The following is a 54,694-nucleotide window of genomic DNA, read 5'->3' on the forward strand; positions in this document are numbered from 1 at the left end:
GGAGCAGCAAGTTTTAGTCAGTTTGTTCGCAGCCTTCAAACGTTCGACCAGAGCTATATTTGAAAGTATTTGTAAACCTCTGTAACATCACGCTCCAAAGCCCTGTGACGTTTCTGTGTTCTGTGACGTTGTCCCAAAGAAAGACCTTTAAATGCGATAAATAGCCTAAACGTTTTCGTTTATGACTAGTTTACCGTGTTATGACTGTGAACAGGGGGGAAGTCGCGCAAGAGAAATGTCGACCAAAACAATTGCAAGTAAGCCAAAGTCAGTTCCTAAAAGTCAACCCGCAGGTGTTTCCACCACCATCAGACCCTCCACTTCTGTAAGACCTCCATTAAGAATAACTGATGCAAAGAAAACCACTCGGGTGGGAAAAACTCAGAATGGAAGACCGGCAGCTGTGAAACAGCCCCCGAAGAGGGATATGAAAAAGAATGTGGACAGTAAACTGGTCAGCTTAATTACAAATGAAATTGTATACAGTGGAGCGACTGTGTCATTTGATGACATCGCAGGGCAGGATCTGGCAAAGCAAGCACTTCAAGAAATTGTCATCCTTCCTGCCTTAAGACCTGATCTCTTTACTGGTCTGAGAGCTCCTGCACGTGGCTTGCTTTTATTTGGCCCACCAGGAAATGGGAAGACCATGCTCGCCAAAGCAGTTGCTGCAGAGTCTAATGCAACATTCTTCAACATCAGTGCTGCTAGTTTGACCTCCAAATATGTGGGAGAAGGCGAGAAGCTCGTACGAGCACTCTTTGCAGTTGCAAGAGAGAGACAGCCCTCAGTAATCTTCATCGATGAAGTGGACGGCTTGCTCTGTCAAAGGAGGGAGGGGGAGCACGACGCCTCTCGCCGTTTAAAAACTGAGTTCCTCATTGAGTTTGACGGGTTGCAGTCAGGAAAGGATGACAGAGTACTTGTAATGGGAGCAACGAACAGGCCCCAGGAGCTCGATGAAGCAATATTAAGGCGCTTTGCAAAAAGAGTATATGTGACCTTACCCGATGAGAAGACAAGATTTACGCTGCTGAAAAATCTTTTGGGAACGCACGGGAGTCCACTGAGCCAAGACGAACTGTCCTGTCTTGCAAAAGTGACTGAAGGATATTCAGGGAGCGATTTGACAGCATTAGCCAAAGATGCTGCACTTGGCCCAATAAGAGAGTTGGCACCAGAACAAGTCCGTGTTATAGCTGCTGCTGAGGTGCGCAACATTAAGATAAAAGACTTTGAGGATTCTCTGAAGCAAATCAAACCAACTGTTAGTCCAGCAACTCTTAACATGTACACCAAATAGAACAAAGATTTTGGTGGTCCTTCTTCAATAAATCCAAATCCAGTCAGGCTGGATGAAACAGAGTGCAAAAATAAAGAGCTTCTTCAAGAGAAAGAGCAACAGGAAAAAGAAAAAAAACGTATTCTCCAGGACTTGGAGAGAAGAAATCTACAACTGAACAAATTAATACAATGAAGGACAGAACACCTGAACTGGAAGGAGAAGTATTGGAAAAACGACGTTCAAAGATGCAGCGTAGGATCAATGAAATGGCGAAAAAACACTCAGAGGTCATTAATGAGATGTTGTTGAACTCAGACAACTTGAAGTGTGAAAACGCTGAAATGCTTGCACAAAAGCAGCAACAAGAGAAAATAAATGAAGACCTGCAGCGTAAGCTTCAAGAAATCACAAGAAGAAATGAGCAGTTAGAAAAGATGCACAAGGAAAAACAACAGCAAAATACAGACAAGTGCAATCTATTAAAAGAAATGGAGCAAAGATGCCAGAAACTTGAGAAGGAAGTTGAAGAAACAACCGATCAGTTGAGAACCCTCATCCTAGAGAAAAAAGTGGTCGTGGAAAAGCTCATGGAAAAGAAGAAAAAACGTTTCCGCTTCTTCTGGAGGAGGGACACTCCTGCTTTTTCTACTCTTTCTATTTTTTCTACTGCTGACGTCACCTCGTCTCCCTCCACCTCTGTTCCATCTTAATTTTCACCTCTCCTCTCCCCTTCTCTCCTAACACTTCTTCCCTCTCTCCTTCATCTTTTTTCACCCCAACCAGTCCCGGCAGTTGACTGCCCCTCGTGAGCCTGGTTCTGCCGGAAGTTTCTGCCCGTTTAAAGGCAGTTTTTCTTCCCCACTGTCGCCTAGTGCTTGCTCAGAGGGGATTGTTGGGGTTTTCTCTTTTCTTTTTTTTCCCCTTCTTATTACCATTTTCCTTTATTTACCGATTTGTTTTGTTTACTTTTCTTTTACGTTGTTTCTTTATTTACTTGTTTAACTTTTTTTCAACTTATGTAATAAACTAATAAACCAATTGAATTTATCCTCTGCGTATTTTACATCTAATCTTTAAAGAATATTTCCAAAACATTTTCAAACATCACGATCTGTCTTTTGTTTGCTTGTTAAAACCCCGTAAATGGTGAAGTAAAAACCCTGTGATATGGTTTAAAACATCAAAATAGACTAAACAACTAGTCTAAAACTAAGAGACACAGGATAAAGTTGGTGTGAAGGTTTCAGTCTGTGAATGAATCTAAGCACCATCACCTTAACTTTAAATTCATCTCTGTTACCCTCTTTGTGACTGAACTCTGACCGTGAGCACCACAGCCACTGCGCACCAGTCACACGCACTTTAAATCCATCACAGTAAACCAGTTAGTTTACCTCAGTTTGTTTTGCAGCACATTTCACAACATGCAAAAGCATAATGTGCCATGTACAGACTCAAAATCTGATTTAAAAACATGAGGACTGACCTGTAAGCTTTACATTTACAGTTTATCACATACCACTGAGCAGTTCTTACCTGTAATTCTAAGCCCTCTTCTTCCTTTTCTGGTTTAAAACATCAAATTAGACTAAACAACTAGTCTAAAACCAAGAGACACTTAAATATTAAGTTAAACCTCTGGGGTTGCCGGACGCGCCGGCGCGTCAAAATCACATGACCAATTTAAGACGACACAGCTACAAGATGCAGCGATTCAGAGGCTGTATCCCAATTCAGGGTCTGCAGCCTTAAAGGCCGCATTTTAAGGCCGATTACGTCACCATGCCAGTCTCCTATTGCCAGAGGCTGAAGTGTGTGTGCAGTCACCAGGTGATAATCTGATATCGTCTACTTCCCCACTGATGTTAAGTAATATGAAAAAAATAATGAATCCCACCTTAGGCCGAATGTGTGACTCTCTTCGTAGTGGAAGAGAGAATGAATCTTCCCATCCGAATTCACGGCAATCAGTCTGTCAATCAAATCCTGTGGAGTAAAATGAGAGGCTTTGAACAAGAATGCACCGGATAGGGTGCAAAACGAAAACTGTGTGGAAATTTACAATGGGTAAGGTGGAGAACGTATATCAGTCTCAGTGTGAGAGGGTTTATTTGAATGCGTTTGAAGTAAAACAAATGGGTGGGTGGTGTTTGGAGGCCAAATAAAAAGTGCAAACATGCCCTCAGATGGATGACAAAAAAAAACTGCAGTGTGTGGAAAAGAAGAAGAAGAAAAACACTTACAGGTATGGAGGTTGGCATCTCCCTCAGGGTGTATTCGCTTTTGTTGGCCAAAGACTGTCGGCCCAGCAGTTGCCACACCGACTGGGAAGAGGAGAGGAGGTTGACCAAGTACAGGAAGGACTGAAGAGGAAAGTAAATACAGCAGCTGTTAGAGAGAAAAAATGTATTTGCTTTTAAAGACCATTGTGAATGCATTTGTGCACGTCATGGATTGATCAAATCCTAACACATAATAATAATATAACACTATTCAACTACAAACACTACCGATAATATGACAAATAATATCTGTAGTATTCAAAGCAAAACAAAATGTAAAAAGAATTTATGATTGCAAAGATAAAACATGGTTTACCACACTCTCAAAACTGAATAAGACATATATTCTGAGCAGAGTGGTTGAGCAGAAACCTATTGCAGCCTGAAGAATATTAAACTACAGGAAAGCTCCCTGCATTTTTCACTGGGTCTGGTAGAACAGGGAAAACATATCATCAAAAGCATCAAAGGAAAAAAAGAGAGACACTTGCACAAACGAGCTACAACTTAGATTATATTAAACAGCTTCAAAGAAACGTAAAGAAAAAAACAAGATACGATGGATTTTTTTTTCTAAAATAGAAATATCTATACTTTCATGTGTCTTCTGATGTTTCTGTGCATGTGTGAACTTATCTTCATATGTACTACCAAACCTCCTACTGTACTTAGCACAGATTAAAGCAAAGACTCGAGTTAATTCACCAAAGTGCTGGTGTGTGTATATTTAGTTTTCCTTTGACCTCAGCATATATGTATAACCCACTGATAAGGCAGACTTTAAAGTCGCCTGTGGCAGGACACAGTTTACACATCACTGGCTGTCCGTATTCACTTGGCTAGTCTCTCTGAGAGAGATGACTTGGCTGCTGTCAGAGGCCAAGCATCAGACACACACAGACAGGCTCACGCTGGAGCTTGTTGAAGCTTTCCTGAGAGAAATTCTGCCAAAAACATAACTAAAAATGCAGTCTTATGAAAGTAAGGCTTATTTGCCCAGACACCCATAAACCAATCAGCAAAAAGCCTTTCTTGTTAACAAAATCACTATTGCCAGTTTCTTAAATATGAATATTCACAAGTGAATTTTCTACATGGCTGCTGGTATCACAGCAACACATGGACCACTATTCTGAGTCCTGGGTTAATAATAATTGGAATCAATTTAATTTTAATCAATTTAAACACCTTTGTAACCAGTGAGCTAAAAACATGATGGAAAAGCAAAACTTCTAAGAGATCTGTGTCTGTACTATTATGTAGATATCTAAAAATTGGGGCATTGTGGGCTCCAGGAAGTTTCTCCTTCTCCCTCTCTCTCTCACACACACACGCACGCACATACATACAATACCTTAATGCAACTCCTATCTGTGGGGTCAATGGGAGTTGGTTTGGGACGGACCACTCTGATGTCGTCACTGCTGCACTCAAGAACAGACCATAGCTCTAGTACCAGGGCCCGAATAAAGCCTGAGACAGAACACGGAGAAATTTGTTGTACCAAACATTTATTTGAAATAGCAGCAACTAAAATTATTAACAGTGCTTTAATAAATAAACGACTGACTTTGTTATTGTGTCCAATCTTTTAAAGAAATCTGTCTTTGCATTGCTGGCACCGTTTTGATTGGAGGATTTGAATCTCAGGAAGGAAGGAATTTATAATGCCACTCCCTTTGATCCCATTTAATCTCTTCCCTGTTGCACTTTGGCCTGTCAGTAACTACATTTGAATTTTGCAGCTCAAGCTTGCACATAAAGGCTGGATAAAAACGTTAATGCAATCAAAATGTACGCAGCCCTCGCTGGAAAACTGGGGATACAGTACAGTACATAAATGATGAAGCAAAGACAAAACATTAGTGTCATGGAAGAAGAAATAGTCAGTGCATCACGGGAAGCTCCCAGCAATAAAACCTGCATTTGTATTGACACATAAACCTTAATTTGTGAGCAATTTTCAGTGTATTTCAGTTAAATTAATGAGACAAATATAACAAAAGGGATTTTATACTTAGAAGAAGAATATGAAATTGAAATATTAAACTAAGAAAACTATAAATACTGCAGTTCTAGAGTTACAGATATACAATTAAGCTTTGCATATCAGTGCTGTATAACCCAGGGAATGTACTTTTTTTTTTTTTATAATTGAATAGTAATGGAAATCATGAACTGTTTTTCAGAGGTCATAGATCAAATGAGCAGTAGAGTTTTTCTCACAGAATGGTTCTTTCACATAGAAAGCAGTGTGTGCTGCAGGTTTAGCAAATGGCCCATCATTTGTATCTCCAGTGTCTGTTGAAGTGTACAGTATCTGTGTGTGTGCATGACCGTCGGTGCTCTCTGCTCACTCGGGTTCAGAGGTACAGGGAGGAGGCTCAGCAGGAGTAGAGGCAGCTGCTTCATCACAAACATGCCAGGTGCAGGCGGTAAAGGCCCTTTCTGTTTCCTCTCAACCCTCCTGCCAAAGCCATAGAACTCTGCCGAGGTGAACCAGACAACACAATATAGACATTTTTCCCTGTTCCTACATGGAAACACAAGATCAAACGGGCATTTTTTTTTGGCATAAATATGTATATCATATCGGACTCAGTTTGTTCCTGTTATTGTTTTTGCACTGTACTTGTCATCCATTCCAGTGAAACGATGCAGAAGGTTGTAGGTTGTGCAATAGTGCCATCTAGAGGTGAAGTAACATCACACTGCCCGTGCTCTTGTCTCGTCACGGTGTTTGCGTGTTTCTCCCTCTCTGCACACTCAGCGTTATATTCACAATATGTGGAAAATATATTGATATTGAATGTTCAAATATGAGGATATGTATAATGTATAGGTTGACTTTGCTCTACCTACACTTCTGGCAGAGCAGCAGTTGCAATGCGAACACATAATTAAACGGTGTATTTATAGGAACAGATTTCTTGCCTATGGCAGACAAAGTGATTTTAAACGTGTAAAAGGTTTCATTCACAGATGATTTATTACTATCACACCCTGGAGACTTTATAAAGAGCACTGCTGCAAAAGCAGCCTAAACAAACTTGTACAGTAGGTCACGCTGGTTTAGTTTTTCATCAAAATGCTTTTTTTCTTTTACTATTATTTTTGAAAACGTTACAGCACTGGTGGACATTTCCTACCAAATAAGAACTAGACACTACTGTTATGTAGTGGTTAATTGGAAAACTGTTTTATCACGAATTTCTTATTTAGAAATAATTAAAATTTTATTTGATGTTTTTTTTTTTTTGGATGGATACTGTTATTGCAGTGATGCTGTAATTAAACTGTCTTCACCCCAGTAGAATAATTGCATGACTCCATCACTGAAGTGGAGGGTTTGCTTTGGAGGGGAAACGCACAGTGTCTCTTTAGTAGCATGGTGGTTGGATCCCACATTTGTTTCTTATGTAACATTGTAAATAGCTGCTAAGACAGCATATCTATTGGACAAGCACATATTATACATACTTTGCACGTGCAATATTTAAACATGTAGGCTAGAGAATGACTTTCAGTTGTATTATTTATTAGACGAATACTAATTATCACTGTAAATATGAAAATCTGTACAAAACATCAAAGCATTAAGAATACTTGCAATAAAAAGAAATTTTCTAAATGGTGCTGTTTGTCTTATTATGCAGTAGACTTGAGATCTCAGTAGTTATTAGTTCAAGATCAGGACACAGTGTTTAAGGGATTGTACATTTCAAAATATAATTTACTTTGAAGCGATCTGATCCTATGCCATGACATTTAAAACATTAACATAATGCTCACTTAAATTGAAAAAAAATCTCTCACTTTGTGATTTTTAAAAAAGCAAATAGAATGCATTTATCAAACACTTTTAGTTGATGTTTGTTATGGAGTAGTGGCAGAAATCTTTAGCCATTCCTCGTTGCCTCAGGAGCAATGATTTTATTGAACATGTGCAAACATAAATGGAAATATACGTAAAATAGAGTTTATAACAATATAACAAGCTTGAAAGTCAATATTTGGCATTGTAACTGTTATTCTTCAGTTCTAGTTTTCTTGTCATTTCCACAGGAACAGTTTTCCAGGCTTCTTGAAGGATATTCAGAGCACGTCTTTGGGTGTTGTCCGCCTTTTGTTCCGTTCTCGTGTCACAATGATCCCACACTGCTTCAGTAATATTGAGGTCTGGGCTCTGGGGAGGCCAAGCCATGACTGATGCTGTTCTATTGTATGTTTTTCTATCCAGGTATGCTTTTACTGTACTGACAGTATTTTGGGGATCATTGCTATCCTGAAAAATGATGCATTTGCCAATCACATGCTTTCCCAATGGCATTACATTGTGGATTAAAATCCATTGTTACTTTTCTATATTCAAGATTCCATCAATCAAGAGTTTCCCATCCTTAAGAATAGCTTCTTCTTCTTCTAACAATTTCTGACAAGGGTTCAGCAAACGGTAGATGAATCAGCTGAAGGGCTAGATGCACCTTTCAGGTCCTGTGTTGGGTCTTAACTCGATTTTCCCCTCTTATTTCTTAAGGACATGACTTTCAGATATTGTTAATTTGCTGTAGAGGGTGTGTGTGGTTGAAAGGCAAGGCCTGAAGAGGAAATGAGGGTTAGGTGAGAGGAATGGTGGAAACATTGGGGTAAAACTTGGATTCACTTATTATTAATTATTAAACACTTATTATTAATGGAGCAGTAACACTGAGAAAAAAATCATCAAACTTTTACTCCTACTGACAAAATTAATCAAAAGCATTTTTAATTATGAACATTAAAAGTACTATTGAATGGGAAAAATCACATCTATCTGGATTTCTTTGCTTGTTGATTTCCAAACTAATATAAGTATTTTTCTGTACCTTTGCACTGATTTTCCCCTTTAACTGAATTTATCCTGCCAATGCTTTTTTGCATGTGCCCTTTGCTGCTAGAAATCAGATCATCTTTTTCATATAAATCTATGTACAAAAAAATACATAGATAGCTTTTAAAGCTGGAATCGGTCTTTGACTTTGCCTTTATTCTTCATTGCTGTATTACCTTTCCTCCTTCTGACCTTACTCTTTATGGCCACTTTTAGCATAAATATAGCATCTGGTTTAGCAAACCTTATAAAGGGAAAATCGATCTGAGGAATGGGAACAAAGCAAAAGTCATCATGAACGTGTCAGTTGAGGCTGTTAATCAGTGGGATACTGCAGGTCACCCTGCTTAAAAGCTGTCCCAATCCCTCTTTACGTGAAGCCTTTGCTTTTATTATATACTTCATATAACATATCATATTTATTTCTAACCACCATGACACCACAAGAGGGAAGCATTAGGCACTGAGATGGTGAAACTGCAACTGATAAAAATGCAGTTCATACATATAATGCAGCAAGCTAATCGATCTGTTGAAATTCACAAACACTTCTGCAGAGTAGATACATTCATTTCATTTTGTAGAATAAAAATATAATTTCCTGCCTTGTTTAGTATCACTATAATAGAAGGACACCGGCGCTAACAGTAAAAGTAAAAGTAAAAGCTATTGATACCAATTATTTTTATACTATATCCTCACTTCACAGTGAGAACCAAAATCTGTTTCTTCTTTCTTTTGTACTAAACATGTTCTCACACTCTGGAGCCATTTTGGTGCAAAGTCAGCAAATTTTATAATTTATAAATTTTTCAATTTTATATTTTATATTCCCCTTGCCATAAGAGCTGGGTAACACCCAAATTTCTCATCTGTGCAGTATTAAAGGTTTATCCTATTCTATTCTAAAACTTTAAAACTGTTTTTATTCTAGTATATAACTTTTATGATCACTGAAATTAAAGTTAATATAGATATAGCTTAAAAATAATTGGACAAATAAGTGCCTGGAGATGTTACCAAAATGGCTCCAGAGTGTGAGAACATGTTTAGTACAAAAGAAAGAAGAAACAGATTTTGATTCTCACTGTGAAGTGAGGATATAGTATAAAAATAATTGGTATCAATAGCTTTTACTCAACAATGAACACATAAGGTGAAGTAAACGTAAATCACAGTCTGATAAAAACCCTTTAATAAAGCACATTCAGTACATGTTCTGAAGCTATTACTCTGGCTCTGTTTGGGGTCATTGTCACGCTACAGAATGAACTTAAGCGATCTGATTATTTTGCATGATAAAAGATCTAATTGTAGTTCTAGTCTCTAGTTTTGACATGCTCTCTGCAAAAAAACCCCCAAAACAACAAAAACTAAAACAGCGGGATGCTTCACCATGCTTCGCTGCCAACATCTGTGCCTAAAGAGTTGTGCACAGTATTGTGTGTTGTATCATCTGTTACCCTTGCTGCAGTGGGTTTTATGAAATTGTCACATTTTCATACAGTGTTGCTGTTCTGTCAAGTAATTACATCTGTATCTCTGCTGCTTTTTTCCCGAGGCAGAGCAGAGAGCAGGCTGGGGTGACAGCTGCAGTGACACTACCCTCCAATCACAGAAAACATACAGCGCCACATGGTGCATATTAGAGCAAAATCATATTTGACAACTGTGAGTTCTCTGCTCTGACATTAAACCATAACCTCTTTCATTAAGTGCTCACAGGGAGCTGCAGGACACTGCTGGTCAGAACAATGCAAACTATGATACAATAATGTCAATGAATTACATTCATTTTCTAGATTTTTTGTCATCCTTTAAAAATAGCTCCATTTTTTTACATGCTAAAATCTACAAATTATACAAATTTCCATCCCCATAAATACAACCTTATCTAAGTAACGCAGTGAGTTTATTTGATCAGTTTGTCCTTGTTAGCATTTACTGCTGGCTTACATTTAGCAGGACTTTAACCAACATATGGTAATCCTATTTCACGCCAGAGAACGATGAGCAGTCTCTTCGTTAAGAGTCTGATCAGCATTCAGTGTTATGTTAGCATGCAGGCTCTGTCCCTCAGAGCCGCCTCACTCCTCTCTCCCCCTCTCTGCTAGAAACAGGCCCTTGTGCTCCCAGCAGTCTCCTCCTGTTTTATTTACATCTTAAGCATTTAAGCTGATGCTTCATCCAGAGCAGTTTAGCGAGAGTAAGCAGTAGGAGGTCAGTGTCTGATTCAAGGACACTATTTACAGGACATATGGTTGCTTCAGGATTGAACCCATAACTTGTCATTTATAGAACAGTCCCTTTAATGTTCGGCCACCTGGCTGCTTTATTTGTGGCTGGGTAATATTGTGTAGAAGCGCTTTTATAAAAAATGTGATGAAAGTACTCTTAAGTCGAGTTGGTGTAAGTTACAGCAGATGCCATGCAGCTGGAAGCTGAGGGTGAAATCTCTTTTGAAGTAGTCTATTTTGGGGGATGATTTTGAGGACTAATCTCACAGCATGCCGAAAATATTTTGACCACAACCATGAAAATGGATGGAGCAGTTAAAAGGAGAGCAGGCCAGCATGGTAGCTCATCTTTGCTGTCTCTACCTTATTTATAGTCCAGAAAAGCAAAATAAAGCATGAGTTTAGCAGCAAAAAATTACAAACAAGCTTGAAAATAAAATTAAACTGAAAAAAATAAGCATACTAATTAAAGTATGACAAATTTAAAGACTGCAGATGTATCCTAAAACACAGTAACAAAGCACAACCCAGGAAACCAGTTGTTTATTGGAAGACAATCTTGGGAGCAAAAATCCAGCTGATCACACTTATGCAATTTAATATATGACATCATATACATCTCAGTACGTTAATAATTTCAGCCTTTAAGGCCTCCTGCATTTCCACTATTGGTACTTTTGTGCATTCCTGATTCAATCCTCCTCTCTCGTTCATGTTCCAACCCTTTGTCCAAAAAAGTGCTTCCTATGTTTGACTAGGTTTTCAGTAGTTATGGCACACAGCAGTTAACCAAATAAATTAACTTAGCGCAAAGAAACTTTGTACCCAACTGCTTACAGTACTTCATGCTACGAGATATATTGCATCTGATGCTACAGAATGCTTGGTGGAAAAATAGCAATAAAAGTCAGAATCCATAAAACATAGAAGTGAGATTTAGCCCAGAGTCCTTGTTGGGGTGATTTGAAAAAAAAAGTACACCAAGTAATATTTTTAGCATATTTTTCTTCAAATTATAAATATTTACAAGGATTTGAATTTTCTGAAAAACATAAGAATCACTTTTCAGGCATTTTTGCTAAACTGTGTAAAATTTTCTCCTGTCACGAGTAGCCATTCCTTAATTTCTAAGTACCATAGACCAGCGGTCCCCAACCCCCGAGCCATGCACTGGTACCGGTCCGTGAGTCGTTTGGTACCGGGCCGCGAGTGTTGAGGTTCAGGTGTGCAATTTATGGTTTACCGGGGGTTTTTTTCTTCGTTTTATCGTTCATATTTATTGTTTTTATCGTTACCTCAGTTCCCCTGTGTCTTTTCCCGTGTGTTATGAACACATTTTAGTTATTTAGGGCCGGTCCGTGGCACAAAATGAATGAAATATTGCAGAAAGACTGATGGAAGATGGAAACTTTTTTTCCCCTTCACATAAGAAAGAACACGCTTTTGGTCGATTAAATGTCTACTAAAACTTAAACACTGTAAAGAAGTGGCACACAGGAATTATGGCAACATCACATTGAAAGTTTGTAAAATTCATATAGAGAAATGGTCCTCATGCTAAACTTTCACCACGTTGAATGTCCATGTTTTTAAAAAAAAACTAACAAAAACAAAAAAACATCAATTGTTTCCAAACCACCTCATCACTCGTCTCCTTAAAGCCATCTATTTTTGAGTCTTATTTCAAAAGCTAAGGAGCCCCCGCATCATTGATTGTCCACTGGCCAAGGTAACGTCAGGTGACAGCTCTTGGAAATAGCCTTTGTAATTGGTCCCAATGAAACTGGCCAGGCGATCACTGCTTCATAGTGTTCTTGATGGTCCACCTCTGCCCCGAGCAGGGCTGCAGGACCAGCAGGTGGCCGGAGTAAACATTAGCCGGCACCACCTCCAGACAGCGTCCAGTAGCCCGATTTATGATCGATTCGTTCTGCAAGGCAGAAGGAGATACAATACTTTGGTTTTAACAGATTTCACAGATGGTCTGTGAACAATGCGTGATGGTGACAGAACAGTATGTAACCAGACCGGGCCTTATGTGAACTGTTGCAACCTCTTTCTTAAACAAATGGCACTAACTTTTTACCTTACATCTATATAAAATAAGTAAGGTCTCCCTATTTCCCTAAGACTTCTACGTCTGCAGGACTCTTCACTGCTTGTCCTGCTGTGTGACAAAGAATCGATGTGGCAGAAGGTCTGCAGCATCACTGTTCAAGCTCTCCTCTTCCCGTGCTACAGGCTGTAACTCTTTAGTTTTTAAAGGTTACCCAAACAGAACTAAAAGACCAACAGAAAATTGACTTACAAAAGGTTTTTCACATTAAAAGAAAAAGAGAATCAATGCCAAAGTAAAAGGTATATTGAGTCGCTTGTTACCCTTTAAGCAGTCTGGGTTTAGTTGTCTTAAGAGGACCCCTTATTTTCTAGCATAAATATAATTTTACAACAGTTATTGTTCATATTAATCATAGCCAAAGTCTCAATTTATGTGCAAATAATCCCCGTTAACCAGACTGCTTTGATTTCAGTAATAGCAGAGATGATATCCTAATATAGTCATCACAAACAGACAGATCTATCTGTGAAGTCCTACTGGCCCCGGTGTTAAAACCTTCTGTTTGTGAGGGTTTTAACACAAAGAAAGGTGGCTTCAACGGAGGTATTCGGAATATAAAGGCGGTTCTGTCAGATAAAGCATGAACTACGGGGCTGCAGCAATGCTGAGTATGAGAGAAATGAAGATTCATGCAAAGCTACTCTCATATTAGAGTCCAAGAGAAAAAAGAATGGACCCAGACATGAGCTCAATAGGTCCCTTTTAAAATCTGACATATAGATACTTTTCCTCTCAACTCTATGCCAGTAAATTTTAGTTTCTCTTATAAACACTCAGTTATATCATTGAAAAAGAGATTTCTTTACACTTCTGACCTGAGAGAAATGCCATGTCTTCTGTTTCACGTTGGTCACCTTTTCACAATTGAGGAGCTGAGGAAAGTTGCTCATCTGATCGTACACCACACAACGAGTGTCCTCACCAGTGCTGCCTAGGGGTCCCAGAAACAGCTGACCTTCTTTAGTGTAGCGTCCTAACTAAGAGGAAAACAGATACGTCACACATACAGTAAACGGAAAGTTACTGAACTGGCTGAGTGAATACTCTTCTCTTTATTAGCTAACGATGAAATAAGTATGTGATGATGTACAAGTTGAAGGTAACCTGGCAGGAATTTTCCTTGATTATGCAAGCTGTTGGGTTTTTTTTTTGCTGCTTTGAACAAGAGGATGGTGTTGTTCCCAATACTGCTGAGAGGCAAAACATGTCTTTGTTCTTCACTGAGTGCTAAACACAAAGATTTTCCTGTACATCACTGCTAATCACAGTGTTGTTTCAGCAGAGTTCTAACCCACATATAGCCCTAACATTTTATATACACCAAATTCTGCAGTTTTCTCAACTTGACAGAAAGAAAAAGCAGAAGTGAGTCAGATTCTTCCCGCTCTGTTTTCTAACCTTTGTGTCTTTCACTTCAGCTTTTTCGTTCAGATTAATAGTAATTTCCACTTTAGCAGTGCAGATAAAACAGTTCCTTTGGTTGCATCTAGCTCTGAGGCTTTGAGTGTGCTGACGATAAAGACTGATTGGGAAATTGTTTATATCGCATTCTGTTCCTAACAAAGCATGAATAGTGGTTGCAATGCCTTGCAAAAGATATAAAGATAAAGCTTTCCATCAACCACCCAGTCAGCCCAGTTTGGGTCTTTTTGCAGAGTAACTGCATCCTGTTTGCAGTACATCATACAAAAGTTAGGTGATTTAACAGCGTTTGGACTCAAAATCTTAAAAAATCCCACTTGTGGTCCCTAGATGTCACTGCTTCTTCTTAAGAACAGAGTATTTATTAAAATGTTTTTCTAGTATCTTTGACCACTACAAGTTACATTCATCTTTTCACAGATATTCATATCGCACTTTATTTTATGCACTTATGTGCTTTATCTGTTTTGCATACACACCTACAGCCAGTCACCATTTAACCTAACGTGCATGTCATCGGACTGTGGGAGGAAGCCGGACTACCTGGAGAGAACCCACGCTAAGACACCATGGGGTCGCTTTTATCTCCGTGGAAGTGCAAGTGTGAAAAACTGGTGGTCTAATAAAAACTGAAGACTTTTTGTTCCATCAAAAGGATAACTTTAAAAAATGCAACTGAAGCATGTCTTGTGAAGAAAGTGTGATGCGGCTGTTAGATTTGTATTGTTGATTGTCATTTATGCTTAGAAATATTTACTTATATATGCTTAGAGTTTTGTAATTAATTGTAGATTGGTAGAGGTTTTGATCCTTGATAGTCTGCAAACTGTGTGTGTATTAGACAGCACTTTGGGAGCATGAGAGGTCATACCGTGTTTTATTGTTTTATGGTAGGATTAACGTAGTTGCGTCTGTTCTAGTCTAGTCTTTGTTTAGATGAACTGCAGGACTTCCTCACCGTGTTATCTAGGATGAACCATCTAGGGTGAGGGGGAGGCTACCCTCTTCCTGACCAAGGATGTTTGACCCTTTGATCAGCAGTCCACACACACACACACACACACACACACACACACACACACACACACACACACACACACACACACACACACGCACGCAGTAAGGATGGGCGGACATGTCTCAGCCTCCACCACTCTCAGCACTGGAGCCCCCCAGGGGTGTGTTCTGAGCCCCCTGCTGTACTCTTTGTACACATATGACTGTGTGGCCACTACCAGCTCCACCACCATCATCAAGTTTGCTGACGACACCGTCGTGGTGGGCCTGATCTCTGATAACAACGAGACGGCCTACCTGAAGGAGATTAGGAATCTGGAGAACTGGTGCCAGAGGAACAACCTCCTTCTAAACGTCAGTAAGACAAAGGAGCTGATAGTGGACTTCAGCACTAAGCAGGAGAGGAACTACCAGACCCCCGTCATCAACGAGTGCCCAGTGGAGAGAGTGGACAGCTTCAAATACCTCGGAGTTCACATCACGCAGGAACTGTCATGGTCCTGTCACATCAACACCGTGGTGAAAAAGGCCCGTCAGCGTCTCTACCACCTCAGACGCTTGAGAGACTTCCAACTGCCCTCCAAAGTGCTCAGGAACTTTTACTCGTGCACCATAGAGAGCATCCTGGCGGGAAACATCTTAACCTGGTTCGGGAACAGCACCATGCAGGACAGACGAGCTCTACAGAGGGTTGTGCGGTCAGCTGAGCGCACCATCCGCTCCGAGCTCCCTGACCTGCACTCAATCTACAGCAGGCGGTGCTGGACCAAGGCCAGGAAGATCGTGAAGGACCTCAGCCATCCCAACAACAGACTGTTCTCTCTGTTGAGGTCAGGAAAGCGATTCCGCTCCCTGAAGACCAACACAGAGAGACTGAGGAGGAGCTTCTTCCCGCAGGCGATACGGTCTCTCAATCACACCACCACACAGTACTGACCCACACATACAGTTCTTACACACACACTGGACTTTCTGGACTTTGTTTTTGCACAACACTGGTCACTATATTCTTCATTTCCGGTTAATACTTGTACAGCTGCTGTTATTGTGTATATATTTATTTATATTTAGATTTCTTCATACATTCTTATATAGTTCTATACTGTGTATTGGTGTATTTTGTTGTACAGTTATTTTATTTTCAACTTTAATTTATATATTTTATCTTATTCTTCCCAGTTAAATTTACCCTTCATTCTAATTTGTGTTGTACAGTTATTTCATTTTTAACCTTAATTTATATTTTATTCCTTCCTAGTTAAATTTACCCCTTTTTAATTTTTCATATTTATTTCCTACCTTATTCATAGCCTTTCCTTTTTTGTTTTCTTTAGGTCACGAGCAGTTGTCCAAGCATTTCACTACATATCGTACTGTGTATGACTGTGTATGTGACAAATAAAATTTGAATTTGAATTTATTACTCTTTGTGTGTATGTAGACGTCATATGTTAACGAACTTATGCATATTCATGTAACCTCAATAAAAGGACAGTGGTACGGGAGGACGGACGAGAGCAACTGGGGCCAAGCGAAGGAACGGCGATTGTCCGGTTCTCTCCCGTGCACGAGTAACATGAAGCTTGCCTACTTCGTGTCTTGCTTTGCAGTGTAATTATATTGCCTTTAACGTTCCAGCGGATGGGTTCAAGCTACAAACCTATCAGCGGCACTCATTTTTCCAGAATTGAATTGAAATTTTAGCTCCTTTAGCATTTTACCACTGAAGCCTTGACTTTCTGCCTAAAGCACCTGTTTACCACTGTGAGCTAAAAAGAGAGGCCCTTAGGGCTGAAGGGATGAAGAGCTGACACTGGCTGACTCAGGGCTTCAACACAAAAAGTGCAAGACACAATTTTATTCTGACAGCAGAACTCGCTCCTTGGAGGATTTCAGCTGAGCCTGTGATTGAGACACAGCTGCAAATCACATCACCGGAGAAGCTCACTGTATGTTTTCATGAGAAAGCAAAGCAACTGGAAAAAGATGGAGTATACTCTTTAGTATGGTGGTGAGGAAGAGTGTTGTACCTGAGGACCCCACCCATGGCATGGGTGCAGGGTGGCTGTGTGGTTCTCCTTCACACCCTGATCCATACACAGGTGGCTTGCTTTAGAATTGCGGACCTTAAATACACAAAAAAAAAGAGTCAGACTTAATTCATAAAATATGAATATTCCCCAAAATAATTACCGATTAAAAATGTATAAAGGCTAAAAACAAGGATGTGTCAGTGTGGATCAGACAAAGTTCTAAATCTCATTTATTTTCTATTAACAGCTGAGAAGATGTGGATGTACATGCTGTCTGAGTCCCTGCTTTCTTGTTATATTTTGGTCTGTGGAGGAGATACAAGTTTCTTAGGACTTTGTGTAAGTATCATTTATTTAATTTCAGTGGTTTAATTTGTACATCAGATCTTACATCTACAAACTTACTTTTTCCTGTGTCTTTGTCCTTCATGGCTCACCTCACCGTAGAACAGCGTATCGTTGTACCTCTTCATCTCTGGGTAAACGTTGTCTAGGTACCAGTGAAAGCTCTTACATTGCAGACTCTTCCTCAGTGCAACCCTCTGTGATATGTCTCCGTAATCAATACCGTGGTTCTGCAAGAGCAAAGGAAGTTATTATGCCTAAAGTCTCTACATAAATTGTGGAACCAAAAGAAAAACTGTTTGGCTCTGAACATGGACATCTGATAGTCACAAACAGACAAGCATGACTGACAGCATCCTCTCTAAGAGAGGTCTTGGTGCAGAAAAATGCCGTTCTCACCTCCATGGGGATGTTCCAGGCCAGGTAGACATTGGACTTGTACTCATCCATCCAGACCTCTGCCACACGCAGGGCATTAAGGCGTGTGTGGAAAGCTATGTTACTGTGGTAAGGTTTCTTCATTCGTGCAATATGAGCCACTCTGGAGCAAGGCAGCACCTCCATACTGCCTCCACACAGCCACACCTGTGGGTAGTAGGAGTATGAATTAAAGCTCACAATAATATACTGCTGGCTGCTGGGCAGCAGGAAATATAAATAGGCAGATGCACAGTCGCCGCGATGTCCTGATTTATAAAGTCAATTACAGCTAACAGCTGGAGCATAGAGCACCTGGAAGGACGTGTTTTCTTTGTGCTGGAACTAATGAAAGCTAAATCTGTACATTTAGAAGTCCTTCTCGGTTTTTCTTCTTGTTTTCTGTTATATAAAAAATATCTAATTGTTGCTTTTATTCATTTTTTTCTAGCCAACCTTAAGGGGCATCAAGAGGAGCTGAGGTTTTCGGCACTTCAGCACTGGGTTAACTTTTAAGCTCCAACTGTGAGTATACATACATAAATGCATGTTTTTTTACTTATATTGTTTGCTGTGACAACGTATCATCCAGAGCACTCTCCCAGTCAGCGAATACACCATGATGATTCCAGGCATGTCATTAAAGATCAACAAGAAGAGACGGTCAGAAGCACAAGTCATGCTTGAAGATGTGGCCAAAACATCTTCTACAGTTCACCATGCTATTTCCCAGCTTTGATGTAGGACAGCGGGCCAGAACAATAAGACATGAATGCTAGCATAGCCCCAAGAGCTACACAACAACAGAATAAAAAAAGAAGCATAAAAGCAAGCAGTTTACACAATCATAAAAGCATAAGACAACAAGTGAGTTTTGAGTTGGGACTTAAAGAGAGAGATGGAAGAGATATTTCTTAAATCAGGAGGTAGGGAATTCCAGAGTCGTGGAGCAGAGCAGCTGAAAGCCCTGCTCCCCATGGTGGCAAGACGGGGGGAAGGGACGGAGAGAGAAAGGGAAGAAGAAGATCTAAGACATCGAGATGGGGCAGTGATCTGAACCAGATCAGAGAGATATGGAGGAGAGAGATGATGAATAGCCTTAAATGTGTACAAGAGTATTTCTTCTTCCTGACCAAGATTCGTTCCTTTTGTTGCTTCTCATTAACAGAGGTCAAAGAAAGTATAATGATAAAGTGGAGAACTACTGGACATCATTCATTTTTGGTGCTAAAGGTTTAAGAATTAACTGCAGCAGAAGAGCTTCACCTGCTTGTGAAGTGGTTTAGAAAAGAAACCTCAGAGCATGAAGGTTGAATCAATTATCTCCTCATACAAACCACCCAGCAGCTGAGCTGAAAATGATATCAGAATGGCTAGAACAATGTTATGGTGCATCTAGAGCTACTGAAACAGCTCTTAATGCAAAACTTTAAAAAAGAGCTTTTTGACCTAGCAGACTTGCTATTGAAGAAATAGGAAGCTGAACAAGATAACTTCCTCCCAGGATCCTCTCTGGAAACAGCCAGTGGTACTCATCCCTTTTTCCAAAAGCTTCTACACAACCTCAGGAAAAATGGACATGCCCAAATAAGGGCATCATGTAGCTACAATCTCTAAGTTGATCAGTGGTGGAATCCAATGACCTAGCTGTAATCCTTACTTCATTCACAATGATAGCCATCAAAATCAGCAGGTCAAGACTGAGGTATCCTCTGCAGGTTTGGAGAACAAATGTGCAAAGCCAGCAACTGACCAATTAGGAACTATCCCAGCCACAGAAAAACACAGCCCTTAAACAAACACAGAGGCTTCAGAGGAAAACCCCTTGAAGAACAGATGAGAACAGGACATGGTGCTGTGAATTCATTCATGCAGGACTGTGAGTGAGATCAAACCACTGGACCCTGAATTGACCTCTCACTGTTAGGTAGAATTGTTGTGCACATCCACAAGCTTCAAAAGGAGATTAACTGCTCTCATAATGAATAATTTACCCAGAAAGTGGATCTCGGCAGGGTACTCACAGAAGAACTGAGCATCAAAATGGAAAAGAAAGAAGATTTAAGACACGTTAGGCATGGTTGTTGTTGACAGAAGGACTGGTCTGAGTATTTTGGAAACTCCTGATCTACTAGGATATTTCTGTATTACCATCTCTAGGGTTATCCCAAGGGATGGTCCAAAAAAGAGGAAATATCCAATGAGAGACAGTTCTCTGGGTGAAAATATCTTGTTGATACCAGACCCGACCAGAGACTGCTTTGAGCTGACAAGAAGGCAACAGTAAAACAGATAACTTCTTCTTAAAAACCACTTTTGCATTACTTTGAACCGTGAACCTTGAAGAATTTGGGCTAGAGCAGCAGAGGACCATATCAGGTGCTACTCTTGTGAGCTAACAGGAAAGTCTCCACAGTCAGGGGATCTCAATCAGATAGATCACGAGATTCCCATCGTGAATGCACAGCTGACAAATCTGCATCAACTGCATGAGGCCATCATGCCACGATCAATCTTTGAGGAATGTTTCCAGTACTTTGTTGAATCTATGCCATGAAGAATTAAAACAGCTCTGAAGGCAAAAGAGTGTCCAACCTAATACTGACAAGGTGTATCTAATAAAGTATCTGCTGAGTGTGTCCAACCCACGAGCCTTCTGCTGTGAACATAATGAAGACATGGATATCCAAGCTATCTGAACCCACGTCAAAGTGATGTGAGCGTAACAGAAACTTCAAACTGACAGGTCGCCAAACAATTGCACAGATGCAACCTATTTCACTCCTGACAAACATTCCTACTGGATAAAAAGTAGGTCCGTCAGTCTTTCTTCACACTGGGAACAATATGAAACATGTTCCATCCACAGATAAGGAGCACTACAAACAGAAAATGGGCACATAGGTTTTAAAGATAACCTATGTGTTTCTGTTACCCAAGGACACGGGTGCTAACCAACAGAGGGTATGCCAAAAAAAAACATTTTACTGCTCTCTGCCACACTCTAAGATAAATAAGCAGTACTATGATTTCATGTAAAAGATGTTGGACAACAACCATGCAAAATTGCCCCATAGAGGTGCTGATATCTACCGCTTAACATTCATTATCCCAAGAATCCTGTTAAAACCCAAACAGTCATTGATTCAAGTGCTTGTTATGAAAGAGTTTCTCTGAATGAGGGCCTTCTCCCTGGACACATCCAAACAATCCTCTTGTAAGGGTTGTAGTGAAATGTAGAAATGTTGTTGTCGCAGGGCAACTCTGGATATGTGTCCCACTGCTTTGTAGTAAAAGAGGAACAGAAAGAAATGTGGTTCTTGAGATGTGACATTGTGGGCTAGATTCATGTCTTTGCTAATACTTCATCTCCAGCAGTTGTAATATATTTATAGGTGCGTTGAAGCTGAATTTTAGCTGTTTTATTGCATCTGTACACGTTTACTTATCTAGACTTAATTTTGGGGGGAATCTTGATATTTTTGATGACAAGATATAAGAACTTTCCATTTCAGATTCAAGTTATGACCAAGTCAACTCAAAGACAAGGCAACCGTTTTTGTCTTTCTAAAAATATTTGATTGTTTAGCTTGCTGGATAAAAGCCAACACACTCGGGTTGTGAAAATGTTTGACGTTATTTTTTCAGGAAAAATCTAATAACCTTGCAGAAAAACAAAAGACTCTCCAATCTCTCAAAATGTACAGAAACAAACTCCAACCTTCCTGCTCTGCTCTACGTGACCTATTTATCTCCATTGCCCTGCTGTGAGCTGCTCACACAGGACTGGTCCTCCAGGACTCTTAATGGGGCCTCATTTATCAGTGGTGCCACGCTACGGTGGCCACTGCTCCACTTAAAACCTACAGGGGTAAAGAGGGAGCAGGAACAAGAGGAAACTGGGTGACACACAAACCCTGATGCCTAGTTCGATGTTCTCCCCTCCGTAGACGTCCATGCCTGAGTCGAGTAGACCGAGTTCTCCAAAGTAGTCCCGATTGGCCACAAAGGAGCATCCAATCATGGCAGGCGTCCTGCAGCCAGGAAAACACACTATCATGTGACACTGAGCGTTTGCAAACACCAGAATGTGTTTTTTTGTGGCTTTATCTGATGTTTATTTTGGAGTACTTTTCTACAACCCAAATCTCCACTATGCAAAGTTTCACACTTTATATTTCAGCCTATTATGTGGAGGGTAAATCTAAACATTTTTGTGCATACTCATGCAATTTATTCTTATTTTTAATTAAAGAATGGAAGGAAATCCAATTTAACACAAATATATGGGTGATAATCAGATAATTAAAATCCTATTTTCACCACTCTCTAATTTAGGCTGTAATTTTTTTATTGCTTTAATGAAGTCTGGTTTCCCATCAGGAGCTTTTTTTCTTGTTTTCCCCTAATCTTCCCCAAAACTAAAAAAAGAACTTGGTGGCAGTTTTATTGAAAATCTTAAAGAAGTGGAAAAAAATACATCTCAGAAGTGTGAGATCTGTGTTCACGTTTAAATGGGAGAAGCTGGCATACCTTATTGGTGCAGACATGTCTCCCTCCTCCCACCACTCTTTGGGTGGATTAATGTACATGCACCACAGTTCCCAGTTGTAGCCATGGCCAGAGTTCTCATAGCGCTCCACCTCAAAGGTATCGTGCTTGATGTTGTCGATTGACGGCAAGATAATCCTCTTGTGGTTTTCTTTTATTCTAGCTAGAACTGGTTCTGCCCTGAAAAAAGTGCAAACACACACACACTCACACATTTAGTTGACTTTACTTTGTGCAGAAACAAAGTTTATAACATCTTTTAAGAGCACCACTTTTTTCATCCACTTCAGTCAAATAGAAAGTTCCTTGTGTCGTCCCAGTTTTATCACTAATTCTGTTTGATTCAGCCGAGTTGAGCTCTGCAGGGGGCAGTGAGAGAACTGCACGGTATACCTTAAGTTATGCACTGAGCTCGAAAATGAGATCCACAAAAAGACATCAACAGGATGTGGCAGTTGTCTTAGCGGGGTTAATAAGGTCCCTCATTGCATGCTAATTTCTTGACAGTATTTAGCCTTTGATTCAGTTCACCACCAAGCGCTCAGCTTTTTTGAATTAGTACAAAACCTTCATTTTTTATGGTTACTAAAAATTTACTTTTACGACAAGTTCTCCAAGAGGGGTCCTGTTTTGGTGTGTGTTTTATGTGTGCTTGTGATGTTTTTTTTTAAATAAAATCCGTTCAACCTGATCCCACAGCCTCAAGTGTCTCATTTTAAAACTTCTCAGGCGTGAAATAGCTTGGCTCTTCCTTTTATGCAGCTTCAGCTATCCTTTGTCTTCTCTTTCCATGGTTTCTTTGCACTTTGTAGCACTCTTTTAACACTGATACCCAAAGCTCTATTATTGTCATTGTTGTTATCATGAATAAGTTATTCCAATGTTCATACATTTGGCAAAGATATGTTTTTTTCCAGATTTAATTTTGAGTACATGTCATTTTTGTTTTTGAATGCTGTGTTTCACTTTAATTTACACTAAAATAAGCCTTTTTCCAAATACCAAAAATTCACTCCTGACTGTTAATAACACCGTGCTTCCCGCTAGATGATAGGACCCACTCACCATGATGGGGTGAACTCCACATGGGCATCAAAAAATCCTGTCACCTCAGCAGTGGCTACCTTCCAACCCTCGATCCTGGCCCTGATCAATCCCTCTCTCTTTTGGTTCCTTACAATCTTCACCAGGCCGGGATAGCGTTTGTTCACATACTCCTCCAGTGGACCTTTCAGTTGCTCTACAGTTCAGAAAATGAAGATAACACATCAAACAAAACAAGTCAGAAATGCTTATAAAGACTGATCTTTAGTTGATCTTTGAATCTGCCGTTTAGCTTATAATCTGCACATCTATCCTTGAACAGTCTGCCAGCTGGAGTTTTCCAGTATTTGATCTGATGTCAGGACTAATAAAGCCTGAAAAGAATATATCACCATTGCAGCTAAGTTGGCGAGTTTAAGAAGAATCCCTACATGCTAAAGAAAGTGCTTGTATTTTTTTCTTAGCTTCTCTAACATCAGATCCATTGCAGCCCTCTTTACTGAAGAAAGGAGGAAAAAAAGAAAAATGCTGTTCCAGAGTCCCCTCTGGCAGCAACAATCAAAGCCTGACACATTATGCCTAGCTTGCATAATTATTTTCATGCAATCACAATAATTGGAATTCATGTCGATAAATATGAAAGGACAGCAGAGTGAGCTTAAGCAACCATTCCCAGTATGACAACTCTTTTGTCTCACTTCTCTCACTGGCAGCCTGCACTCCTTTATAAACCGCACATCAAGCCTTAGTATTGGTTGTGTGAAACAACATGATAAGAACACAAAGGGCAACCCACTAAGCACTAAATGGTAAATGGCCTGCATTTGTATAGCGCTTTTCTAGTCCCTAAGGACCCCAAAGCGCTTCACACTACATTCAGTCATTCACCCATTCACACACACATTCACACACTGTGAATGTGTGTGTGAATGCCCCAGGGCAGCTGCAAGCTACATTGTAGCCACAGCTGCCCTGGGGCGCACTGACAGAGGCGAGGCTGCCGGACACTGGCGCCACCGGGCCCTCTGACCACCACCAGTAGGCAAACACGGGGTTAGTATCTTGCCCAAGGATATTTGGCATGCAGCCAGGAGGCAGCCTGGGATCGAACCACCGACCTTCTGATTAGTGGCTGACCTGCTCTGCCACCTAAGCTACAGCCACCCCACTAAGCAGTGTTTTTGATTTTTATTTTAGGCTGTCCAGAGACAAAGAACTAAAAAATATTTAATATACAGTGGGGCAAAAAAGTATTTAGTCAGCCACTGATTGTGCAAGTTCCCCCACCTAAAATGATGACAGAGGTCAGTAATTTGCACCAGAGGTACACTTCAACTGTGAGAGACAGAATGTGAAAAAAAAATCCATGAATCCACATGGTAGGATTTGTAAAGAATTTATTCGTAAATCAGGGTGGAAAATAAGTATTTGGTCAATAACAAAAATACAACTCAATACTTTGTAACATAACCTTTGTTGGCAATAACAGAGGTCAAACGTTTACTATAGGTCTTTACCAGGTTTGCACACACAGTAGCTGGTATTTTGGCCCATTCCTCCATGCAGATCTTCTCGAGAGCAGTGATGTTTTGGGGCTGTCGCCGAGCAACACGGACTTTCAACTCCCGCCACAGATTTTCTATGGGGTTGAGGTCTGGAGACTGGCTAGGCCACTCCAGGACTTTCAAATGCTTCTTACGGAGCCACTCCTTTGTTGCCCGGGTGGTGTGTTTTGGATCATTGTCGTGTTGGAAGACCCAGCCTCGTTTCATCTTCAAAGTTCTCACTGATGGAAGGAGGTTTTGGCTCAAAATCTCACGATACATGGCCCCATTCATTCTGTCCTTAACACGGATCAGTCGTCCTGTCCCCTTGGCAGAAAAACAGCCCCATAGCATGATGTTTCCACCCCCATGCTTCACAGTAGGTATGGTGTTCTTGGGATGCAACTCAGTATTCTTCTTCCTCCAAACACGACGAGTTGAGTTTATACCAAAAAGTTCTACTTTGGTTTCATCTGACCACATGACATTCTCCCAATCCTCTGCTGTATCATCCATGTGCTCTCTGGCAAACTTCAGACGGGCCTGGACATGCACTGGCTTCAGCAGCGGAACACGTCTGGCACTGCGGGATTTGATTCCCTGCCGTTGTAGTGTGTTACTGATGGTGACCTTTGTTACTGTGGTCCCAGCTCTCTGCAGGTCATTCACCAGGTCCCCCCGTGTGGTTCTGGGATCTTTGCTCACCGTTCTCATGATCATTTTGACCCCACGGGATGAGATCTTGCGTGGAGCCCCAGATCGAGGGAGATTATCAGTGGTCTTGTATATCTTCCATTTTCTGATGATTGCTCCCACAGTTGATTTTTGCACACCAAGCTGCTTGCCTGTTGTAGATTCACTCTTCCCAGTCTGGCGCAGGTCTACAATACTTTTCCTGGTGTCCTTCGAAAGCTCTTTGGTCTTGGCCATGGCGGAGTTTGGAGTCTGACTGTTTGAGGCTGTGGACAGGTGTCTTTTATACAGATGATGAGTTCAAACAGGTGCCATTCATACAGGTAACGAGTGGGGGACAGAAAAGCTTCTTACAGAAGACGTTACAGGTCTGTGAGAGCCAGAGATTTTCCTTGTTTGAGGTGACCAAATACTTATTTTCCACCCTAATTTACGAATAAATTCTTTACAAATCCAACCATGTGAATTCATGGATTTTTTTTTCACATTCTGTCTCTCACAGTTGAAGTGTACCTCTGGTGCAAATTACTGACCTCTGTCATCATTTTAGGTGGAGGAACTTGCACAATCGGTGGTTGACTAAATACTTTTTTGCCCCACTGTACCTATGAAAATATACTCACTGTATATATATATATAATCAAAGCATTTCTTTAGCAAAGTGCACATACTAGCCCTTTTTAAGTTCATTGACATATGTGCACTCAAACAGGCCCAATGAGATTGAGGGTTATACCCCAATTATTTGTGTTAGGTTTGTAAGCTTTTCCAAATGAATACAGAAAATCAGCAAAACCACCATAAAGAAAGCTTATTTAAATAAAGCTGATATTGGGAGAACAAAGCCCAAGGGGTGGAAAATGAGTAAAAAACCTGTGAAGCAGAGAATAACATGAGGGACTGTTGCAGAGCGCATGAGTGAAACAAGCTCACAGATGAGCTGACAAAGATTGGCAGAAATCACTTTAGAGCAGCCGGGTAATAAGGAACAGGTGAACATAGAGTGGAGCAGATAATTACGAGCAAAAACCCAAACAAATACTTTCAGACAATCCTAAAGCTCTTATTTAGTTGCATAGAGCCATGTGTGAACATTTTGTCTTTACATTTTGCTTCCAAGGAACCGAACTGTCTTTTAATTCTGTAATTTATTTCACGTTCTTCAGGCTTTCTGAAGCTCCTTCAAATTTTTCTTTGGACATCATTTTATTATAATTTTCAGTGCAGTCCTTTATTTGTTTGTTCCTATGAATCATTCACACATAATAAAGGCACCTAACTCAAGGGACAAATTCGTTACTGGCACATTACCAGCAGCTTGTCACAAATACACAATTTGTTTCCTGCACAAAAAATGACAACGATAACACACCAGCAAGGTGATTACCAAAGAGCTATTAGCCAAAAACTTGACATATGTCAAGAAACTAAACAAGTAGAGGACAAAAGAACTGGCAGCTTAAATAAAAACATCTACAGCAGACGAACAGAATTTGAAAGTTGTGTCCTTAAGAAATAACACAAAACTGACACACAACCTGAGCGATGCATCTGGCATCTTATGTTTGCAAGTTTCAGTAAACTGCTGCATCTATTTCCCATTTTCCTAGCAAAATACAAAGACATGATGGCTTATTAGCTCATCCTATCCTAAATAACCACTAATGTATGCCAACTATTGTCACTGCTACACTATCAAAAGCTGAAAACAAACATAAAAAACATACAAATTCATCACCACAACAACACAGTTGATAAATAAAGAAATACAGAAGCACACATGCAAATAGAGAGATGACATAAAAGTTCTCACTCAGCTCCCTGCGGTGCTGTTTTAAGCTCCAACTCACTCTAAACAACACCAACGGGGGTCTACTGCTTCCTGAGCATCAACGACCGCGCCACCTTTTTAAGATAAGATAAGATAAGATAAGATAAGATAAGATAACCTTTATTAGTCCCACACGTGGGAAATTTGTTTTGTCACAGCAGGAAGAGGACAGTGCAAAGGTTATTCACTAGTTTCAGTTTTATAATAATATAAAACTTAATTATATAATTATATTCAGGTTACATGACACTTATTGTATAAGATAATTATTTCTGGGATGCTGAATGACAATTTGATGTGTATTTTGTTGCTTTCAGTAGAAATCCTGCTGATGACTCAGTGGATTTTAGATGGAAATTCTGTGTTTCACTCACTATAAACCATCTTCTAATCAGAGGGCGAAAAAGCCACTCTTCTTATTTGGTATTAGCTGAAGAAAATATTTAATCTATACTGACCGTCATCGCTGTTGTCGTCCACCAGGATGACCTCCTTGAGCAAGTGTGTGATTGACAGCTGAGTGGACTGAGCGCAGGATCACCGACAGAGCCTCGTTGACGAAGATGAAGATGAGGGAGATTTGGGGAAGGTCTCTTGAGTAGCTGACCTTTCTACATCTGTAGAAAGACACGACACAACACCTGTAAACTACTTGCATTAAGTAATACGAGGTGCCAGTGGAGCACTAGAGTGATGGTTTGGGAAAAGTAGTCTACAAAGTTATACAATTAAAAAGACAATCATGATTTTGTATTGATGAGCCCATTTACCATGATTTCTAACATTTCTGATCAATTGAATGTTGTATTAAATAACAAGGAATATGCCTTTCTTTTTAAAAAATGAGGACATTTCTCAGTGAACCTTAATTTTTGAGTGCTCGCATATTTAATTTTGAATTTGTAAAAAAGACTAAACTACCTCCATAGAGCTGCTGACGTCTTGTTCAATGGGGCTGAAAGGCAGAGCAAGTGCTGCTTCCTGTTCAACTATAATCACAAGGATTTATTTTCCACATTGGCCTTTTAACTGCATGTGCTGTTTCAGATAGAAACCCTATTTTAAACTTGTTTTGTTTAAACAGCTCTAATGAAGCGGAAAGCGGCAGGGTGAGGCTTTGGCTCTAAGTTTAGCACATGTGGGAAAGGAAGGGGCTTCTTTTATTGTCTCCTTTTCACGTCTTTTTTTCTTTTATCGATTATCTTATTTCCTCTGTGAAATAATAGCTAATTAGAAGTTATTCTATAACAAATCCAGTGTTTTCAATTCACGAGGTTGGAGAACACTTTTTTAGGGTTTTTGGCAGGAAACCATTAGAAAACAGAAGGCAACATTAACAAGATTAACCACGAAGAACTGGGACATTTGTCACCTTTTTTCTCCTTCTGATACAATATTGCAAAAGTCTTGAGGCATCCTCATTTCGTTATATTCTGCTGGGAAAATGGGAAATAGGCAGAGCAATTCACTGAAACGTGCAAACATAAATGGAAATACAGTACATAAGGCAAAAATGTACTTGAAAGTCAATATTTGGTATGGCCACCTTTACTATCGAACATAGCCTGGACTCTCTCTTTCCGGAACACACTGCTTTAATAAATGTTGAGGTCTGGGCTCTGGGGAGGCCAATCCATGACTGATCTAGGTATACGTTTACTGCATTCACCGTGTGTTTGGGATCATTGTCGTAATGAATAAAAATATGCCTTTTCCAACTAGATGCTTTTCAGCTGGGACTGCATGATTAATGAAAATCTTAATATCTGGTTCATATTTCCATCAGCTTTCTCAAGATTCCCAACACCACTGGCAGAGCCTTCATCGTGTTTTACAGATGGATGTAAACACCCTCTGTTGGAGTCATATCAACAATTATTTGAACCAAAAATGTCAAATATGAATTCATAATGCTGTAAGACCTGTTGCCACTGATATAGTCCAGTTCTCGTGTAATTTACCATACCTCAGCCTTTTCTCCCTGTTTCTCTTCACTAAAAATGGCTTCCTGACAGCCTTCCACTGAGACCGTTTCTGATGAGGCTTCAGCAAACAGCAGATGGATCCATTAAAGGGCCAGTGCATCTCTCAGGTACTTCAAGTCTTTGCTTTTCTTTATATTTTTCTACATCTTAAGGACATGATTTCCAGATACAGTTCATCTGCTGTACAGAGTTATTTAGTCCTGCTACTTTTCCGGTTTCCTCAATTTTTTTAAGGACTCACAGCACGCCAGATTTTTGGGAACCACCTAGTTGGTTCAAAATGTTATTTTTACCTATCAGATTTTGTTATCTTTTAGATTCTTAAAGTGCTATGCTGTGGTGTGCTGGGGGAGCAGCACAGCAAAGAAGGACTCATCCAGGCTGGAAAAACTGATCAGGAAGGCTAGCTCTGTGGTCGGCATGAAGCTGGACACCCTGGTGACAGTGGCAGAGAAAAGGACACTAAAGAAACTGATGGACATTATGGACAATGCCAGGCATCCTCTGCACACGGCCATTAACAACCAGAAGAGTCTGTTCAGTGACAGGTTGCTTCTCCCCAAGACAAGAACTAACAGACTTAAAAACTCCTTTGTCCCACACGCCATCAGACTGTTTAACTCCTCTCTGGAGGGGAGAGGGAGGGGAAACAGGAGGACAAAGGAGGGGGGAACAACTAAGCTGTAGTGCCTCTTCACCTCACTGTGCAATACCTTTTGTGCAATACTTTTGTAAATAGTCAACAGTGCAATAGACCTCAATACTCGATACTTTGGGAGCCATAAACATCATTAGACCAGTGCACATATTGGTAAATGGACTGGTTCTTATATAGCGCTTTTCTACTCTTCTGAGCACTCAAAGCGCTTTACACAACTTGTGCATTCACCCATTCACACCCATTCGCACAAGCACATTGTTCTAGGTGCTTTCTAAGTAACATTCACACACATTCATACTCCGATGGATGCATCGGAGAGCAATTTGGGGTTAATATCTTGCCCAAGGATATTTGGCATGCAGACTGGGGGAAGCCAGGAATCGAACCACCAATCTTCCGATCAGCAGATGACCTGCTCTACCGCCTGAGCTACAGCCACCCCCTTATTGTCTCTATTGTGCTCTGTCTTGGTTGTTGAGTTGACTAATGTGGAAATAAAATTTATCCAGCAGTAAACCTGAGTTTGCGGTGAGGGAAGCATCTTGTACAGTACAGCACTTTCCAGCAGGAACTTCGATAGAATGTAAAATAAAACATTTTGTGTATTTTAAAATGACATTCAGTGTGTTTTTGTTGTTGCTGCACTAATCAACCACTTACTACTAACTGCAATGGTAGTTTATTGGATTGGAAAGTGTGGCGATGCTCGCCACCTGGTCTCCCTTCTTGCTTGTTGGTGTGGGCAGGTCTCATTTGTAGGTGCTGAAGAGCTGCTGTGGCTCATTTCCATCAGTGGCACTGGCAATACCTGGGCTCATTCTGTCAGTGAGGTAGTTGAAAAACCCCAGTTGGGTAAAGCGTTTGGGGGTTTTTGTTAACAGACATGCTTATCTATTTAGTTGGTGTTATTTTTTTCAGCTAAATTTTTTAGTGCAATTAGCACTTTCAGCATCAATCCATAGCAATGTGTTGTATTTTTCACATTGTCTGTGTGTAAAATACATATGTAAGCATAGATTACACAAAGGATCCTGCACGCCAAGCTGGATACAAATAGAAATCCCTGGAAACAATTCTTTCTGCGCTTAAGAGCAGCTTCCTATTGCAACGCTGGAGGATTTGTCACCATTACTGGATACGCTGCAGAAGCACAGCAAAGCAGTGACTGTGTGGAGTCGAAAACTATTACACCAACTACACTACACAGTCACCCACATTACCCCAATCACTGGCGTGTTTACACAACAGAGACGCTGAGTCTTTGTTACGGGCGCCAGCCACTGTGGCCTCGTTGTGTGGACACAGAGAGACCTTGCTGTGACTCGCGTCTTCCCTGCTGTGGATTTCTGGAAACCGCGCTTAAAGAAAGCACAAGACTTCTTTCGTAAAATGTGCCTTCCTGAACTTGTTGGGAAATACTTCTCGAAACAACGTGCTGCTCTAAATAGCCTGTAATGTTTCATGTTGTGGTTAAAGATTGATGACAGCTGTGTGGTGCGATGTAAATAGTTTGCATTTCATTTTTATGTGATTGCTGTGTACATGTGAATAGATCTATAATAAAGAAAAACAAACAAATATACTATTCTTTTTTGTTTTATTAAAACAACTTCACACAAAGTACAACTATTTACAATGTACAGTACATCCAAAAGAACAGCTTTAAGAATACTCAACAGGAGCAAGTGTCATTTGGCCCTGGTTTGACAACAACACTGGGGCACATATTAACAAAAACACAGCAAACCTTAACGATCTTATCAAGAAGTGTTGTGTCTTCAGCCTCACATGATAAGAGTAATCAGACTGTGTGTAACATTTTGAACTTGTTGCGCAAACTACCTATTACTCGCTCAACATGAATTCTCAGGTGGGCAATTGCTCTCGTTTGTTCAACGTCCCTTGCATCAAGTTGACAGTAGCCTTTTGTGAAAGCTGGAATCTTGACCTCCGCACACATCATTCCTACAGCATCTCTGATGTCAAAGCCTCTGTCAGCCAATACTACGTCCCCTGGTAACAGCTTTTGAAGAATGCCACATCTCTCTATGATGTGTTTATCTGATGCACGACTAGGGCTGGGCCATATTATACCATTCACGGTAATACCGGTATAATGTTAGGCAACGATAGGAAAATGAAATATCGCGATAGAATGGGAGTAAAACGCGCATGCGCAGTGCCTTTGTTTTCATACGCACATGGCCGATTGTTGAGTGAAACAGATGAACCAGAATTGGTTTGTAAAAATGGTGCAACTTCCGTGATGTGGAACTGGTTTGGTGTTTGTCTGTCAGATACACGACAAAGCACATTTTTTTGCAGAACATGCAAGCGGTCGTCGTTATTGTCGTATTTGTCGGACTAAGATGCTCTTAAATCTGGGAGTAATCTGGGTCCTAAACTCCGTATGCTTCAGGTCAAACAACACTGCAGCATCACTGAGAGTTAAAAACTGTCTAAATTCTTTCATCTTTAGTAAAACGATCAGCATTGCTGCTTTACCAGGTGTAACTATAAAGTTTAACTTCCATGAAAACAAAAAGTTATTACATTTAATGGAGTTAGAAGTTAGCAGGAAGCTAGCGGAAGTTAGCTCGCTAGTTTCGCTAGTTACCTAAGCATGATTTAGCATGTTCTGACTGAGAGATTTCTGAAAAAAATCAAACGTACAGCTCTGCTATCACTTCCAACATAAATGAAGACAGGAAACTAAACAGCAGTGACGTTTGTAGGGTTACTGAAGTTGGGCTAGCTGGTATATAATGATGTGCTACGTGATCGCTAGCGACACAGCTATGTTAGCATAACATAAACAGTGAAGCTGGAGGACGAACACTAACACTTTTCCACTTATAAAAGTTAACGTGAAGGTTCTTCATGGTTAGAGACAAATGCAATCGCATGGCAGGATGCTGTAAACGGACCAAACTTCAGTCAGGAGAACAACTGAGATAATCTATCCACAATACCAGGTTAGTCATTAATATACTGCAACAACATGGGAATAGAGCAGCTGCCAGAGAATTCAACATTAATGAATCAATGGTACAGAAGTGGAGGAAGCAAGAAGAATGAGTTTAATAAAGTTTGATTTATCTGACTGCTTTGTTTCGCTTAATGTGCCTTATAATCCCGTGCACCTTATGGTCCGAAAAATGCGTACTGCACACTGCAGTTTAATGTTGCAAAGCACCTCTTTTTAACTTCAGTGGATATTATACATGGTTATGCTCAGGATATGTCAGCCCATTTCTACTGGAAATGCCTTTTGGTTAAACTTTCAGCAAGGAATTTGCATTTGCACTGTTACATTTTTATAAAGCTTTAATGTACATAAAAACCAGCTTCTTGTTTAGGTGAAAATAAATGGAAGGTTGTCTTTTTGCGCTAGTAATGTTGTGGAGTTGTATTTTGTCTCGCATCAATTATATCGTCGGTTATATCATTATCGCAAATTTTCAAATATATATCGTGATAAATATTTTTGGCCATATCGCCCTGCTCTATGCACGACCCCCCCATCCCCTGGAAATGAAAGAAATAGCTCCATGGGGTGTAATCCCGATGAGGTATTTTATGGTCTGTGTACCCTTGTAATGAGAGTATGTTTGTGCGCGTGCCTTTAAATTAGATGGTCTTTCTGTTCGAATCTCAAAACAGTCAACAATGATTGCTACTCGTTTTCCAAAAGTTTCAGTAAACTGTGGAGGCATTGTCGCCTGCAGACAGTGCCTCTCAGGCCAGTGCACCAGTGCTCCTAAGTGGGCATACAAAACATCAATGGTATCGGTGAAGACAGAAGACAGTGTTTTGTGCGACACATGGAATAGATGACAAAGATGCTGGACTGGAAGATCAAGTCTCAGACGCATTAGTGTGAGTAAGAGCATTTGGAAACCTGTCAGTTTCTTCGGTATTGGCAGGAAATCTTTGACAGTGTTGAAGAGGGACATTAAGACTGCATAACAATATAGTCCAGTGTAATATCTTACTTTTTCGGTATCGTCCTTTAAGAAAGTTTCATTCAGCTCTGTCTTTTGCAACTGTGCTCGAAGCAGTCTGTTCTCCTCCAACAGCCGGTTTATTTCTGCTCTGCCCTGTTGACTGCACACACAGTCCTTCGTCTGCCCTTCAGCTTCCGTGACGCTGTCACTCCCATCACCACTGTCCACATTTGCAGCTGGTACGTCAACCTCCACTTGTCCAACACAACTGCTGTCCACTGCCTCCATGACATGGTTGTTGTTCTTCTGTCAGACCTTCATCGATCATCAAGCCTGTAAGATAAAAAATAGTGCATAGACTTAAGGTTAATGTACACCAATATTCCAATGACAGGTGTGTGATTCATCTTTAAGTTATGTGCGGATTAGTGTACCATAAGAGCAATTTAGTATGTTTTCAGAGGGGGGTGTTTACCTGCAATGGGTGCTCTTTTTCGCTTCCGTTGCATACGCCTTGCGTGCCGGTCCGAGTCTGACACAGGTTTGTCGTCGTGCCCCATGTGCAGTGTTGGTGCCCAGTCTGGATTTGTTACATCCATTTCATATGCTGGTTTGCCTGCAATAATGCCAAATCAAAAGCTACTCAGTCGACATGACGTGGTTCTGCAGCATCACACATTAGCATGTTTTATCTCATTATCTATGACCGCAGCGCATTGAAAAAAACCCCACTAAAAGCCTTTTGGTTTGGTCCTTTTACAGCATCCTGCCATGCGATTACATTTGTTCCTGACCACCGAGAACACTCACGTTAACTTTTATCGAGTGGAAAAAAAGTTAGCGTGTTTATATTGTGCTAACATAGCTGTGTTACTAGCGGTCACGTAGCACATCATTATATACCAGCTAGCCCAAGTTCAGTAACCCTACAAATCAATCAATCAAGCTTTATTTATAAAGCACTTTTCATACAGAAAAAATGTAGCACAAAGTGCTTTACATAGTTAAAAGCAGCCCACCCCACCCTCCAACTCACTCCCCACACTCTCAATACACATATATCCCCCCACCCCCACCCACACACACACATACACACACGCGCACACTTAAAGAGTAAAAATTGGGCTGGGCTCGCATGAGCCAAGTGAGGAAACATTATAACAGAGAGCCGTCTGCACCGGGAGCCGGTCACAGACCGCAGCCTCCGGGCTGGGCACACAGCCGGAGGGAGGCCAAGGAGCCCCCCAACCAGGCTGAGAGGACCCCAGAGACCAGCAGCCACGGTCAATAACAGCCCCGGTGCAGAGAGCGCCCTCCGAGGAAACACTGGAGATATGACGCAATACGATATATACAGGGTAAAATGATAAAATAAATAAGAACAGGATACAATATAAATATAAATATAAATAGAGTAAGAAGATTAAAAAATGAATAAGAATAAAATCAAAAAATATTAGGTAAATCCTAAATTAATAATAGAATAACAGGATAGAATAAATAAGCATAAAAAATAAATAAACGCTAAGTAAAAGCTAAATTAAAAAGGTGGGTCTTGAGCCTGTTCTTAAAAACATGTACGTTCTCTGCGGCCCTGAGCTCCTCCGGCAGGCTGTTCCACAGACGAGGACCATACCACTGAAAAGCTGCCTCTCCGTGAGTATGTGTCCTGACTTTAGGGACAATCAAAAGGCCAGTACCAGAGGACCTCAGGGTCCGCGAGGGTTCGTATGGTAAAAGCAGATCTGAGAGATAAGAAGGCCCAAGACCATTAAGACATTTAAAAACCAATAAAAGAACTTTAAAATCGATCCTGAAACACACGGGGAGCCAATGCAGCGATTCTAAAACCGGTGTAATGTGGGCCCGCCCTCTGGTCTTCGTCAGCACACGAGCTGCCGAGTTTTGCAAGAGTTGTAAAGTTGAAATATTCTTCTTAGGAAGACCAGAGAGCAGGGCATTACAGTAATCAATGCGACTGGCAATAAAAGCATGCATCAGCATCTCCGTGTTGGCCCGAGAGAGAATAGGGCGGACTCTGGCTATATTTTTTAGATGATAAAATCCAATTTTGGTTACATGTTTAACATGTGGGATAAAACCAAGCTCAGAGTCAAAAATAACACCCAGGTTTTTCACTTGTAGCGAAGGACATAGTGAAAATGCCTCTAATTTAGACAAGAGTTTCTCTCTCTGAGCCTCAGGACCGACAATTAAAACTTCAGTTTTGTCCTGGTTAAGCTGTAAAAAGTTTTCTGCCATCCAAGATCTTATATCCAAGATACAGTTAAAAAGGGCATCCATTGGTCTGGTGTCATCAGGAGACACGGAGATGTACAGCTGCGTGTCATCAGCGTAACTGTGGAAGTTCACTCCATGCCTCCTGATGACACTGCCGAGAGGCAACATATACAAATTAAAAAGTACAGGGCCTAGAACCGACCCTTGAGGCACACCACATGTCATTTTATGGATCTTAGAGGAGCATGTATCCATACTCACCATAAAAGATCTGTCAGAGAGATAGGAAGTGAACCAGTTGTGTACAGCACCAGAGAGGCCCACCATGTGTTTTAGTCTGTTTAAAAGAATAGCGTGGTCTACTGTATCAAAGGCTGCGCTTAGATCCAGCAGCACCAGGACTGAGAGCTTTTGGGCGTCCCAGTTACATCTAAGATCATTTAAAACCTTTAGGAGAGCCGTCTCTGTGCTGTGGTTCACCCTAAATCCAGACTGGAATATCTCCAGGATCTGTCTATCATTGAGAAAATCAGTAATCTGAGTAAAAACAAGTTTTTCTAAGACTTTACTTAAAAATGGTAAGTTGGATACAGGTCTGTAGTTATTAAAATCATTACAATCCAAATTGCTCTTCTTCAGAAGGGGCCTCACCACCGCCGTTTTAAAGGCAGCAGGGAAGACACCCAACTGAAGAGAGCAATTCATCATGTATAAAAGCTCAGCCTCAAAAAATCCATAAAGTGTTTTAAAGAGTGAAGAGGGGATTGGATCTAAAAGACATGTGGTGGGTCTCACTGTGGAGAAAACCTTCTGAAAGTTCTCAGCATTAACCAGGACAAAGCTGTCCAGTGTCTCCTCAGGTACAATCGAGCCCTCAGATGTGTTTACAATCATATCGCGATTAGATAAAATATCAGATCTGATGGCGCTGATCTTTCCCCTGAAGTGGTCTGCAAACTGCTCACAGAGCGAGTCTGTGGGGGTTCTTTGGGAGCTGTTAAAATCAGGGTTAAATAAATGATCTATGGTGGAAAAGAGGACCTTGGGATTATTTTTGTTAATACTGATTATTTTGGCGAAGTATGAATTTCTTGACTTCCTTAATGTATTATTGTACATTTTAAATTGCTCGGAAAATATTTGATGGTTGATATTATTTTTATTTTTCCTCCATCTCCTTTCTGCTGCCCTGCAATTTCTTTTGAGTTTTTTGACTTCTTCGTTTCTCCAGGGTGATGCATGTTTTACGTTAATCTTTTTGGTGGTGAGTGGAGCAACGGAGTCAAGGCTTTTCTTCAGTTTGCTGTTAAAATAACTAAAAATCAAATCGCAGGGTGCAGGTAAAATCACAGGGGGGCATTTGACTAAAACCCTGGTAAAATTTGCAGCCACTGTCACTGCTGTTTAGTTTTCTGTCTTCATTTATGTTGGAAGTGATAAGAAAGCTGTACGTTTTAATTTGTTTCCAAAACCCCGCAGTCAGGACATGCTATATTGTATTTAGATAGAAGCTAGCGAGCTAACTTGCTGCTAACTTCTAACTCATATGTCATAAATTCCATTGTCATGGGTGCCTGGATGTTTAACTCAGTTGTTACACCTGGTAGAGCAGAACGCTGATAATTTTATTAAAGATGAAAGACTTAAGACAGTGTTTTAACTCTCAGTAATGCCACAGTGATCATTTGATATATGGACCTGCAGCAGAGTTTAGGCCCAGACACGGCTAGTGACGTCAGACTCAACAATCGGATAGTGATATGAATTACTTTAGAACTCACCGGAGAGAAAATGCCGCGAGCAAACCAACAAAAAGCTGGGGATTGCACGGAACTCGATATCCGCTCGTCTCACCGCTGCAATCCATGCCTGGCGTCTTTGTTTGGTGATATCGGATACATGGGATCCCTCACGTTGCCGCCAGGATGGAAAACGATTAAAAGATTAATCCAGTTTCTTGCCTTCACGATCGTGAGATCTAACATTGCAACCGACTACACACGTACCACCATAGCTGAAGCTGTATCCTTTGTCTGGCCTACTGTGATGGCGGCAGGGGGCGCATTCTAAAATGTCATGTGACAATCTGATTCATGAAGAGTGATGATGTCACAAGGACATGTGATGATGTCACAAGGACATGTGATGATGTCACAAGCACATGCCTTTGAGCCTTTTCTATAAATAGGGGTCAGGAGCAGCAAGTTTTAGTCAGTTTGTTCGCAGCCTTCAAACGTTCGACCAGAGATATATTTGAAAGTATTTGTAAACCTCTTCAGAGTCACTGTGCACAGGATTAAAAATGTATCCACGAAAATGCCAACAAAGAATAAACAATCTTGCTGCCTCTCCTTCGAGGTCTGGCCGGCCACTCACTTCAAGAGGGAAGCCTGATATGACACGATCCATTGGTGCCTCATCAGTCCAAAGGACATTACAGGAAAACTCCGACCTACATGCAAAAATTAAACAAATTGAAGAAGAGAAGCTTCAACTGGAGGAGAAGTGCAGACAATTGGAAGCACGAAATCAAGAGCTGGAAAAACAACAGCAACGCCAGCCTTACACAAAAATTATTAGTGAGGCCTGGGAAGGAAAGTTTGGTGAAGCACGACAGAAGATTTTGTTCCTGATGAAGGAAAACAAGACAAAGAGTGCTGAATTAAAAGAAACGTCTGCCCAGCTTCAACGCGCGAATGCTACTATTGGGGAGATGCAAAGGGATCTCCAAAACATGGAGCAAAAGAATCAGGCGCTCCAAGGAACGCTTGATGAAGCTATGGAACAAACTGCACAAATCCTCGGACAGAAAAAGGAAGGGGTCACACAAATGCAGGACCAACTCAAAGGCATAAAGAAAAAATACGAAGTGCTGAAAGTCAGGCTGGATGAAACAGAGTGCAAAAAAAAAGAGCTTCTTCAAGAGAAAGAGCAACAGGAAGAAGAAAAAAAACGTATTCTCCAGGACTCAGACAACTTGAAGCGCGAAAACGCTGAAATGCTTGCACAAAAGCAGCAACAAGAGAAAATAAATGAAGACCTGCAGCGTAAGCTTCAAGAAATCACAAGAAGAAATGAGCAGTTAGAAAAGATGCACAAGGAAAAACAACAGCAAAATACAGACAAGTGCAATCTATTAAAAGAAATGGAGCAAAGATGCCAGAAACTTGAGAAGGAAGTTGAAGAAACAACCGATCAGTTGAGAACCCTCATCCTAGAGAAAAAAGTGGTCGTGGAAAAGCTCATGGAAAAGAAGAAAAAACGTTTCCGCTTCTTCTGGAGGAGGGACACTCCTGCTCTTTCTACTTTTTCTATTTTTTCTACTGCTGACGTCACCTCGTCTCCCTCCACCTCTGTTCCATCTTAATTTTCACCTCTCCTCTCCCCTTCTCTCCTAACACTTCTTCCCTCTCTCCTTCATCTTTTTTCACCCCAACCAGTCCCGGCAGTTGACTGCCCCTCGTGAGCCTGGTTCTGCCGGAAGTTTCTGCCCGTTTAAAGGCAGTTTTTCTTCCCCACTGTCGCCTAGTGCTTGCTCAGAGGGGATTGTTGGGGTTTTCTCTTTTCTTTTTTTTTCCCTTCTTATTACCATTTTCCTTTATTTACCGATTTGTTTTGTTTACTTTTCTTTTATGTTGTTTCTTTATTTACTTGTTTAACTTTTTTTCAACTTATGTAATAAACTAATAAACCAATTGAATTTATCCTCTGCGTATTTTACATCTAATCTTTAAAGAATATTTCCAAAACATTTTCAAACATCACGATCTGTCTTTTGTTTGCTTGTTAAAACCCCGTAAATGGTGAAGTAAAAACCCTGTGATATGGTTTAAAACATCAAAATAGACTAAACAACTAGTCTAAAACTAAGAGACACAGGATAAAGTTGGTGTGAAGGTTTCAGTCTGTGAATGAATCTAAGCACCATCACCTTAACTTTAAATTCATCTCTGTTACCCTCTTTGTGACTGAACTCTGACCGTGAGCACCACAGCCACTGCGCACCAGTCACACGCACTTTAAATCCATCACAGTAAACCAGTTAGTTTACCTCAGTTTGTTTTGCAGCACATTTCACAACATGCAAAAGCATAATGTGCCATGTACAGACTCAAAATCTGATTTAAAAACATGAGGACTGACCTGTAAGCTTTACATTTACAGTTTATCACATACCACTGAGCAGTTCTTACCTGTAATTCTAAGCCCTCTTCTTCCTTTTCTGGTTTAAAACATCAAATTAGACTAAACAACTAGTCTAAAACCAAGAGACACTTAAATATTAAGTTAAACCTCTGGGGTTGCCGGACGCGTCGGCGCGTCAAAATCACATGACCAATTTAAGACGACACAGCTACAAGATGCAGCGATTCAGAGGCTGTATCCCAATTCAGGGTCTGCAGCCTTAAAGGCCGCATTTTAAGGCCGATTACGTCACAGCGACGCGACGAAGGCCTAAAAATAAATGTTTGTTTCAGTTCTATGAAGTTCTATGAGTATTTTGGATTAGTAGCACTGCTGTGTTTGTTGCATCATATTGCTGTAATTGTTTATATGCTTTATATATTCTGAGGTAAGTTGATCTATAGTGTTACATCATATTCTATAAGGATGTTATGTGTTTGTGTACTTTCTGCCCAGTTTGACCCATTTAGCAGAAGTCAGCTTGGTTCCACTTGCCTCTTACCCGTGATTTCAGTGGAAATTTCAAATTCAGGATCTGACACACACTGTTTCATGTCCTACACAGTTCTTGCAAGTTCATAGAAATTTCTGTTCAATTAGAACCAAATATTTGAGTTGATGGTTGAAATTGTTGTTGTAATTTGTGTTTTAAATATTTTTAGATTGATGTTTTGTTTCCTTTACAATATTGTAAAGGAAACAAAACATCAATCTAAAAATTGTCCTCTTTTTTATTTTTTTATTTGGGCTTCTTAAATTTATTTTGGGCTACCAAAAACTGAAGAGTGCCTGCCCGAAGGGCTACCAGGGATTTTGAAATTTTGCGAGCCCTGCTTATGCAAGGTAAGTTTCATGTTGGACTCATGGTTCTTTGTTAGTCCAGTTTAGGATGACGTATGTATCATATCAAAACTATGTCATATCAAAACAACCCCACACCTGCAGTTGTTTCAGTTTTTCACAGGTGTTTCCTGTCAGCTGGTCAACCTCACTCAGGTGGACATCCATATCAGCCAACCAAACGACAAGCTCCTCCCTTTGTGCTTCAAATCCCTCCCACTCTGAGACAAGGAGCTGAGAGAGAAAACAAGGGTCAATTATAAAGAAGAGAGAAAAGTGAAACCCTCCTGAGAAGGTCTGACTCGCATACCTGCAGTCGACCTATGATTGGCGTTCACGTCATCCCAGCGGCGGCCGCACTCCCTCGCCAATGCCAGCAGCCAAGTCTGCAGGGTGCCCTGGAAGAGCAGAGTTAATGTTCGACTCCTCCTGGTCAGGCTCTCCAGCTGGATGAGCCGAGGTCTCCCCTCTCGCCGCCGCCTCTGAACACACAAACACAAATTGCATGTGAAGCAGGAGGTGCAGATTTTTTTTGCTATTGTTTTCTAAATCCAGGCTTGATCACGTGGAGGTATTTGGAAAACTTTTTTTGGCCAGCGGACGACTGTTGTCTCGCAGAAAGTCAAATCAAATGTATGCGATACACAATCAATTCACAAGAACACATTAAAACAGAAGGTGCCTGATTTCAACTCAATTCTGCATCAAAACAGGGTAACAGAATTAAAACGAGTGTTTGCAGCAAATGTGAGCACAAAGCCTCACTTTGTACAAGCCTGCTATTAAAGTTCTCCTCTATGCAGACAACCTTCCTGTTTTCAAGGCACAACTTGGATCTGCTGCACAAATCTTATGGATACACGCTAAATGAAACAGTAGTGTGCACGACTCCAGATTCTGATCCCTCGTCCTAATATGGTCCTAAAAGGCTCACAAAAAACAACATAGCGATAGCAATAAAGCAAATGTTGAGGCTTCTAAATACAAAGTCCATAAACCAATGGCTGACATGGGTTTTATCATAAGGGTGATAAATATACAACATATGTTCTTAAGACTAAAAGTATAATACAGATTTTAGTCTGAGAGATCTGATGTTCATTTACCTGCAGATGCACTATACGTGCCTGCTCCGTGGTTTTCCACAACATTTTGCACATCACTATTTAATACAGGAAGTAGGTAGGTGAACTAAAACAAGTCATCTTTCTTTGTGAGAGGACAATATTAATGAAATAAACCTCAATGACATCATAGGGATCCCTAAAGATGCTCCTGCTGCTTTTCTTCCTCCTCATCCTAAACTTCCTTCTCCTCGACTTTCATCCAATTGTACTTCAATCTACTTGTGTTTCTCCCCCTCCTCTTCCTCATTTTGTTGGAGCTGTGAACAGAATTAGTGTGAATCTGAATTAATTTGTGCAAAAAAGTAAAATCTACAGCTTTTCAGTCAGAGGTGGTCTTTTGATTTAAGCCGGGTAGAGTAGATTTATGTGTTGATGCTGCCTGCTTCATCTCTGCGACTGGCTGCTGAGTGATATTTACACCCCGGCTGGATTACAAACTTTAACCACGTGCTGCACTTTGGCCCAGCGTTGATACCTCTTGTTAGTATAATGAACTCTTCTTGGCTTAATGTATGATGGTGGATAAATGAAATGTACAAAGAAAATTTAACTATATTACAAAAGGACATCTATCTTGGTAACATCAAATGACCGGAGCATAACTTGTTAACTAGTCTGAAAATAAGTTATACAGGAACAGTCACAGACACACCTTCTCATGTGTCACATTTCTATTCATTCAAAACACTTATGCATTGCTGTATTTTATACAGGCTGATGTGAGTATTTACACAAGCACACACACACACACACACACACACACACACACACACACACACACACACACACACACACACACACACACACCAGCTTATTTCTCTCTTATCCAGAGAAATCCTTTCATCAGCCTTTCAATGCTGGGTAATCAAAGTATAAAGAACCATGCCAGTCTCCTATTGCCAGAGGCTGAAGTGTGTGTGCAGTCACCAGGTGATAATCTGATATCATGTACTTCCCCACTGATGTTAGTGGGGAAGTACGATAGTGGCTCAAGAGTTGGGAGTTCGCCTTGTAATCGGAAGGTTGCCGGTTCGAGCCCCGGCTTGGACAGTCTCGATCGTTGTGTCATTGGGCAAGACACTTCACCCGTTGCCTACTGGTGGTGGTCAGAGGGCCCGGTGGCGCCAGTGTCCGGCAGCCTCGCCTCTGTCAGTGCGCCCCAGGGTGGCTGTGGTTACAATGTAGCTTGCTATCACCAGTGTGTGAATGTGTGCGTGAATGGGTGGATGACTGGATATGTAAAGCGCTTTGGGGTCCTTAGGGACTAGTAAAGCGCTATATAAATACAGGCCATTTACCATTTACCATGTTAAGTAATATGAAAAAAAAAATGAATCCCACCTTAGGCCGAATGTGTGACTCTCTTCGTAGTGGAAGAGAGAATGAATCTTCCCATCCGAATTCACGGCAATCAGTCTGTCAATCAAATCCTGTGGAGTAAAATGAGAGGCTTTGAACAAGAATGCACCGGATAGGGTGCAAAACGAAAACTGTGTGGAAATTTACAATGGGTAAGGTGGAGAACGTATATCAGTCTCAGTGTGAGAGGGTTTATTTGAATGCGTTTGAAGTAAAACAAATGGGTGGGTGGTGTTTGGAGGCCAAATAAAAAGTGCAAACATGCCCTCAGATGGATGACAAAAAAAAACTGCAGTGTGTGGAAAAGAAGAAGAAGAAAAACACTTACAGGTATGGAGGTTGGCATCTCCCTCAGGGTGTATTCGCTTTTGTTGGCCAAAGACTGTCGGCCCAGCAGTTGCCACACCGACTGGGAAGAGGAGAGGAGGTTGACCAAGTACAGGAAGGACTGAAGAGGAAAGTAAATACAGCAGCTGTTAGAGAGAAAAAATGTATTTGCTTTTAAAGACCATTGTGAATGCATTTGTGCACGTCATGGATTGATCAAATCCTAACACATAATAATAATATAACACTATTCAACTACAAACACTACCGATAATATGACAAATAATATCTGTAGTATTCAAAGCAAAACAAAATGTAAAAAGAATTTATGATTGCAAAGATAAAACATGGTTTACCACACTCTCAAAACTGAATAAGACATATATTCTGAGCAGAGTGGTTGAGCAGAAACCTATTGCAGCCTGAAGAATATTAAACTACAGGAAAGCTCCCTGCATTTTTCACTGGGTCTGGTAGAACAGGGAAAACATATCATCAAAAGCATCAAAGGAAAAAAAGAGAGACACTTGCACAAACGAGCTACAACTTAGATTATATTAAACAGCTTCAAAGAAACGTAAAGAAAAAAACAAGATACGATGGATTTTTTTTTTCTAAAATAGAAATATCTATACTTTCATGTGTCTTCTGATGTTTCTGTGCATGTGTGAACTTATCTTCATATGTACTACCAAACCTCCTACTGTACTTAGCACAGATTAAAGCAAAGACTCGAGTTAATTCACCAAAGTGCTGGTGTGTGTATATTTAGTTTTCCTTTGACCTCAGCATATATGTATAACCCACTGATAAGGCAGACTTTAAAGTCGCCTGTGGCAGGACACAGTTTACACATCACTGGCTGTCCGTATTCACTTGGCTAGTCTCTCTGAGAGAGATGACTTGGCTGCTGTCAGAGGCCAAGCATCAGACACACACAGACAGGCTCACGCTGGAGCTTGTTGAAGCTTTCCTGAGAGAAATTCTGCCAAAAACATAACTAAAAATGCAGTCTTATGAAAGTAAGGCTTATTTGCCCAGACACCCATAAACCAATCAGCAAAAAGCCTTTCTTGTTAACAAAATCACTATTGCCAGTTTCTTAAATATGAATATTCACAAGTGAATTTTCTACATGGCTGCTGGTATCACAGCAACACATGGACCACTATTCTGAGTCCTGGGTTAATAATAATTGGAATCAATTTAATTTTAATCAATTTAAACACCTTTGTAACCAGTGAGCTAAAAACATGATGGAAAAGCAAAACTTCTAAGAGATCTGTGTCTGTACTATTATGTAGATATCTAAAAATTGGGGCATTGTGGGCTCCAGGAAGTTTCTCCTTCTCCCTCTCTCTCTCACACACACACGCACGCACATACATACAATACCTTAATGCAACTCCTATCTGTGGGGTCAATGGGAGTTGGTTTGGGACGGACCACTCTGATGTCGTCACTGCTGCACTCAAGAACAGACCATAGCTCTAGTACCAGGGCCCGAATAAAGCCTGAGACAGAACACGGAGAAATTTGTTGTACCAAACATTTATTTGAAATAGCAGCAACTAAAATTATTAACAGTGCTTTAATAAATAAACGACTGACTTTGTTATTGTGTCCAATCTTTTAAAGAAATCTGTCTTTGCATTGCTGGCACCGTTTTGATTGGAGGATTTGAATCTCAGGAAGGAAGGAATTTATAATGCCACTCCCTTTGATCCCATTTAATCTCTTCCCTGTTGCACTTTGGCCTGTCAGTAACTACATTTGAATTTTGCAGCTTCTGATTGGCTATACTTTTACAGTGTAAAAGTATAGCCTTTATTGCACATAAAGGCTGGATAAAAACGTTAATGCAATCAAAATGTACGCAGCCCTCGCTGGAAAACTGGGGATACAGTACAGTACATAAATGATGAAGCAAAGACAAAACATTAGTGTCATGGAAGAAGAAATAGTCAGTGCATCACGGGAAGCTCCCAGCAATAAAACCTGCATTTGTATTGACACATAAACCTTAATTTGTGAGCAATTTTCAGTGTATTTCAGTTAAATTAACGAGACAAATATAACAAAAGGGATTTTATACTTAGAAGAAGAATATGAAATTGAAATATTAAACTAAGAAAACTATAAATACTGCAGTTCTAGAGTTACAGATATACAATTAAGCTTTGCATATCAGTGCTGTATAACCCAGGGAATGTACTTTTTTTTTTATAATTGAATAGTAATGGAAATCATGAACTGTTTTTCAGAGGTCATAGATCAAATGAGCAGTAGAGTTTTTCTCACAGAATGGTTCTTTCACATAGAAAGCAGTGTGTGCTGCAGGTTTAGCAAATGGCCCATCATTTGTAAGCTCTGTCTGGACTATATCACTTTTTGAGGTCATCCTTCTTTCTGTCAGTCTGCCCAAAACATCAACGGTATCGGTGAAGACAGAAGACAGTGACACATGGAATAGATGACAAGGATGCTGGACTGGAAGATCAAGTCTCAGACGCATTAGTGTGAGTAAGAGCATTTGGAAACCTGTCAGTTTCTTCGATATTGGCAGGAAATCTTTGACAGTGTTGAAGAGGGACATTAAGACTGCATAACAATATAGTCCAGTGTAATATCTTACTTTTTCGGTATCGTCCTTTAAGAAAGTTTCATTCAGCTCTGTCTTTTGCAACTGTGCTCGAAGCAGTCTGTTCTCCTCCAACAGCCGGTTTATTTCTGCTCTGCCCTGTTGACTGCACACACAGTCCTTCGTCTGCCCTTCAGCTTCCGTGACGCTGTCACTCCCATCACCACTGGATTTGTTACATCCATTTCATATGCTGGTTTGCCTGCAATAATGCCAAATCAAAAGCTACTCAGTCGACATGACGTGGTTCTGCAGCATCACACATTAGCATGTTTTATCTCATTATCTATGACCGCAGCGCATTGAAAAAAAAACCCACTAAAAGCCTTTTAGTTTGGTCCTTTTACAGCATCCTGCCATGCGATTACATTTGTTCCTGACCACCGAGAACACTCACGTTAACTTTTATCGAGTGGAAAAAAAGTTAGCGTGTTTATATTATGCTAACATAGCTGTGTCGCTAGCGGTCACGTAGCACATCATTATATACCAGCTAGCCCAAGTTCAGTAACCCTACAAATGTCACTGCTGTTTAGTTTTCTGTCTTCATTTATGTTGGAAGTGATAAGAAAGCTGTACGTTTTAATTTGTTTCCAAAACCCCGCAGTCAGGACATGCTATATTGTATTTAGATAGAAGCTAGCGAGCTAACTTGCTGCTAACTTCTAACTCATATGTCATAAATTCCATTGTCATGGATGCCTGGATGTTTAACTCAGTTGTTACACCTGGTAGAGCAGAACGCTGATAATTTTATTAAAGATGAAAGACTTAAGACAGTGTTTTAACTCTCAGTAATGCCACAGTGATCATTTGATATATGGACCTGCAGCAGAGTTTAGGCCCAGACACGGCTAGTGACGTCAGACTGAACAATCGGATAGTGATATGAATTACTTTAGAACTCACCGGAGAGAAAATGCCGCGAGCAAACCAACAAAAAGCTGGGGATTGCACGGAACTCGATATCCGCTCGTCTCACCGCTGCAATCCATGCCTGGCGTCTTTGTTTGGTGGATACATGGGATCCCTCACGTTGCCGCCAGGATGGAAAACGATGAAAAGATTAATCCAGTTTCTTGCCTTCACGATCGTGAGCTCTAACGTTGCAACCGACTACACACAGTCACTGCTTTGCTGTGCTTCTGCAGCATATCCAGTAATGGTGACAAATCCTCCAGCGTTGCAATAGGAAGCTGCTCTTAAGCGCAGAAAGAATTGTTTCCAGGGATTTCTATTTGTATCCAGCTTGGCGTGCAGGATCCTTTGTGTAATCTATGCTTACATATGTATTTTACACACAGACAATGTGAAAAATACAACACATTGCTATGGATTGATGCTGAAAGTGCTAATTGCACTAAAAAATTTAGCTGAAAAAATAACACCAACTAAATAGATAAGCATGTCTGTTAACAAAAAAACCCAAACGCTTTACCCAACTGGGGTTTTTCAACTACCTCAGGGACAAAGCTTTACCAAAATCTTCCAACTCAGACCCTGTGACAAGGTCTGTGAAAACCACGTTTTTATGCCTGAAATTCTACAGTACTACACTCCCACCAGATGAGCTCATGCAGCCTGTCACGAACCGGGACATACAACCATGACAAAACAGGAGATGCACACACAATTTATTGTGTTATTAATTTAGATCAACTGTGCTAATATAGTATACCAAAATGAAAACAATAACTCAAATTTCTCATGTACACTTTCTACAGAGGCACCATCGAGAGCATCCTGTCGAGCTGCATCACTGTGTGGTTTGGAGCCTGCAATGCGTCCTGTCATAGAACCCTCCAACGCATAGTGAGAGCTGCAGAGAGGATCATTGGTGTCTCTCTCCCCTCCCTCCAGGACATTTACAGCACCCGTCTCACTAAAAAAGCCCTTTGCATAGCGGCTGATCCCACGCACCCAATGCAAAGCTTCTTCAAGCTGCTGCCGTCAGGGAGGAGACTGCGGAGTCTCCAGGCCAGGACCAGCAGACTGAAGGACAGCTTCATCCATCAGGCTGTCAGGAAGCTTAACTCCCTCCCGATTCTGCCCCCTCTCCCCTCCTCTCCTCCATGGTCTCACTGAACTCTGTCACATACACACACACACACTCACTGGCCTGCACCAGTTACCAGTCACTTTGTGGAGCATTGGACTGCCATTACCTCATAAGACTTTGTTGTTATACTATCTCTAACCGTATATTACTAGATGTCCATTTGCACTATTTGCCTATTTGCACTACTCTGCCTGGTTTACACTCAATGTCATTTACCCATACCTGAATATTGTATATTGTATATTGCATAGCTTTCTTGTTAAATTGTATTGTATTTATTTAAATTTTTACTTTTTAATTATTTTATTTGCATTTTTTAATCACTCTCTTATATTTAAATGTTCATTTGCTATTTCATCTAGGGTTTGAGAGTAACGAAATTTCTATTCTCTGTATGTCCTGTACATGTGGCAGAATTGACAAATAAAGTTGACTTTGACTTTGAGATATTTGAGGTTGTGCTGAAAATAATGGTGCCAAATAAGGCAAGAAAAACATATTTTAAAGGTGAAATATAGAGGTAAAATCAAAAATAGTCAAGAATGGCCAATTATACCCTGGACCACAGAGGGTTAAATTTGAAAACGGTTTTAAAAAAAAACATCCCCATTCTAAAATGTCATGTGACAATCTGATTCATGAAGAGTGATGATGTCACAAGGACATGTGATGATGTCACAAGGACATGTGAGGATGTCACAAGCACATGCCTTTGAGCCTTTGAAGTTTTTCTATAAATAGGGGTCAGGAGCAGCAAGTTTTAGTCAGTTTGTTCGCAGCCTTCAAACGTTCGACCAGAGCTATATTTGAAAGTATTTGTAAACCTCTTCAGAGTCACTGAAATTTTTTTTAAACGTTCTCACCAATTCACTGAGCAAACAAACACATTTCAGTCAAGATGACTTTCACCTCAAATCATCTTGAAATATGTAAAGGGACCCTTTTGGGAGGTCACTACAAGGTCGAGGGTTTCCTTGAAGAAGGGGGCTTTGGTATTGTAACCAAATGTTGCAATACAAAAACCAACAAAGTCGTTGCTATTAAAGTCAACAAGAGCGACCCTGAAATTCTGCAACAGGCGAAAATGGAAATTTACATACTGGAGAAGCTGCGAGGCTTGGATGCAGATAGATGCAACATTGTTAAATGGAATGACTTTTTCATCGACAGTGACCGCATCTGCTTAAATTTTGAACTCCTCGATGAAAGCCTGTGGCAGTACATGCGGTACCGGAGGAACCGGGTTCTCCCAGTAACAGAAATCAGGCCAGTGTTATTTCAGCTCGCAAATGCCCTGTCCCACCTGGGTTCTTTGGGAATAGTGCATGCTGACCTCAAACCTGGAAACATAATGGTTGTGGACCGCTATGAGTGTCCCATCAAAGTCAAACTTACAGACTTTGGTTTTGCATGTCCCGCATCTACAGTGATTCCTGGTGACTGTGTGGGGACGGTTGGTTATAAAGCACCTGAGGTTATGATTGGTAGTCTATTTAATGAAGCAATAGACATGTGGTCCCTGGGGCTGGTAGCTGTGGAGCTTGCTACTGGGTATCCTTTCTACCCTGGGAGAAATGATTATGATGTTTTGAAATTCATCATACAGACCCAGGGACAGCCACCAGATCATGTTTTAGACTCTGGCTTTTACACTGATAACTATTTCATAAAAGACAACTACAACGGACAACACTGGACATTTAAGACCGAAAGACAATTTCAAGATGAGACAGGTTGTCAGTCCAAGGACACTCGATGCATAAAACTTAAGTGCCTCGATGACCTTGAACAACTACTGAAGATAAGGGGGTGTTGGGAAAAAATCCAAAATGTATTTGTCAGCCTAATCAAAGAGATGTTAGCATTGGATCCAAACCAGCGCATAACACCCTCGGAGGTTCTCCACCACCCCTTTTTCAATCCTGGCCTCTCTAAGAGTTCTCCCTGCACTGACATGAGTAGCACAGGGGGACAAAACCTTGTGGTCTCTCAGCAGCCTTCTAGTTGCAAAAGAGAAGAATCACAGAAAATCAGCTGCAGTTCCCAAACCTCAGAAGAATTTTCTCAACAAGAATACGTCAACGCATCAGCCAACACATCCTCCTCTATAGATGATCTTGAAATATCTAAAGGGACCTTTTTGGGAGGTCACTACGAGGTCGAGGGTTTCCTTGGAGAAGGGGGCTTTGGTATTGTAACCAAATGTTGCAATACAAAAACCAACGAATTTGTTGCTATCAAAGTCAACAAAAATAACCCTGAAATTCTGCAACAGGCAAAAATGGAAATTCTCATCCTGGAGCAGCTGCGAGGCTTGGATGCAGATAGATGCAACATTGTTCAATGGAACGACTTTTTCATCGACGGTGACCGCATCTGCTTAAATTTTGAACTCCTTGACCAAAGCCTGTGGGACTACATAGAGGACCCGGAAAACCAGGGTCTCCCCATAAGCGAAATCAGGCCAATTTTACATCAACTCACAAATGCCCTGTCCCACCTGGGTTCTGTGGGAATAGTGCATGCTGACCTCAAACCTGGAAACATAATGGTTGTGGACTGCTATGAGTGTCCCATCAAAGTCAAACTTATAGACTTTGGCATTGCATGTCCCGCATCTACAGTGATTCCTGGTGACTGTGTGGGGACGGTTGGTTATAAAGCACCTGAGGTTATGATTGGTAGTCTATTTAATGAAGCAATAGACATGTGGTCCCTGGGGCTGGTAGCTGTGGAGCTTGCTACTGGGTATCCTTTCTACCCTGGGAGAAATGATTATGATGTTTTGAAATTCATCATACAGACCCAGGGACAGCCACCAGATCATGTTTTAGACTCTGGCTTTTACACTGATAACTATTTCATAAAAGACAACTACAACGGACAACGCTGGACATTTAAGACCGAAAGACAATTTCAAGATGAAACAGATTATCAGTCCAACGACACTCGATCCATAAAACTTAAGTGCCTCGATGACCTTGGACTAATGCTGAGTATAATGTGGGGCTGGGAAAAAATCCAAAATGTATTTGTCAGCCTAATCAAAGAGATGTTAGCATTGGATCCAAACCAGCGCATAACACCCTCGGAGGTTCTCCACCACCCCTTTTTCAATCCTGGCCTCTCTAAGAGTTCTCCCTGCACTGACATGAGTAGCACAGGGGGACAAAACCTTGTGGTCTCTCAGCAGCCTTCTAGTTGCAAAAGAGAAGAATCACAGAAAATCAGCTGCAGTTCCCAATACTCAGAAGAATTTTCTCAACAAGAATACGTCAACGCATCAGCCAACACATCCTCCTCTATAGATGATCTTGAAATATCTAAAGGGACCCTTTTGGGAGGTCACTACGAGGTCGAGGGTTTCCTTGGAGAAGGGGGCTTTGGTATTGTAACCAAATGTTGCAATACAAAAACCAACAAAGTTGTTGCTATTAAAGTCAACAAAAATAACCCTAAAATTCTCCAACAGGCAAAAATGGAAATTCTCATCCTGGAGCAGCTGCGAGGCTTGGATGCAGATAGATGCAACATTGTTCAATGGAACGACTTTTTCATCGACGGTGACCGCATCTGCTTAAATTTTGAACTCCTTGACCAAAGCCTGTGGGACTACATAGAGGACCCGGAAAACCAGGGTCTCCCCATAAGCGAAATCAGGCCAATTTTACATCAACTCACAAATGCCTTGTCCCACCTGGGTTCTTTGGGAATAGTGCATGCTGACCTCAAACCTGGAAACATAATGGTTGTGGACCGCTATGAGTGTCCCATCAAAGTCAAACTTATAGACTTTGGCATTGCATGTCCCGCATCTACAGTGATTCCTGGTGACTGTGTGGGGACGGTTGGTTATAAAGCACCTGAGGTTATGATTGGTAGTCTATTTAATGAAGCAATAGACATGTGGTCCCTGGGGCTGGTAGCTGTGGAGCTTGCTACTGGGTATCCTTTCTACCCTGGGAGAAATGATTATGATGTTTTGAAATTCATCATACAGACCCAGGGACAGCCACCAGATCATGTTTTAGACTCTGGCTTTTACACTGATAACTATTTCATAAAAGACAACTACAACGGACAACACTGGACATTTAAGACCGAAAGACAATTTCAAGATGAAACAGATTATCAGTCCAACGACACTCGATCCATAAAACTTAAGTGCCTCGATGACCTTGGACTAATGCTGAGTATAATGTGGGGCAAGGAAAAAATCCAAAATGTATTTGTCAGCCTAATCAAAGAGATGTTAGCATTGGATCCAAACCAGCGCATAACACCCTCGGAGGTTCTCCACCACCCCTTTTTCAGTCCTGGCCTCTCTAAGAGTTCTCCCTGACATGAGTAGCAAACGGGGACCAAACCTTGTGGTCTCTCAGCAGCCTTCAAAACAGAAAGATCATAGAGAATCAATCTCCAGCATTGCTTCAACCACGGACAAAAATGACAAAAACACAAACAGGGATTGTAAAAAGCCATTAACAGCAGATTACATTGCAAGAATTAATTAAGCTGCTCCAATAATGATCACTTTGGCTTTTTTGTCTTTTTTAATTTTCACTCCCCCCACCCCAACCAGTCGCGACAGATGGCTGTCCCTTTAAGAGCCTGGTTCTGTCGAAGGTTTCTTCCTTTTAGAAGGGAGTTTTTCCTTCCCACTGTCGCTCATTGCTTGCTCATAGGGAATCACTTGATTGTTGAGGTGGCCAAAACTCTAGGGGAACTAGCAATTCTTGTGAAAATTGAAAAGGGAAAAAAAGCCTAAAAACATAAAAACAACTGATGAATATGTTCTTGAACTAAGGCACAATTTTGCTTAAAATCCATTAAGTAATCTCTGTGTCAAGTTCTTACCAATATTCAAAGCGGAGCAGCGGACAACTTACCATTACATCAGTCCTTCAATCAGACATAATTTGATCCAAATTGGAAATAAACTGGATGTTTATTAAATAAACCAGCTTTAAGCATCATCTAATTGTTGTTTGTAACTCTTTTTAAATATAGTGCTAACCTTTAGCCTCCTAGTAGACATACATGTTTTATAAATGGGAAAATCCTCTTTTCTTTAGAAAAGTTAAGCTCTGACCTTGAAGTCAAGGTCCCTGAGATTTAAACCTTACAGAGATTTTTAGTAAATGCTACCATGGTATTAATTAAAAAATTCTACATTGTCTCGTTCTTGAGCTATTGCATTCACAAACTTGGGTGTCCACAGCGCCCCGCCATATACCAGACTCAAAAGATTATGAGGTAGGTGTTTTGTTTTTGTTTGTTTGTTTTTTAAGTTTTTTCATAAAGATTACAACATAAAAATAACACAATTGGGAATATTATTGTCATTTTTGAAAACACTATTTTGATGTTATCTAATGCAGTGCAAAAAATAAATAACTAAATTGATAACTGGCACTGAGTCTTCTGTGTGCACACATTCTGCATCAACACACAGGGAGACACTGAGACTTCAGAAATTTTTCACTGTGTTTGTCTATACAGCCACAACTTTCAGATTTTTCACAAACAAGCAGCATGGATTTTGTCCTCATCATTTCAGCTAGAAGTACTTTATAAGGGGGTCTTTCAAGTGAACATTGAACAGGTACAGGTGCTTGAAATCCTTGAAAAT

General features: G+C 40.7%; 1 protein-coding gene and 2 pseudogenes across 1 annotated transcript; 1 reads left to right on the top strand and 2 right to left on the bottom strand.

The window, feature by feature from the left end:
- The first annotated feature begins 235 nt into the window (after positions 1-235).
- LOC146618535 (spastin pseudogene) lies at positions 236-3,652 on the top strand (annotated as a pseudogene).
- An 8,817-nt stretch (positions 3,653-12,469) lies between these two features.
- On the bottom strand, positions 12,470-29,112 carry LOC146618536 (polypeptide N-acetylgalactosaminyltransferase 17-like; annotated as a pseudogene).
- A 4,730-nt stretch (positions 29,113-33,842) lies between these two features.
- On the bottom strand, positions 33,843-34,925 carry LOC146618537 (uncharacterized). Its single transcript, XM_085371557.1, has 2 exons — positions 34,759-34,925; positions 33,843-34,616 (listed from the first exon to the last, which is right to left on the bottom strand). The coding sequence occupies exon 2, from the start codon at positions 34,569-34,571 to the stop codon at positions 33,843-33,845; it is 729 nt and encodes a 242-aa protein (XP_085227683.1). The 5' UTR covers positions 34,572-34,616; positions 34,759-34,925.
- Between the last annotated feature and the right edge of the window lie 19,769 nt (positions 34,926-54,694).

The sequence above is a fragment of the Diplotaxodon limnothrissa genome, linkage group LG14 (genome assembly GCF_057381915.1).
Source record: "Diplotaxodon limnothrissa isolate DT_005_m linkage group LG14, D_limnothrissa_male_GT1.1, whole genome shotgun sequence".
In the NCBI taxonomy this organism is placed as follows: Eukaryota; Metazoa; Chordata; class Actinopteri; order Cichliformes; family Cichlidae; genus Diplotaxodon; species Diplotaxodon limnothrissa.

Excerpts from the sequence above, each read along its gene's own strand:
- LOC146618537 (XM_085371557.1), bottom strand. The coding sequence starts at position 34,571 with ATGGAGGCAGTGGACAGCAGTTGTGTTGGACAAGTGGAGGTTGACGTA.